General features: G+C 41.2%; 1 protein-coding gene across 1 annotated transcript; it reads right to left on the reverse strand.

Annotated features, from left to right (window-relative positions):
• Window positions 1–1,526: 1,526 nt before the first annotated feature.
• On the reverse strand, window positions 1,527–59,755 carry RAB31 (RAB31, member RAS oncogene family). Its single transcript, XM_083859419.1, has 7 exons — window positions 59,664–59,755; window positions 32,725–32,804; window positions 30,509–30,590; window positions 20,306–20,377; window positions 18,362–18,468; window positions 14,001–14,110; window positions 1,527–2,430 (listed from the first exon to the last, which is right to left on the reverse strand). Exons 1-7 carry the CDS (start codon window positions 59,700–59,702, stop codon window positions 2,333–2,335), a joined length of 588 nt encoding a protein of 195 aa, XP_083715545.1. The 5' UTR covers window positions 59,703–59,755; the 3' UTR covers window positions 1,527–2,332.
• Between the last annotated feature and the right edge of the window lie 12,334 nt (window positions 59,756–72,089).

The following is a 72,089-nucleotide window of genomic DNA, read 5'->3' on the forward strand; positions in this document are numbered from 1 at the left end:
GCCAGTTCTAACAAATTAAGAGTATACTATGTACTCACAAAATTGTGTTGCAAAGCTTTCAGACATCTCAGTTAGGATTTAGTAAGTTTTGAGATGCCATGTTAAAAAAAAAGTAGAAATATGTAACAGTGATTTACAAAAGCTTAAAAATCAATTATGGATAACTGCTATACATTGAACTAAAGTTTGTAACACCTCTAAAACCATGGGTTTGATCTCACCTTGTTTCCTGGGTAACTGGTCTAGCCTCTTACTGGGTTTTACCTAGGAAGAATCAGATCTCTTCCAGCATTGGGTCATAGACCCCATAAAATGTAATGTTGGTAAGTCTGGTATTTCCTTAGCACTGAAGGCCATGTTAAGCTTTTCCCTCCCCAGCCAAGTGAAAGAGCCAGGCCTCCCTGGCAGACTTGCTTGTACCGGGATGGAATTAAATGTTCCCTGAAGGAGCCTGTCTCCCTCCCCAGTTATCAACAATGAGGATTACTGAATTTTCACTTAAATAACCCTAGACTATCAGAAAAATAGTTGCTGCTATGAGTCAGAGACGGATTGTACATCAGCACAGCTGAAAACTGAAAGTTTACCCAAAATATCCAAGGCTGTATTTTCTAGAATGAGTGTTTTCAAAGGAGGCCAAAATATAGGAGAAATTAATTATAAGTGAAAAAACAGTGCAGCCTAAGTTCTTAGATAAAATCCAGAGATATATTTCCCACCTATACTACTCCAAGCCCTTTGGAGACAAAATGTTCCTGTTGATTTTATCTGGCTCTGTTTCAAGACCTAACAATTAGTGACATTTTATCTAAGCAATCTCACAACCAGCCAATAAGGTCTGGTTTTCTATATATCAACACGGAAACCATGCTCTAGGTTGCCTGTTCGTGATTTATTGTGGAAAGTTATTTTTCCCTTTTGTTTGCTTTTCATAAGCCCTCCTGAAAATGTGCAGTGGCAATAATTTTCCTCATAAGAGAACAAATTCATGTTGTGGAATTCAGGCTAGGCTCTGGTTTTGAATACAGTTTTGAATTTGAATTCTAATTCCCACTTCCAATGAAATTGATGAAGAAGATAAATTTGGATTTTATCATCTCAGTCCCACACATTCATAAAAGAAGAAAGTGGAAAACACATATGGTTTTACATTATTTCTAGTTCATAACCCTCTGTAGGAATTTTTTCCTCCACTGCATTTCCTAGTGCATCACGTTTCAAAGATATTACACAGTGTGTCTTCCACACCACATCCCCACACACTTGAGACAACTACTCCACAAATTCAGGGAACTGCACCTGTAAGCAAACATTCACATTTGTTTTTTTAGATTCCAGCCTCTAAGCCCAAATTATATTGTGCTCTCTTGAGCAGCTTTTTGTACAGAAATATCACTTTGAACTCAAAGACCTCTTGAAGGTGCAGCAGTGAGACCATGAGGAGTGGGGCACTGTGGGACCCTCTTTTAGGAGCCAAGGAATATGCAACTTTGAACATAGACAACTTTGGTCTGGGGCACGGAGGAACCCTGGTGAGCAGTGGAGATTAAGCCTGTATTTATGCACTTTTTATATTTTCAGCAATTATTGAAACACACACCCTGCACAAAGAATCATTCCAGTCTACATAGTGGCTGCATTTTCGCTTCTTTCTGGAGCATTTCTGGTCCAGCAGTTTCCAGCAGTTTCCTTCATGACAACTCCTTCTTCCACATACACGGCACTTCCTGACACAAAATTTGACTTCCAGTCCATAAAAACTGCATTCAGTCATCCTTTGGATCCAATTTTTTCTTCAGTTAGCAAATTCAGTGCCCTTCTTGCTGATATTTACTGAAAGTAGGAGATGAAGCTGCAGATTTAGAAAAATTGTCAGAGTCCAGCTAAAAAGATGGTAGAGAAAGTGTAATCCAAAATTCAGGTTTTATGGGGTTTTTTTCACCCTATTGTTACAGAGAAAACTCTAAAAACATGCCAAGTCCACTTTGCAAATGTAAGAAAAGTTCTTGCAGAAATATAAATTTTATAGATAAACCAATCTTTTAATTAAAAAAACCCCAAACCAACAGCCGCTGGTTTAAACAGAGAATCGGAGTACTTTGACATTGTAATTTTGACAGGATATTAGAGAGGATTTTCCAACTGGGTTTTGCAAAATCCTTTTGAAGTAAAGCCTTCTGCTTCTGGTCCTTGAGTTATTGCTCATGGGAAGTATTGAAATTACTGCTTTCAAGATAAGGAGCCACGTCACTGAGATCACAAAGTCCTTTCTCAGTGAAAAAAAAAGGAAATGGTGCTGTTTTTCAAGTAAATCTAAAAAGATCAAGTTGGGTCAGCAGCACCGCCTCCCCGTCTGTGAAGTCTGCCTTCCAAGTTTGATTGCTCCATTGTTACTGTTTTCATGAGGATCTAAGGGTGGGATTTGCTGACCTGAAACACATGAGGAGACATGAATTTAATTTTCTTGATGTAAGAACAACACCCCATGCAGGTAACAGAAGACTTTAGCTTGCATAAGAATTATATCTGTGAAACTTTACAAGAAAACAACCATACCTTGAATATTTTTTCTTGTATCCTGCTCATGAAAGAAGACTTTCACATTAAAAAAATGTACGAAATATGGCTACTGATAAGGCATGAAGTACACTGAAATTATATTATCCATGTATTTTTACCAAAGTTACCTTACTGAGCTCCTTACAACTTAGAAAGAGAAAATTCTCATCTTTTTCCTAATTCCACCTAACTGTGAATGGTACAAGTTTAATGAGACTGTGCCTATCCTAAATCTGCATGGCATTTAGTCCTAGGACACTGGAGTTTTACAAAACACTGTAACTAAACACATGGTGCCTATACTTGACAAAGAAAAACAGATCTGTTCTTTCCATTGAATCCTTTCCTCTTTTTTAGGGGTACCCATGTCTTTCCAGTTGACAGCTTTGACTATTTAACATCACCATCACCCCCCCCCTGCAAACTCTCTTGATTTTTTTAATCATCTTATGGAGTAATTATTTAGAGTGTTTGAAAGAATTTCAGCCATTACAGGAGAGCCAGAGATCTCCCCTGGGGCAGAAGGGCACTGCTCCAACTCCCTCCCCTGTGTGCCCTTTTAGTACTGCTGCATCTTTTCTCTAACTGGCTTCCTATTAGTGGACAACATACAATGTGCTTAATAATAAGAATAATAAATGGGGAAAAAAAAAAGATTCTCCCAGGTCCAATCCATCCTGTGTCTCTCTCCAGTGTGCACCTGGCTTTTGCATTAAACCCTTGTGTGAGCTCTCCATCAGTACCTTGAGATTTTACAGTCATGGTAATGTACTTTCCCATCACTTTGTGGATTTCCTAAAAATTTTTTTCTGAAGCTGAATCCATTTTTTATTAATTATTCCTGGGTTTACCATTACCCATGTTAAACAATGAGTTAAAATATTTAACATTTGTTTCTTACATACCACTTTCAGACAACACAGAGTTCCTCTGAACAGCTCATCATAATCCAGGTGGATTTTGCAGTTTAGATTTCCCCATCCTTGGCTTCAGTTATTTACAGCTCTCTCTTACCAAATGTTCTATGAATTATGTACCTATGTTGAAGCCTGAGTCCTACAAATTATTTGGGGGAGCAGCTGTGGGTGGGTGAGTTAAAAGCACTCAAGTAGAATCCAATCCCAATGAAATCGAACAGCAAAATTTGACCTGTAAAACCTGACCTTAAATTACCTTTAGCCAACATTATTATTTTCTCTTATTCAGTTAGTTCTACACAGGTATGCTGTACAAGAAAAGTGTGACTTTTAAAGCAGATAATCTTGTGTGTTTTTACAACTGAATGAGAAAGGGAAACATCCTCACATCACTAAGGTAAAGATACTGTATGTGGTCCAACAGAGTGAAAAATGTGTATCTTGAGGGCCAAAGCATGTATAAGCACTGACATTACAATGCTGAACTCTATTTGGGTCACTAAAATATCAGCTTCACATCCTGCTTAACATTCTGTTCAGACTTCATGTTTGTTAAGTAAAATAAAAGCAGAAAATGTGGTTATAGAGCCAGCTGTTACATACATTAGTTCTGTTGGCTTTGTTTGGAGAAAAAGAGAATCCACTAATTCTTAAAACTCTAGAGAATGTGAAGAATATGGTATCTGTGAGAGTCTTCCAAGAAGGCAATGCTGTCGTCATAGAGACCTGCAGGGAATGTCTGCATTGGGTACCTAACACTTCCAAAGGGCTTTCAACTCAGTCTCAGTGAAATAAAACCCTGTCAATCTGACCCAGACAGAGCAGTGTAGCTAAAAAACCTGGAATCTACAGATATAGCTTCCATAAATAATTTGCCATTAAGCAAATACCCTCTAAACATTTGGTTCTTCTAACTTTGGAAGAGGAGAGCTTTAATGTGCAAACTTTCATTTTAGAGCTCTGCATTAAACAAAGACATTAACTCTATTTGTTTTTCATTCAGCTTTTCATATTTCCTATGAGTTTTAGGTCTTTTCTACAGTACTCCTGATGTATATTCCAAGAAGGAGGCAAACTTATCTTTGGAGCAAAAACCTTGCAGGCTTCAAGGTCAGTGAGCAGTTTGTCCAGTTCAGACCAGGACACAATATTTATTGTTAAGAATCACCTAGATTTAAGTAATTTCTCAAAATAATAAAACCCACACAGATAACAACTATAAATAATAATAAAGACAAAAAAAAATCTCTAGACCTATTTTCTGTCTAGTTATTCTGGCCTTTGAACTTAAGTACTGTTTATCAGGAACTAGTAATATTTTCTGCTGTTTTGATACCACCACCCCCTCCTTGAACTCAATGTAAGGAAATAAATGTTTAAACAGTCTAAACTTTTACTTTTTACAAGTTTGAGAATATTTTTTCAGTAGGTGATTATCACTCATTATTTTTCTTATTGCCAGAATTATTAAACCATCAAGTTAAATCGTTTTAGTTACAAGACATCCCTGCCCAAGCAGCTTTTACCACGACACGAGTAATTTATGTTGGAGCATAAAACTCAGTCTAACACCTGAGAACCAGCTCCACAGCAAATGATAGCAATTTTTCATCAGACATCAGGGAAAGTGAATAAAAAAATCAGACAGAAATCTGTCTGACTTATTGTCCTTCCCTAGGCCTCCCTGACAGTAGGCACTGTAAACAGAGAAAGGCCTAAGCAGCAGCAGAACACTAAGGATGAGCAGTAAAATGCTGAGCCTGCATCTACACTTCCTGCTTCTAACCCAGCTCAATCACTACTGCCACCTAAAAGCACTGTGATAATCTCATCTTGTCATTCAGTTCCTAATAAATATGGCACCAATATTGCTGACACCAACTCAAATATAGCTGGCACTGAGTCAAGATCAACAGAGGTCACAAACTGAATTAATTTTGGAAAGTATACACTCATTTAAAATTTGTGTCTCCCTGGCATCCATAGTCTCTCTTTCAGAGCAATGAAAAATACCCTGGTATAGAATACCATAAATTACTAATGCTGTAGGTTATTTCTTTCATGCAGTTTATGTCAGAAAGAAGCACCAGTGCTCTGACATCCAGCCCTGCAATTCTCATGCTGAAGAAATAAAAACATAAAGGCAATTCCTCTTCAAACTGAAGACTGCTTGGTAAAAATAGAGTCAGCCTAACAGGACAATCAGATTGAGCTCCTAGAATAATAGAATGGCTTGGGTTGGAAGGGACCTTAAAGATCAGGGGGGTTCTAACCCCCCTGCCATGAGCAGGGATGTCACTCACTAGATCAGAGTGCTCAGGGTCCCGTTCAACCTGACCTTGAACACTTCCAGGGATGTGGCATCCACACCCTCTCAGGACAACTTGTTCTCATCTCTTGCTTAACTTAAGCTGACAAACTAGATCACAAATAGTCTTCACCCTGTTTTAAAGAGCAGGACACAGCTTACCAAAGATCACCAGGACTGTGTTTTAGGATTCCAGAAGAAATAGTTATTCACAGAGAATGCATGCACATTTATCTAAGAATTCTGGTGAAATGAGGAACTCAGGGATAAAATATTACTGAGATGGTATAGAAGTCCCATATGGTTCCTATTGCTGATATTCCTACAGAGTAAGCTGCTGACTGCAATTTAAAATTCGATTTGCACTATTATTCGATATAAGATTATGTATTTTGATTTCATTTCACTGAGGTTCAGACCACATTTCACAGATTTTGTGCAACAAAGCTGTTTGTAAACAACCACCTCTGCACATTCCTGAAGAGGTCTTGTCCTCCATTCTCTCATACCAGTAAACACTGGTGTGTAAAATAAAAAGTGTCACAAGAGATTGCTCAAGTGTAGGGTTACAGAAATTGTCACAGATCTGAAGTGAATCATCCAGATTAACAGATGAAAGGCATTAAAGCAATTGCATCTCCTCCTTTCTGGCATGTTTGAGTCGGGCTGAGGCAGTCCAGGATGAAGGTCAGAGTCTTCTCCAAAGCCTTGTAGAGTTCCAACTCCTGCTACTGAATCTGAGGTTTGTTAAGAGATTAATCAGCACTGTGGGCGTTGCTGTTCTAAGAGTGCCAGAGGCAAAGAGATTGGGAAATGGGAGGGTGGAACAGAGATAAACAAAATGGGAATGAAGAAAAATGAAAAGTGGAGAAGCGAAGCAAGAGAGGCAACAGGGACTTGGTAACAGCTCAGCGAGCAGAACTTGAAGAAAGATGGACAGGGATTGCTCTGCTGCAGCTGGAACCAGGAGGCATCATCTAAGTAATAAAAGCTGCTCTCTTTATTCCTTCTTGAATGTGATACTCCAGTTGGAAACTGTGACATTCACTAGCTCAGAAAAATCAGGCTTGGAGCTGAGCTTTTTGCTCATTTGGGTTTTTAAACATGAAACTAGTTTCACCACTGAGCTGTAAAAGACTGCATGAAAGGAAAGGTTGGGATCAGCCCTAAAGCTGAGCATAAACCTCAGTAAAAAAACTGCAACAGTTACAAAGGGACAAACACAATAATGCATGGAACAGATAACTCATTTACCGTGGAAACAGATGTGTTGTGATCAACCTGAGCTAGCCAGATGATAAAGTCAAGTCCCAAAGACTCACAGAATCACAGAATATGCTGAGTTGGAAGGGATCCACAAGAATTAGCAAGTCTAACTCCTAGCCCTACAGAGATACCCCAAGAGTCACACCATGTGCCTGACAGCATTGTCCAAATGTTTCTTGAATTCTGTCAGGCTGGTGCTGTGACCACTTCTCTGGGGAGCCTATTCCAGTGCCCAAGCACTCTCTGGGTGAAAAACCTTTTCCAAATATCCAACCTACACCTCCTCAGACACAACTTCAGGCCATTCAAGACGCAGAGTCCTGCTATCTGACACAACAACTAAGGATAAGAAGCAATCAGAGTCCTGTGCAATGGCTTTCTCTGCCTTTCTTTCCATCTTCCTGAAAATCATGTACAACATCATTTTAGGAGGCTGGAGGAAGGTGAAATCCATTTCACTCTGCCCCAGAGCAGCAGCCTGACACTTGTCAGAGCTCAGGTGAGCTTTTCTAATGGCTCACCTGAGAAAAGTTAACTTTTTCAAACAGTGGTACAACAGCTATACAATGCCCAGAACCTCCTCCTCAAACTGCCAGCTGTATCACAGCAAGATGAGCCCCTGTAACCCCATTAATAAAGAACAGCCATCTGTGAAGACACAGCAGAGCAAAGCAGGCACATCTGATCCAGCAGTTTTGGCATTTTTCTATACCTGTAAGACTTAAAACAGTCCCTCTTCATATCTCCCCAAATTCCTTCATGCTCTGAAACCTATTTCAGTGGTATTTTAGAAGTTTCTCACATGGATTATAAAGCTTGGCTCACTAGTCTCTAGTTCTTTTCCCCTCCAAAACTTACACTGATGTTAAGATTTCCCCAGTTGTCAGAAATGACTGTTAACTCATGTTGTAAGTTTTCATGCAAGGCAACACAACAAATTTTACAATATAATCTATTGCATAGGTAAACATGGTTAAGTTGCAATTATTTTAATACTCCTAATAGGACAGCTAACAGCATCTCCATGCAAAAAAATAAAGCCTTTGGTTTGGTTTGATCTAAAGCAAAAGCATAGATTTTTGCTGACACAAGTTCTTGCTAGAGAAAGCAGCAATACAACTACATTTTGCTCATTTAATTAAAATCTCCAGACATAACCCAAACAAATATTTAAATCCTGCATGTATCAAAGTAAACAACAGTATTCCTAATTACTTAATTGCTAAGAGATCCAACCTTGACTCAAGGACTTGTAATTAACTTCAGGCTGTGTCACTTTATTTATTACTGCTTTAAGTTGAAGTGCTCTCCTTGGTTGGAGAGAAATCCAGTACCTCACATGTTAAACTTTGGGAATAGTCCAAAGGTCACTCCAAAGTTTTGTTCCATTCACTAAAGTCTGAAAGCAAGAGGAGAACTAATCCTGAAACACAGGGAACATACAGTGTAAAAAATACAATCTCAAATATAAATTTGGATAATGTTCTTCCATCCTTTCACACCTGTGCAAAAATTTAATTATGAGTTTGGACTACCTTAAAAATTGGCATATGTGAAGTTGCTTTGTAACCTAAATGTACTTTCTTTTCTTAAAATATCTTCCATAGACCTCTTCAACATACTTCACAGATATCTGCAAATCAGCAGATAAAAGGATGAAAACCACCATATTCATCACTCACAAAGCTTGAAGACTGTCCACCTGCAATTCCACCCATCCAAGCCCATCTGAGTCAGGGCAAACATTGAATGTCTGCTGGAAAGGATCCCTTCCTGTGTATGAGATACACAGGTATCTCATACCTTCCTCTTTAGTTTGTCCAGTATACAAGTGGTTAACCTGTAAACTCTAGAGATTGAGTTTGACTCAGTTTTTTTAATCTCCCAGTATTTCTAGGAAACAAGTATTTGGGTTACATTAAATATTCAATATATGAGCTGCTGGCAAGGCATCAGAAAATCAATAGCTTCATACATTTATAACTGAGCATTTACCACATGAAAGGTTGAATCCCAAGACAGAAACTGCTCTAATTAGGAAGCCTCATCTAGGAAGAATGTTCTTATCTGGATTTTAAACATCAGCCTGTCTCTGCTTCTCGTATTACAAGCATCAATAAGAGTGAGCGTGCTAACCACTCTACACCGTCTCCATAGTGTTCTGATAATGTTTTTCCCACTTCCTTCTCACCCTCAACAGAGGAAGCTGAAATGCTTCAATCTTGCCCCCTTTGGTAGCACACTGATCTCCAACTTGTGTTGGATGGGGCCTTGAGCAACCTGATCTACTAGGTGGCACCCTTGCTTGTGGTGGGGGAGTTGAACCAGACGATCTTTAAGGTCCCTTCCAACCCAAACCATTCTATTGTCCTATGATTTGCCAGACTTTAAAGAAAATAACACATGGCCATACTGTTTGTTTTGTTTAACCCCAAGTTTATTTCATGTTTCACTCAGCTAGGTATTCTTCAGCAGCTTGCTTGTCCCACTACCTGTTCCCCTCCAGAGCTCCTGATGCAGCCTGGCATTAACCATGGAGCCACAGCCCTGGCTCTGCCGCGCACCGGGGGCGGCTTTTACGTAATCTGCTCTTTCCTATCTGGGGCACCTTCACACTGAGGTAGCAGGCAACACACACAGGCTGAAGAGAAACAGCTGGGCGTGTACCAGATTTGAATAAGGTAACTAAGGCTTATTTGAGCTGGTAAATGAACAGGTGTCTGAGAATTGCAAGGGTATGATTGCCACTAAATGATAGTACACACAGGTACTTGTTTAGTCTTTGAAAACCAGCCAGGTACAAGCAAAGGTCAGTAGGGTAAAGTCCCACAAACAAGAAGGGGCAACGCAGAACTGGTATGGCCCCCTGCACAGGTACAACTTTATTATTCTGCTATTGTATAATACATTCCTGGCATTTTTGCTGCTGCCAAAAAACCAGCAACAAGGAGCCACTGTGACTAAGATTCTTTAAAGGTTGGGAATAAAAAGTTAATAACATTTGTTCCTATAGAAACTCAGCTATTAAAAAAGAACTACTGGAACTAATGAAAGAAACACTGAATGCTAAGCCCTTTTTATGTCAAAAACCTTTAAAGAAAGACATTGGGAAAAATTCAGCTCAATATTTTGAGCTAAGGTGAAGAATATACAACTGTATTAAAAACACTCGTTACATGTTTACAGAGATATAAATGAGCCACGTGATAATTCACAATCACAGCAAGCCTTCAGCCAGGCACTGCTAAACAAACCCAGTAGTGTAGTGGTTTACCATTTGAAATCCCATGGGTACAACAGAACCCAGGAGCTGCAGCCCCATTACTCAGCTCAATGCAAGCTCCCAGTGCAGAGAACACTGACTTTGCTGACTCTCGTGCTCAGTCTGCCTCCTCAGCCTTATTTGCCCAAGTACAGCAACTACAGAGTACCTCTCCTGCCAAATTTGACCCATCTTCAAAAAAATCAGAAACTTTTACTGATTCTAGTCTTTCATGTCTTGTATTTTCTTGAGACAAATTAAGGACAACAGATTTGTGTTGAGACTGTGCTATGAAGATATCCCTCTAAGAAACTAAATCCTCAAATTGTGAGAGAAAATTACTCTAAAAATCTTTTAAGCACAGTGTAATATAATAACCTTAGAAATGAAGCAATCTTTCTGTGATCTCTGTATTTTTTCCAAGATTTATCTGGCTGTTAACAAAACATACCAGTTCCTCTTTTTTCTTTATGCTTTCTTTCTATCATTATGAGTATATTTTTTTCCATCATACTATTTCACTCCATTCACAACATTGTCCCTGGAAAGAGACAGTTGAGACATCTCAGAAAGGAAAAATTTTTATGCTAAAATGCCCCTGGGAAATGAAAAGCATAGGCAAGAAGGAGATAAATATTTTAGCAAAAATAAAATGAAGTCTACCCTTTCTGCTTGTGCTATCAATTTCAAGGAGGATTTAATAGAGAAATTCTCCACAGATGTTGGAATATCCTTCCAAACCTAGACTGTAAAATAGTAACACATACAGTCTACCTACAAAGTCCAAGGTAAACAGAAATTGCTGCTTCCTTGTTCAGAGGCCAGGGAGCTGCACCATGCCCTTCATGAGCAGCACAGGAAGAAGGGCAGGAGCTCTCAGGCAGCATGAGAGCAAAACTAAAGCTGCAGCATGACTTTCAGGGTATCACGCAAACAAAATTAGTCAACAGGGCTAGACATTGCCACAGGAGGATCTCATACTCTGAAAATGCAGAAATGCTGCTATGCAACTTGGGCAGAGAGACTTTTTTGGAAATTGCACCAAGACTGAACTGGTGTAAAACATCAGAAAGTTACTTACCAATACTCTCCACCCAGTAATAATCACTATTAATTCTACTGCTAATCAAACATTTTTCACTTGGTTTCCACTATATTTCTATAAAGATACTCTACCAATTTTCTCCTTTCTCTCTGCTGATAAGGTCTGCTTCATAAGGTCACAAGTAGACCCACTGAGACCAAATACTCCTATATATAGAAGTAATTGCCTGTGGAATTAAGTGCACTTGCCTGGGTATCTAGTTCATACTAAACTTAATTTAGCTGATTTTCCTCATCTACTATATTCACTATTAGGGATGGTGCACACCGCCAGCTGCAGCAATGCCTATCAAAGATGAAAACTAATTATCTAATTATGTGGCACGAATGAGTTCCTCTGCGAGAACATCTGCAATCATCAGATGCAGACAAACAAGTAAACTACCACAGGGAAGAACCAGTTCCTCCAGACAGCCATGTGGCACACACCTCCTTTTTAAAAGGAGGCAAAATAATGGTAGTGTATTCTAGGAATACTGGTTCTCATTAACCATTTCAAATATATCCCATGTAAGCAAAGCAAACAGCTGCCCATCGCAGGCAAAGTGTGCTAGACAATATCAGCTGATTAAAAATATGTGAAATAAAACAAAATAAAATAACTTCAGGGAAACAAGGCTGAGTGTCTGGACAGGCTGTCTCCTAGGTCTCTGCACCCCAGAAGAGGATTCAGGGAGAGAAGGAAACAGCAGTAGTGGACGAAGATCAGACCATGGAGCTCTTAAGAAATCTTAACCCATACAAGCCTGAGGATGCATAGGGAGTAACACCGTTCTTTATCATCCCTGATGTTTTTGAAAGGTTGTGGAGAAAGGTGAATGCTGTATATGTCTTCAAACAGAGGCTTAACAAGCCATGGGTCTATAGGCTGGTTAGTCTCACTCTGCTTCCTGGGAAAACCACAGAGCAAATCCTCCAAGAAGCTGCTTCTGAGCATAAGAAAGTAAAGAAAGTGACCAGGACCAGTCAGCATGGACTTACCAAGAGTTAACCATGTCCAGCCATCCTGGTTGCCCTCTATGACAGCATGACTAGGAGAGCACTGGATGTTGTTTACCTTGACTTTGGCAAGGCTTTTGATACTTCTCCTTACAGCATCCTGGTACGTCCAACTTAGGATGTTACAGTCTAGATAAGTCAGACTGTTAGCTGCGTGAGTAGCTGGCTAGAGCATCAGACTCAAAGGTCAGTGGTTAATAGTATGTATCTATCCACAGGCCAGTTAGCTTGCTTAATACCTTTTATCAGAGCCTGAAGGTTCTGAACCTCAGATGATACCCAACTCAGACTTGCATTCAGTATCCTTGAGGGCAGGGCTGCTCTTCAGAGGGCCTTAGGCTGGAGGCAGATATGGGTCAAAAGGAGCCTTTACATACTTCAGAAAGGACAAATGCCAAGCAATGCTTGTGGGAAGGAAGAGCCCCTGGCTATGAGGGAAGCTGGGGACTGGCTGCCTGGGAAGCACCTCTGCCCAAAAAGGACCTGAGGGAAGCAATCTGAGTATGAGCCAGCAGCACACTGGCAGCAGAGACAGCCAGCAGCAAGCCACAGGAGCCAAGACAGAACATTAGGCAAAGCAGTTATCACCTTTCAGATGTGGTCTAACACCAGCTGGGTCACACTTGCTTTGGGCCCCACAACACAAGAAAAATGTTGACAAGCTGGCACAAACTCAGAGGAGGGCTGCAAGACAGTGAGGGCTGGAGGACTTGCCCTGTGAGGAGAGGCTGAGGAAATAGGGCCAGTTCAGCCTGGAGACACAATGGCTTTGGTGGGCCACAAAGCTGCCAGTCAGTACCCATGGGAAGGGCTGCTGAGAAACTGAACCAGGCTCTTCAGTGAGGTGCACCCAGGACAAGGAGCAAACTGAATGAGAATAGGCTCTGGCTTGATGTGGGGATGTCACTATGAGGACTATTTGAACAACTGCCCAAGGAGGTTGTAGAACCTCTGCTCTGGGGCCCAGCCAGACAATAGCCTGAGTAATCTGGTGTGAATTCACTACCAAGTCTGCTTGGGCAGAAAGTTGGACTCAAGTTTTTGTGAGGTCCCTTCCAGCCCACAAGGTCCTTCCCACTTGCAAACAGTGACCAGCACTGGAACCCCTGGAAGGCAAACTGAACAGGACAGTTATTCTTCTCCTCATGACAAGTGCCAGTCTTATCATGTTTAGAAGGCCTGGAGAGAAACATATCTGTTTGGGGGGTTTTTAATGTATTCCACTGCAATGACTACCTCCTACTTGCCAATGCCCTCCAGGAGCATTTATAAACATTTAAGTTTTTTAGCAACATGATGATAAGATCAACAGTATTGCCTCTACAGCAGATATGACCCAGGCCGGGATTTATATATAGATTTAGAAGGAACAGGCTTACCCTGTATCTACTATCTACTATGTTTTGCTCTGGTGTATTCAAAGTTGTTCTTAGTTTACATCTGCATAAATAGCAGCCATACCACAGGCTTCACAGGATTTATTGATGTCCTTGGGGAAAGTAGTTTTTAGACCTGAAACAGACAGCTATTTTCAGAAAGCTTCTAAACAATCAAAATTAATTCGTTTAAGGGAACATTTACTTACTTATTCCTTGAAAAAGTTCTTCAATGTTAACAGCATTCTTTGCACTGGTTTCAACAACAATTGCGCCTATAGATTCTGCATATTCTTTGGCATCCTTCATAGGAACCTCCCTGAAAAAAAAAATCAAAACATTTATAAATAAAAGATGTCAAATTTAAAAAAAAAAAAAGGTCATTTTTAAGAAAAACTCCAAATGACCTCAAACACAGCCTGATCAGAAAAGCATTAATAAGCTCTTCATCTCCATAAAAACAGCACTGTTTTCATATGGCATTTAGATCACCTTATTCAAATATATCAAAATTTCAACAAAATTGATCAATCTGCAGTTTCTTGCTGTTGAATCTATGCCTTGAGAAAAGGAAGATAATTAAAAGAAAATCACATTTGTTTGTGCTTTATATTTGGCTTTGAAAAGAAAAGCACTCTCCACATGCCGAATGTTCAAACAAGATAGGGTACAACTGTTGTGGATGAAAACAATAAGAGCATCGTATGTTTTGGTCTTTGCAAGCAGCAAGGAAACAGGAGATTCTGAAATAGATATGAAAGCCACTGACTTCAAGAACATCAGCAACAGCAATCTGTGAGTGCCAGTTCACTGGGGAAAGACACCATTCTCTGCCATTTCACCAAAGTGACATCATCTTAAAATTACCAGCAGAACACCCTCATTTTGCAACCAATACTTGATATGCCAAAAGCTGGCAGATGCAGTTTACAACATCCAGAAAGACCCCTGCTTTAAACATGCAAGCCCCACGCTAGCCTTGTATCTCCCTGAGCCAGGCAGCAGAGCTGGATCTGCCCATGTGCACCACTATCTGTAACTACCCCTACTCCTGATTTCTGAGCAGCACCAACAACTCCATCCCACAACTCCAGTATACCAAGCCATAGACTCTTCATACAATTTCCTCCCAGTATGAGCATGCCAGACACATCACTCAGCTTGGTGTCATCAGCAAACTGCTGAGGGTCCACTCAATCCTTCATCTGTGTCATTACTGAAGGTATTAAATAACACTGGTCCCAATACGGATCCCCGAGGGACACCAGTGGTGTCCATCAGGACTCTGAGCTGTTGACCACTGCCCTCCAGAGGTCATAACCAACAGCATAACCAGTTCCTTATCCATCAAACAGGCCACCTATCGAATCCATCTCTTTCCAGTTTAGAGAGAAGGATATTGTAAAGGACCATGTCAAAGGATTTAAAGAAGTCCAGATAAATTACGGAATAAGGAAATATTATGGAGGCATAGACTGAAGATATGAGCATGAAATTCTGCTGAATTCTCTTAACCAAGGATTTCCAGTGAATACAATTTGTTAAGAAGGTGAACCACATTTTTAGGGCAGTGAACACTTCTTACCTGCTGTTACAACTACTGAATTCTATAATGCTCAAAAAAGTATTATGGACGCTTACAACATTTTAGCATTGAAGTTTCATCTCCTGTCTTTGAAAGTACTTTTTAATGACCTGTCAGAAGAACAGGACACATCAGAAGGAAGCCTGTTAAAAGCTTTATTCCTATTACTTAGAGGTATGCTGAACATTCAGCAGTTCTAAGAGTTGACAGTACTACAACAAAGATGAGGATTTATACTTGATAAAATTGCTGGCCTATCTGCAGAAATTCCTTCAAAGTGGAGAAGAAATTTACTTCAACAGAGCAGCAAGAATTGTTGACAGCTTATTAACAACATTGAGGAAAAGTAATGTGACCCCTAAGTGTCCTAAATACATCTTGGCAGCTCAAAACCAAATTTTAGATGCTAAACGGGGATAGTAACATGGTCAATGATTATGAGAAATATATTAATTCCTCTTTACATTATCTCTTACACTCATAGAGATGGCAGAATCAAACCATCTGGAACTGGGTCAGCTTGACCTCTTTTGCATCTATTCACATTGGTCTTAAAAGCAGCTGTCTCTCTGATATCCAGCAAAACATCTGCCAAAAGCTCTACAAAACCAAGGAGAGATGCCAAAAATGCGTACAAACGTACTTGCTCCTGTGTGCTCACATTATCTTACTTGTAAATTCTCTGTGCCTAAAGGCATGTGTATTTTCTACTCATTGGAAACAATCTGATAAATTGGCGACATGTTTCACCTAAAACCATTTTTGCTGAAGTAAATCTGAAGACATAAAGCAGACAGAGAATGCAAAGAGCTGCATGCATTGCATAAATAATCAGATTTCTGGAAGAAGTGTGAAAATATATCACATATGAGATGTCTACCCTCTATTTTTCCACCAAAATAACTTTAACTGGATAACTTCAGGAAAGAAAAAAGACTGCGGGATGCAGAAAGAACAAATGCACAAAAAAATATTACCAAAACTACTCATGAGGAGAAAAAATGTACTCTCCCATAAAAGCCAAAAAAGATTAAGAGACATTAATCATGCTCATGGAGTACAATGGGAACCATTTGCACAGCAAAACAATTTGTGCAAAGAAGAGCTATACCGGCTGAACAGGAGAAGAATTGGATGATCAGCGATCAGTAAACTACAGGTAGTGGTTGACAATAATACGGTGAGAAGATCACAGATCACAGCTGCTCTGTGAAGAAGCCCAGTACTTTCACAACATTTATGGGATGCAGATTTTTTTTTTAAGTCTTCGATTGCTGCAACAGCAAGCAGGAAGAGGGCTGATTATGGACTCATTTGCCATTGTTGCCATTTGTCACCATTTCCAAACTTATGACCCTTGAGTTAATCTGGCAACTGTATTGCTGGGAAAACTTACGCAATAAACTTAAAAGTGACTCTCAGGGCCACCAAACCCCCTGATTTGTGCTAAATGGCTTTTGGTTTTATTTTTATAACCATCCTTTCCTCTTTTTTTCTCTTCCATATCTGGAAATTTTTGTCTTCTAGGACTCAGTTTCACCATGTTGACCAGCATATCACAACATCATGTAGGAGATGCCAATACACCTGTGTCCCGGATTCTTAGCCCAACAGAAACCAGAAGCTTGCCAGAATTATGGCTTGTTCACTATCTACAGAAAGCAGTGAGCTGCAACTTTGTGTTGGTTCGTGGCTGACAGTGGCAGGGGGGAGAATGAAACAAAACTCACACAGGTCAAACCCTCACATAGGCTCTGATTCAATAGAGCACTGCAGCACTTACTTGAAGTTACACACATGCTCCAGTGTAGGCCTGATATTTCGGGGTCTGAGAGATTTTAGCCTGCTAGCAGCTGCTAACTTTTTCCCAAGGAAAAATTTCTCAAGAAAGCTTCTCAAAACAATCTTGGCAAACAACTATCCTTTGTCAAAACAATCTTTCTCCACGTGGTGTTTTGCTGTTTCTCTAGTTAACCAATGGGATTAGAGAGGTGTCATTCCTATTCACCAATCATGTTAAGTCTGTATCAGAACACCTTATAAAAGGTAGTAAGAATTAAGACAATAAAGCCTTTTTTCTATGCTCTTCACCTTCTGAAGTATTTAGAGTCTCTCATCCTTCTTTCATTTCCTACAATGACACTCCAGAGCTCTGGTGAATCTGGGCCAAAGTAATGATACCTAAACACATGGGGATGTATTTGAACAACCACGAGAGCCTATGAGGTCATAAGGGGAAAGCATCAAATACGATCACTGGCTTTGTACTCATAGATGAAGCAAGAAATAATAGTCATGGACTGACAAACAGAATCAGTACTGTACTGCAGAATGTGCTTCCATTTCCTGAAAGGATAAATGCAAATCCAAAATAGAGCTAACAAGTAGAAGAGTGATTCTATCTTCACTCTTATTCCAAATAGCGTCATCTCAGCTCTCCTGCAGGGCTGTGGATTCAACCCTCCCCTATTTTATCTAAGGGAGGTTCTTTGCTTCACACAGGGGATCAAAGTTTTACTTGAGGTTATGCTCAAAAAAAGCCCAAAATACCCTTTCTACATCCAGTATTATGAAACAGTTTCACTTCTTTCAAATCACAAGTTCTCAAAGTTCTGTGATTAATATTTTACCTCTTTCCCACCCTCCCAGCTTTATATTGCTGGTTTTGCTCATCATTACTACATTCTGCACCTTTTAACAGAATGGAAGGGAGAAGCAATAAAGGAATCCTTTTCCATTCCCAATGATTCAGCACATAAAGAATGTAGAGATTGTACAAATAAAGAGGAAGGATAGTAAAAGAGAGGTTAAAAAAATACAGAATTCAAGTCGTGCTGTTGTTGTTGAGGTTGTACATTGCTAGAATCACTGATTCTAGAACAGGAGGCCAAAATAATATACTGTTATAACAACGAAGCAAAATTGTTACCTGAAGGGAAGAAACAATATAGTTACTGCAATGAAAACAGCAACAATAAGTATTACCTGATGTCAGAAAGATCACATTTGTTTCCAGCGATGGCCATTACGATGTTTTCAGGACCATGTTCTTTTAGTTCTTTCACCCATTTTTTCAAAGTATGAAATGAATCCTATGTCAGAAAAAACAAAGTAAACTACCAGTACACTCTCTGCCAATGTATTTGCCTATATTTTAAAGTAGAGGAGCACAGCTTTGACATTATTAATGCAATAATGATTATATAGATCACAAGACTGGGAGATCATTTATCTAGCTATGCAATTTGCTTTTCAAGCTTTAGGCCATAAGACTTCAAATTAATTCTTGAACTTGGATGCTTCCTTCTTTTCCACTTCCCCTCCTCCCTGCTCCAATGCAGCACCTAATATTAAACTTCCAGCGATGAAGAAACTACCTCAGCTCATCCAGTAGCTCATTTCCTTCACTTAATGTGAGCTTCATTTGTCTAATTTCACTCTGTCCAGTGGCTTACCATGTCAACCACTGTCATATTTTTGGTAATATCCAAGAGAGCTTCCACAGTGACATCCACCTCCCTGCATTTCCCAATCTGAAATCTGGTAAACTTCAATTTACTCATAATAAAACTGAAAAGAGAGGTGACAATTCACTTTGATCTTTTCCCCTCCAAGCACAAAAATCAAACTATCTGAGCTACCTACCTTTTAATAGTATTTTTTCTATTTCTTTACATTAGTGATCACACTTTACTTTAGGATCACACTTCTTTCTGAAGATTCTAATTATTATACACAATTGAAATTCTTACTGGCAAAGTGAGCTCCCAAATAGATTATAAATAATTTTTCCCCTTCAGAAACGCACATAAGAGTTGTGTATAAATCAGCAATAGCTGCATCAGTATCACCAAAGGTAGAGCCCTATCAGTCACTTGGGAAAAAAAATCCATTCTGCTTTAATGATTAACATGGAATATAAAGCATAAGAAAGTGAAATACACATTGACCTTCCTCTCCTATTTCCCCTTCTTTATCCTGAGAGCTGTTCCACATAAGCCTGGAGAATGGCTGGTAAAACAAAATTTTATTCTTACAATATATGATAAGATCAACTGCAAGATACTTAAATCAAAAGTATCAATTCAGCACAATTAACTCTTCCTCACCTTTTCCTGGCAAATTAGCAGTGGAGAACAGCACTGCTGCACAACAGTGACCACCACCATCAGCAACAGATCATTACACTAATGCACTGGGGAACCAAACCAGCCCTCCCAGCCTCGTAGTAAATAAGCCAATTGGCAAGGAAGGAATAAAGTGCTAGTGAACTCTCCTGGCCATCCATTAGCACTGCCTCTAACTCAACTATATCTTCCAAAAGGAGAGAAAGAGGCATGCAGCTGGAATCTCCTAGCCTCCTCTGCCTGAGAAAACAGACAAAGAAGTTAAGGACCTAAAAATACAATTTTCATTCCAAATGAATAATGTTGAGACAAAAGGTCAGAGACTTATGATTTCATTACCAGTTTCAAAATTAAGACATGACGTCTGCAATACAAACATAATGATATGCTTAGATAAAAATAATTAATTTTAAAATCAGTAATATGCAAACAACTTAATTTCTACTCAGCTGATAAAGCTAACAGCTGCTTTTTGTAGTAAAAATTCAACTCCACACAGAGAACATAGGTGGTGGTAGAGGGTATTGCAGGACACGAATCCTGTCTACTTAGCCAGCGAAACCCAAAGAAACGTTGACAAAATGCAGTTTCCAACCTTCTGTCTGCATGAATTTCAAACAACACAGAAGCAGAACTTTTTATTTAATGCTTTAAGCCAGTTGGACACCTTCACCCAGATCTACACAAATTACTGAAGCATATATACACCAGACAAATTAAATTCTGCAGTTGTGGGGTTTAACTCCAACTCAAGTGTAAACACAGGAGTTAACACAGGCAAAAAACATCCCAAAGGTCTTACCTGTTTGGTGATATCATACACTATCACAGCTGCTGCTGAACCTCGGTAGTACATTGGAGCCAAGGAATGGAACTGTTAAAATATAAATCCCCCAAAAGAAAGTGTCTTTAATAAATCAGAATTATCACATGCTTTGCCAGGTCTCATAGACTTGCCATGACAGGACCACTTGCTTTCTTTCATCCCATAGAGAACAGAACTTATCAGTGATCACCCATCTCTCATTTTCCTTAAACACAAAGAAGCCAGACCTCCTTTACCTCATGCTGTTCTTCATCCCATTGAATTTATGCAATCAGCACTTACTGATTCAATGCATCATTTCCATTATAGGGCATGGACTATTGAGGACAAGTTTTGACAGGATGATCAACTACACTTGGAATCCCAGCCTGATGGCATAGGGATCCCTTCCCCTGGCAAATCACAGTCTTGCTTTCTAGATCTAAGACTGGATTCAGCTTGGGTTTGAATTTTGTAAAACATTGCAGATTACTTGAATAAAATTAACTTGTCAGAAAAATATGAATATCTGTCTTGTTTACCTATCCTATACTATGACAGATATTTCAAAAAACATGGATTTTTGCAGTTACTCTTCAGCTTTTTGTTTCAAGGAAAACATTCTTTGAGGAAAAAAACCCAAGAAATAAACATGTTTGTTATAACAACTGAAGAACAGCATAATTTTCACAATTTACCAATGACTAAGCAGCTGATTTAGAATTTCAGCTTACAATTACAATTAAAGAAAGGAAGTAAAAGAAGTGTTTCTGCTGATTCAACTAAGCTTAGTTTCTCAAACAAACCAAAAATAATCTTTCTTGGAAAATACATTCAGTCTCAGTATGCTCACACAGCCATTTTATAATTTTCTGGGGGGGAATTATCTGCAAAAGCAGCATATTAAGCTGCAGCTAATAACTGAGGCCAGCGCCTAAATCAAATACATTATTAGGGCAGGGTCTGAACCTCACCGCCCAGCAAACATGCACGGATCCACGTGTTACACTGCAAACTTCTGCACATTTACTGGACACATCTTTTTCCCAGAACTGTACCTACTGACTGAGCATTTAGACTTTTAGCAGCCTCCACATTTCTTGCTGTTTCACGTGCAACGTATCAGGCAATTTATTTGCAGTGTTGGTTCACTTGCCAGTTTGTAAGCTATTTATCACAGATCACGCACACCAGCTCAAGGTCGGTGCTTTCTTTTATAACAGCATGGATGCACAGCAGCAGTGACAGATGGTCAAGGGCTGAAGTGTTTTGGGGAGCGAGGCAGGTGGGAGAGCTCATTAATAAGAGAAAACAGCAGGAAAGAGGATGAGAAAAGAGGAATCAGTCAAGAAGCGTGGTCTGAAGAAATGGGATCAGCCAAGATCCTGAGGGAGTTGGGTAAACGTGTGCTTTCTGGGGTTTTAGTGCGTAGCTTTATTACTTGCAAGCTTAATGCAATAAATGCTTTCCAGAATTTTTAGACTCCTAAATCACAACAGAAATTTTCAGTATGTTAGAACAGAACAGACTGTTTCAGTTGGAATGGACCTACAACAATCATGTAGACCAAGTGCCTGATCAGTTTAGGGCTGGCCAAAAGTTAAAGCACCTTGTTAAGGGCATTGTCCAAATGCTTCTTAAACACTGACAACCTTGAGTCATCACTTAAGATAGCAAAAAGGGCTTTTTCAAGTATGTTAACAGCAGGGAAAGTCGAAAGAAAACACTGGACTCATTACTTGTTTCATGATCACTGTGGCCAAGGCATCCACCTACTACCACATCCCCCAAGTCCTTCCTAATCACAAAGTCTAGGAGGGCATCTTGCCTGCCTGGCTCACTGAATGCTTGCAAGTAGAAGTTATCTCCTACAATCTTCAAGAACCTCCAAGACCTTCTCAACATAATTATTGTGTTGAAGTAGCCTGAAAGTCAGGAACCTTAACTGTGGAGGGTACATCTGACCTTTCATGGTGCATGCACAATCCTCCCAGTCTGTAAACTCCAGGAAAAAAACAGACATACCCTACACACATGCTGATTTGGTCTTAATCTAGATTACATTTTAATCTAGATTACACAGCATTCATGAATTTACAAAGAGCTCTCAGATAACGGTAATCACACTTCACAGGAGCCATGCAGTTAAACTCACATACTCCAAATTCCTTCAAGACTGACCCTGAAAGCACACTGAGAACCTGTACAACATCTTGGGAATTTCACTCCCTTTTCTCCTGACCAACTGACAAGAACACTTCACTTAATAGCTGTTTCACTGAAGAATATTTGCAGTGTTAGCACCAGAAAGCAAAAATAAAAATAATTTAAAACAAACAAATAGAACAAAAAAACCCCTGCCCTTTGTTATTCTCTTATACAGCCTAATAAACAAACATGACATTACACTATGTCCCAGTCACAAGAAATCACTGTTTTCTACAAAAAAACAGGAAAAGCCTCTTTGCAACACTGAATGAATCAAGAGAGGCTGGAAAATTTTAACTGCATAAGTTTCATGATCTAATGATAGGCTCTTAACAAATGTGCTTCATGAACATGAATTTTCCAATATCATTCAAATAATTATGTTTCATTTTTCTTTTAAATTAGTGCCCAAAAGCAAAGTTCTCTTGAACATTTTTCTGGCCTAATTAATTGGAAAAAAAAGAGTCACACGAACTTAATTAAAGGGATACAAAATACTAATCTGCACATTTTTCACCTGCCAAGGACCAAATGTGGGACAGATGCCCAAAACAAGTGACACACAAAAAAAAAACAGCTCACAAAATTAAATCTCACGGGACTACCTTCTGTATTATAAATGACAATGTCTATAACCTTGATTTTATAGCTCAGTATTTCTGTATCCAGTAATTCCCAAGAAAATAAGAAGAAACAAGCAGTTTGATATTTGGCACAAGAACAACTCTGCTTGAGAAGGGCCACCCAAAAATGCTCAGGCAGCCGCTCCAGGCTCTGCCACATGGACACCCAGGTTACAGCCCCAGCCTTCCAGAGAGTCAGCCCCTCCACAACCTGCAGCTGAGAGCAGTGCTCTGGCAGATGTCACCCCTTTCTGCAGCCAGCAGTAGCTCACATCCCCTTGGCCTAACAGAAAAACACAGACCAGAAAGAGATGTATGTCCATCAGCTCCCGCCAGCACAAATATTCACACTCCTAACCCATTTCAAAAGCTGATCAATGTTCTGCCTAAAATAATTAGTTTTCTTTTTTCATTATACTGTGACAGGGATCATATTAGTTTGACAATTAATAAGATTTTGAATTCCTAATTAATAAATTACTTGTAATTTGCTTGCACCTTGACTTAGTAAAATCTAGGGATCACTGCTTGCCTTTAGCGGAAATATTAATATAGAGTGACAAGCCTGCAGATTTAACTTTGCCAGTCTGCTGCACCAGGCTCTTCCACTCTGAAGATAACATAAAAGGGAGAAATCAGGGTCTAATCACCTTTCCTTGTGCTTGGTCCAGCTTTTTAGTTCATCTTTCCTGACTGCTGGTGACCACGTTTCTAAGCAGCATTACAGACATTGAACAGTCTTAACTGTACACCCCCTAACACTTTTCTCATGGCTGCATCATACTCACGGGATCATCCTTTAATTAGTGAATGCATTCAGAGGTGGCTTTTCTCCTCTGTTTCCTCCTCAAAAAATATTTTAAAACTCACCTACAACTTTACAGCATGTATTTTTGTTAGGAACAAAAAATACAGAACCATGGTACTTACACTACTAAACTTAATCTCAACTGCTTTCCACCTTCTAAGCACTGGCAACACCTCCCATCTCTGTGTAATGAGTAAACTACCATTGGCAGGTCACCTAATGTGGGAATTTAGAAGTTTCATGCCTCTCATTCAGTGTCCACCAAAAAAAGTTTGCCTATTTGCCTCTTTAACCAGCTGCATCACTCATTAGTCCCATTTTACTTTTGGAGAGGTTGATAACAACTGATGAGGCTGAGGTTGCTAATCCACACAGTGCCATACTCAAGTTGCAGGGGTACATTTTGCAGTCCAACAGCCAGGCTGAAAGGACCACTCAAAATATAAACAAAAAAGCTTATTTTACCAAAGACATGCCAAAACCCAAAATCAATTACTTCATGCAGACTTTCAGGACTGTCCTCAGAGACACACTGTGCTCCATACCTACAGTCACCTGAATCCTGGTGCAAGGCTGACTGGGCTCAGAGCAATTTCTTCCTTGTGCTCCTCTACCAACACATCCATTTTGCACTTGTGGTTCATCATCTCTGACACCAAGTTAAAAAGTGAGGCCACATGTGCATTATGAAATTTCCTCTGAAAGCAGAACCCCTTTTTTTTCTAAGGGTCCAACTATAAGCTGCCCAACCTTTATAGCTGTATAGCCCCACAGTACAGAGAGCAAATTTAGTCTTACATGGTGCAAAATGCAAGCTGAGCATAACCAGAGTTTCTCTCATTGATTCCAGGAGTATTTTTGGGATTCTGCAACCCCTCATCTGGCCATCTCAATGAAGCAACAGAAGCTTTGCCCTCGCAAAGGACAGAAAGATGGACCCAAGCAGCCATTAAGGAATTTACCATCTATTTAAAACCAGCATAATATTTTGCTTTCTGCTGCCTGTGCATCTCATCACAGAGGGGCATATTTGGTCACAGGTAACGCTTACCATGTTTCCTCTTTACTAGCAGTAAAAAATGGGGAAGAAGGAAATCTGTCACATCATACTTGGAACAGAAAACCAAAATCAAGGGAACACAGCGTAAATCACACCTGAGTTGTGGTAGTGGAAGTCTCTTAACCCTGTCTAACACAATGCTGATTTAGAAAGCAAAACAGAGGCCAAATGAACACAGAAATAAAAACTACCACTCCTGCTTGTTTATATACAGGCTGACAAATGCTGCTGAAGACAGTTGGGATTCATTCAATCTGCCAGGCACACCAGGGAACATTAATTCATGTCAGCAGCTCTTTGCACCATCCTGTGGTGCTATATCCCAGGACTGGCACACTGCCGCAGCAGGGCTGCCTCTTCCCAACTCCACAGTCAAGAGGCAAAAAAGCAAAACCGACAACTACAACCACCACCTAACTCCTGTATTTGGTTGCTTTTAATCTTCTAGACTGTAAAGAACATCACCTGCTCTTACTGCAAAACGATTAGAATTCTGCCCATATGCACATCTGGAAAGGATAAGGGTGCACAGACTGAGAAGAATCACACCAGTGCTCAGCAAGTGTTACACACTTTGAATTCAGCTCTGATTTTCCTACACAGTGCCTTCTCAAGCACCTGCAGGTGCACAGCAGCACAAGATTTGCTTCCTGACAGCTGTGATCCTTTGACTAAATTTCATTCCCTTTCCTATGAAGCTGCTCTCTGACTACATATATTGCATCTGAGTGGCCAAGACCAAACCACTTTGTTCCTCTCAAGGTGAGAGATCCTTAATCTTACTCTTTATCTGGGTGCCACAAATGGCAGGGAGAGCCACAGCCTCTGGCTCAGCTACTTGCTGACATGTGTGGGCAGCATCATAGCCCTGCAACTTCCTTCCCCTTCTGCCTTCCTGTTACACAAATTCACACTTTCTGGACTCTTATCTTAAACACAGTCAGTCCCCTCCTCAGCAGGCCATTACCACACCTCTGCAGGTAATTTTGGGTGTCTTGTTTCTCCTGCCATTGGCCCTTCCTGCCAGGCCATTCCCACAAAACCCCTTCAGTCCTGTCCCAAAAAGCACCTGAAGTACCCTTGCCCAAGTGTGGACAGTGTTACATGCCCCATTCTTGCCACCTTCAAGGTAGTGGATGCCAACAAACAGAAAACTGTGGTGGTGCAGAGAGAAGCAAAGGCAAACCCCAAAAGCATTAAACAGATTATCCTGACACACGAGCTTCTTGAACAGGGAGGGATACAAAATTCCTGACATTCTCAGCTGGCAAAGAGCAAATGGGAAAAAATGTTATGCATGAAAGCCACTTTCAGATACCATTTAGCATTTTAAAACCTTACATGATTGAAGGCTGAAATTCCAGTTCTCAGGATTTGCAGGCTGAGTAAATCATGAAAGATCTGTCTCTGATCTGCAGGTATTTTTTGCTAGCTAAATTGAAGATTAAATATATATATATATATATAAAAGAGAGCATTTTTTTTCAATGTCTAAGAATTCTTCAACTGAAGAAGAAAAAATCTCAATATTTTAGGTTAACCTTTTAATGGTATTTTAAACAGGCAGAAAACAAACTTTTCCAACATCACAGAAGTGACCTGTGCTTAGTCGTTCTGCAGTTTACAGTCATTAAACAAAGGATGCAAAAGACACTACACCAAAACTGCGACTCATCATCAAGCTACAAGTGCTGCAAGTTTGCTGAAGCTTAAGAAAAAACACATTCAAATGCATCCCTTAAATGATTTACTGTGCTTTATGCTCACTGTGAAAATAGTAAAAGTAACATATTCACTTGCTAGCTCTAATACCACTTGTGCTCTCACACACTGCCAAATCACCTGTCAACCTCTGCAACATGCAAGAGGTCCTCACACCACACACAATGAACCACCCCCACTCTGAGTGGGAGTGGGTGAGCTGTGGGAGACTATCAGAGCCACATTTATGACACCACAGAGCAAAATTCAGGCTGTGTTTTGCCTGCAGAAATAATTCAAGTAATTGATAGATGGTGTTGTGACACTGTCTCTGAATCACCAGGACAACTCCTGCCACTCAGAAAAGAGGGAGCTATAAAGAGCTATGGACATGTCATCAGTCAGTCTTTTCCTGGAAATGGAGAAGGTTAAAAAACAAAAAAAGAAAAAGCTCATAACTCAGGGTATTTCCTATCGAGGTTTAAACTGGGCTCAAGTAGTTGAGGCCTCTTCTATTAAACAAAATTAAAAGTCCCAGAGTTCAACACAGTAAATTTAAAAAGGACAGAGATAAATTCTCCTGCCCTAGAAACATGGCCCTCAGACTCCCTGTTTGTCACAATATTCCTCAGCTGGCAAAATGGAAAGCTGGCAGCCACCCAAGGCATTCAAACAAAGCATTGTAATTAGAAGCTACTTAGGGCACCATGAACCAAAATATATGCTAATAAAAACATCATTAACTAACTTGCGAGGAGACTCTTCTTGGGGGTGGGAATCTTTGCTAATAACAACGTAACTGTCGGGCACCTTAGTCCCGAAGTCTGTGGCAACAATTCAAAGCTAACGGGGAAAACGTGAGATAGGAGGGGGAAAAGTGACATTTGGGAAATACTGGCGTGGAGGGAAAGCGACTGTGAAGAAAAATATAAAGCGAGTTTGTTGGATAGCAAACCAACACAAAGCAACCAGGTCCACAGGGACCAGTACTCAGGCACAGAAGACAGGGGGATTTTGTGAAGTGTGCTGCCTCTTTGTTTCTTTCTAGTCAAGAAAAAGGGAAAGGAAAAAAAACCAAACAAAACAAGATAAAAGGATTAACAAGCTCTCTCTCTCCTGTTCTAATCATGTACTATGTGAATTTTTTACCACAAGCCATGTACCTCTCTCCAGGGTGTCCTCCTAAGAAGCACACTTAGCATTCACCCTCACCAGGGATATGATAGAAAAGCTTTTAATTTCCATTTTCTGCTGCATTATTGTCACTCTGCAGCATTGACTCCAAGCTAGCAGTTTCCCAGAAAAAATCATGAACAGGGAAGTGAAAACTCATGAAAAAGGACAAACTCATGAAGGATCACAGAAGTGCTACTACTGTTGTTTCCCCTGCCTGCTTTACCATGGGAAAGGTTGCAGCTCAACTTTCATGGCATAAGTGAGGCCTCAGTTAAATCTCAGCCAGGGCTCTTCTGCTGTGAGGGCTCCACATCAGCACCTAGACACAGCTGGCACAGCTGGGGAAGCACAGGGCACTCCAGAAAAGGCACAAACCTATGCTTGGCCTTGCGTTTAGGAGAGCCAAGACAAACGAAGGCAGCGTTGAAAGAGCAGGAAAGTCCTGAACACTGCCCTCAGCAGTACAGACTGATAAAACTGCCAGGCTTCAGCAGTGGAACACAAAGCCCCAGCAGAAATTGCAAAGAACAAGGGAAGGACAATTCTCAAAGCAGAAACAACACTCAGAAGACATTTATTAGTACACTGTGAAAACAGCAATAGGCCCAGAGGCTGGAATTGTTGGGTCATCATTGTTGTTCAAGAGGATAATTAGAAAAAAAATTAACAGGGAGAGACCTTTGTTCTTGAATAGCAGATCAAAAGGAGCAACACAAAACAAAGCAACAAAAATCCCTGATTAAAGTAAGATATTGAGAAGCATTATGTGTTTAGCTGTAATGTAAAACAGGAATGTTCTATGACAGAGACCTGGACTAGTATGGACCTCATCTTGGGAAACTTGTCTGCCTCTGTGGCTTGCACTCAACACAAATGAACTTTGTTTACTATATCACTACGCTTTCCTAGTCCTAGTGAAGGACTGACAGTACACTGGGCAAACACAGACCAAAAAGATGGTCCCTGGGCTAATTCATGATTACTGATTAATTAAAACTTTTAGCATGTCTTATCTGTAATAAATTCAAAGCAATCTAACAAAGTTTGTGCCGCTCACTGCTCACCACAGTTTCACATAGACACAAAAAAAAAAGGAAAGCAGATGTTTGAAAAATGATGAGCTAAAAAAAACTGAGAGGAAACATAAGGGACTAGTTGGGAAGGATGGATTTTGTGTCCAAGAGTCAAAGCTCAGTCACAGATTTCCTGCCTCAAATGAGGCATCATTTATTTCAGTAAATATGAATATTACTATTCACCTACTTTTAAAGGGCTTTGAGGGTCCTTAGACTATGTAGGAAAATAGTTAAATTCTGATATAAGTATTAATCCAACGGAGTTTTATGTGTAAAGTGCTAAAAGGAAAAGAAAAAGCAAAGAGAGCAGAGTAGTGGAGGGAAAAGAGAGGGAATAAGCAAGAAAACCGAAACCATGGGAAAAAAAACTGAACTTTTGCTACTTTTTGCAGTAATTAGCCAGTTATCAGCTCCAGACCATGCAGAAATTGAACAAACAAGATTGAAGGGAAGGAATTAGGCTATACTTCAAATATGTTTTTCAAGGTCCATTTTCCCATGATAAATAACTTACTGAATTGTTATGAGCCAACAGATTTCATCAGGGTCACTTTACCTCATACTGTGCATTGAAAATAAAAGCACAAGCATTTCCTGCACTTAAGAGCAAAAATCTTCTTTGCCCACAATTCACATACAAGGTATGGAGAATCCAGTAGGATGTATCAGGACTGACATCCCAGTCTGTATAAGCATCTCATTTTATCCCAATCTTACGTGAGCATAGCTACAATTTCCTATGAAGAGACACTGTGCCATTTCACAAGTTTGAGAATATTCTAGAAGTATCCATAGGTTTTTCCACTTCTCTCATATTTCTCAAGATAAATGTGGGCATATATTAAGAGAAACCTACAGCTCTACAGTCTATTACTGCATACTACTGCCACTGAGGCTATTAAAAGAAAAATGATGCACCAGACTTACATACAGACAAGATGAACTCATGCCCAAAAGTCCATTATGGCTTTTTTTTTTTAGTCAAAGGAAAACCTGCTTGAGCTGAGCAATTCACTTCACACACTTGAAAAAAATCAAGATAAAAACTCAAAGTGGTTCAGGTTGTCAGTAGTAATTTCCTAAACAATAACAGCAGACACAAGCCATGCCCATATTCACTGTCCCAATCCAAGACAACCACAGAGTCACTACCTAAGTTCAGACCTCCTCCCAGCCCATGGGCTGCAAGTCAAAGCCTTTCCAATGCCAACAAGAGCTGCCACACACAAACACGATGAAAACAGAGGGAAACTGGATGTTGCTGGGGCACTGCTCAAGCTGTCTTGGGGAAGGTGGCTGACAATTCACACCATGTTTTGGGGTTTTTTTAGGTAAGTGGTACGGTCAAGCCTGTCTCTGCATTTTCCCCATCCATGGAAAGGGAGCCTACATACTTGGTGCCTGCTGACCACCTGCATTGCAGAGCCTTGCAAAGATTCATGGGGTTGATACTTACAAAGTCTTCTGAAGATGAAAGGTTTAGAAAAAGTACATCAACACATTAAGAGAGACCAGGATAATAAAAGCATTCTGCAAACTAATACTCACCCGTTCCTGACCAGCTGTGTCCCAGATGAGAAATTTATGAAGCTCATTCCCACATGGCACAGTTTTAGTCATGAAGGATGCTCTGTAAATAAAGAAGAAAGAGAAATTTGTAACATAACTGACACTCTGAATATGTAACCTGTAGTGAGTTCTGCTGGATTAGACTGCATTTGGGGAAAACTCCGAAACCTTGATAAAATACTTGCAGAAGTAGAAGTCTCCTTTTTCTCAGATAGGACATATGCTACCTAAAAATTTACTTTTTTTAAAAGAAGGGAAAAGCCTCTGAAGTTCAGAGGGCAATTTGTTCCTGGGTCCAGGAACACAAATGCTCCTGTCATTCACCCGTGGCTTCTGCTGCTTGTTAGCGCCATCTTCTTGGTGACATGGACCTGAGAAAAAGGCAACAGACAACTTCATGTGCCACTTTTCACTTTAACATATGAGACTGGATCATCAGGGAACAGAAAAGTCACCTGATGAAGTGCACATGGTAAACAAATGCAAGAAAGTTGCTCTCCCTTTCAACTGGGATGAAGAAGTCTTTGTAGTTTCGTTTATTTTCCATAGGAAATGAGATAGGTCTACATTTTCAAAGCTTTTTCTTTTAGGAAAGAAGGTTACAAATTTATAAGCTTTTTCTGTATTACAGCAGTTTGTTTGAAAGCTGATAGGAGAGACTGCCAAACTCTGGCAGATTTCTATTTTCCCCATCCTATCTGGGTACTGCTGAACCATTTTTGTTGTGGTAACATTTTTCCTGGCGCTTAAAGATGCATTTGATCCAATGCATGGTAGTTACAAAAGCACTGAATGACATCAAATGACATATGACTGAACAAAACATTTCCTGAGAATGATATAGCAGACTTCTGCTCAACAGCCATCTGCAAATTGCTTGAATTTAACAATGCTGCATTGCTTACGAAAATACTAACTAAGGAAAAAGAAAAAAAAGGCAGCATTTCTTTGGTTATTTTCAGGGTGCGATCTCTCAGTTGTTACTCCTTCTCAAACCAACAAGCAACATTTCACAACTTCAGAAATGGGAATTTTATAGATCCACAGTGGCTACTGTTGATTGAAAGGATTATATATTTAAAATAGTCAAATAATTTGGAAGAAAAAACCCTATCTGTGCAGACAAATAATATCACATGTGTGAAGCTAGCCTTCACATTTTAATATCCCAGTGGAAAAAAAATCCTTTTAGTTTTCATAATTATGATAACAGAGGAAAATTGTTTTCCAAATTGAGCAGAAGGCATTTACTCAGCAACAACAACTACTAGGGGAAAAAGGCTACTAATGGTTTAGAAGTAAAAAGAAAACCACTCAAATTGCCATCAATTCCTTCACTGCAAACAAGTGTCCTTCAGCCAGTAATTTTATTCATGACATGCTTCCTTTATCTCTGTCCATTTTCCTCTATTCATCTCATTCAGGAATCCAAAATTGTCCTGGAACTTCTATGTGCAGCTTCCAGCTGAGACTCCTCCATGCATTGAAAGGCAGAGCTTCAGAAGGTACCATCCAACCCTCTGAACAACCCACAGCAATCAAAACCAGTCCTTCACAAATGACTTAAAACACCTCTGACACACATGTCAGATCAGCCCTCTCCCCCCAGATTACTCCTTTCTGTACATGCCATAATAGCTTCCTTTGTCATAAGAGATCCATAACTTTAAAAATTTTCTAGGTTACACTGGACTTGGAAGATCTGTCCCTAAGATATTAAAAGAAAAAAAAAAAAATCTGAATTAAAATCTACTACAGGACTATTAGGATTCTGATGGTCTGACACATGGAAGCTTAGTAATTTTTAAAGAAGTGATATAAATTAATTATACTTAGTTTAGATTGCATTGTTCCTATTTTTAGAAAGGACAATGTGACACATCCTAAACTTAGACAAAAACACATCTATGGGGAAACAGACACTGTCCATGTTCCAGCCCAGCCTACCAGGACACTCAACAAAGGTACTTCAAGGCCTTCCCACAGTCTTCCTGCCATTACTCAGCTTTGGGATGACTTGATCACTGTGCAGGTCACAGCCTCTGGGGTTGTGGGGTTTTGGTTTTTATCTCATCAAGAGCTTCCCACTTCACACTGTTTTGGCTGTAGGACCTTAGGACTTAAATCACTCAAGGGTCAGATTTTAAACCTCACTGACCAGTGAAAACCAAAGTGATGTTATGTGTGGTACTTACCCAATAGTAGGACTAATATTATGATCAAAGTGGTCCTGGACAAACCGACAAACAATGCTCGATTTCCCAACTCCAGTATCCTGAAAATCAAAGAAAGTGTGACAGTGAGTCATGAAATTATATTCAGGCGACTCTGGATGTCAATACTTCACTTGATTTATTTTCAAGAATTAATATTTGACTTTCTTCTTGTCCTGTGGCAAGCAGGGCCCATTACACATTTCAGAAGAAAAGTGAGGACATGGCTTATCCTTTCAAACATCAGCATTGTGAGTGAATCTCCCTGGCCCTCTTCCCAGGACTCCCTTCTCTCCAAGCCCTCTATTTTATTGGGTGTATTTTATATTCCTGTTGCAAGGACTGCAGTCCATCCAGTACAGCCATTTACTTGTACAAGCAAACCCTGTGGTTTCCAACACACAGCACATTACACAGCAGAGCCAGAGAAACAATTTCATTCAGGCCTGTTGCACAGCCAGCCCAAGCAAGCTTCCAAAACAGACAATTACACCAACATTTTAGCAGTCTGACAACACTGACTTAGTGGAAATAACCTTTTCATGGCATGGCAAACTAGCCCACTTAGTGGAAACTTTGCACAGGCTTCGGTTGGTTTTGAAAAGGTAGGAGTCCAAAGATCTGGATCCCCAGAGATGTGCAGCTCTCCCTATCCATGCCATGTTAGAGGTCTGCAGTGCATTACTTTAAAGGCAACACACCTTACTTTCTACACTGCAACATGGCAGTCTGATTCCATTTGCAGGAATAGTCTTCTTTTTTTCTCTTTTAACACACCAAATCAGTAGGGAAAAAATAACAGCAGTACAATACTGGAATAAAATTAAAAATAACCTGAAAGGGCAGGAAAAAACTTGAAATTATGCAGAAATATTATTTAGGCATTTAAGATATAAGCAACTTCCCTAAAATGCAACATTTTTCAGTTTTGCCCAAAGCCCTGGATGGTAGGTAGAACTTAAATTACACAGGTAATTATCAAGGAAGAGGAATAACATTATCGCTATGTCTTCCACAGAATTGCAAAGAGCCTGCTTAGAGACAAAAAGGATGCCAGGAAATCGATACTGACCTTTCCAAGACATTAACAATGACAGCCCAGGGTCCAATCTAACTCATTAAACAGTCGATGGAAAGTTTTCTATTAATTTCATTGAAGTGACTGCAGAACTACCAGATTGTACCTGGTAGCTCCAATTGTATCCACATTTTAAGATGACTAATTTACACAACTCTCTTGAAAAATGCCAAGATAAGACAATACAGTTTGTTAACAGCATGACGCACATAAATATATATTTAAAAAATAGAAAAACATTTTTTGCCCACACATAACTACATATTAAAAATAGCACTTCTGCCTCTCCTATAATAATTTTGTAATATGTTATCTTATTTTTGAATAAGAAAGAAAAAGAATGCCTGTATTTACATTTCCTTTCACCATGCTTACATGAAACTGTATTGTCACGCCAATCTTTATAGACAGCATTTATTAGAAAACCATCATTTAAACTTTTATATTTAATTCAAAGCTGTCCTTAGTCAGCTTAAAAGCCATAATAAATGCTCATGTTACACAGACAGTTGTTTATCTACTCAGTTCAATCAATAGGAAAAAAAGATCAAAGAGAGGAGCAGTGTTTAAAAACAGCCCTGTAGCCTTTGATCAATAGCAGTAACACATCCTGTTACTATTCCCAAATTTTGCCTTCATTATCGATTCCAGCTGACATCGCTGTATAATTACTACACCAGGATGGCAGAACACGCTAACAAAAATAAAATTAAGAAACTCCTCTGCCTTGAAATTGAGGATCTAATTATTTTTCCAGAATTTAAATGGTGTAGAGAAACTAGAATTACCACCAACTGGTTGCAAGGAATTACATTTCCCTCTTGTGGGGACAGCATTTATGCCACCGTGCTTGAAACTAGACTCAGGTGACCCAATGATGCTTCATTTCATCTGCTTCCTCCAGGGCCCCTGACGTTTCACTCAGAATGGCAACTGAAACTACAAGGGGAGCCAGGGTCTCTGGCAGGGACGTGACATCCACAAGCATGGATTAAAGCTTAGCTCATTTTCCTGGAACCTCTTCATCTTTCAGTTCATGGCTCTTAGGAATGTTTCATGATAACATTAAAAGGACCTTTCAAAGTTTCTGTTGCTTTCACATCTCACGATGAGCACAGTCAAACTTATGCATATGCCAGGCACACCAACAGCCCTCCAGAAGCTTAAAGGCATTCTTACACTTTGCTCCTGGGGTTGCTTGCACTACCAAGAAGGCTAAATATCCCCCTCGAGTAACTGGAGTGAAACCAGTGGACTTGGACCACAAGTGAACCTGTTTCTAGGACAAGCACTGCTGCAGCCAGTGGCTGCTGCTTTCCAGGAGCCAGGCAATTTATTGCACCAGGGGGGTTCAGTTGAAACAAGCACTCTCAGCTTCCCTTTTGCTGCCTGGAGGATGCAAACCACCATCTACCAGAGTATAATTAGAGCACAGAGGGGAAGGAAGTAAAATAGAAAAAGCTTCCTGCTTAAGGCAGTGATTATCATTCCATCATGGGATTTAAAACTGCTTAGACAGTGTTCAGTCCACGTTACCGAAAACTGTACTGACACTCATCAATCAAGACATTCACCTGCCTGAAAGCAAAGCAAACCATGGCATATGAACATTATACAACAACTTGAAAACAGCTAATGAGACCTTAACTTTTACTGACAACAGGGAACTATCTTTCAAGTCTCTCACAGAAGACAAGGAAAGCAGTGTTGTTGTTTCAAAGAAGTAGAAAAAACGTTAGCTTCTCAGCAGTGCATTGATATTAAACCTCCTTGCTAAGGCTGTATAAACCTTTCATGCAACCATCTGCTCTGTACTTTACTATAAGGTTTTTCTATACACAATCCTATTTTTCTAACATCTGATGGGGATATCTCCCTTGTTTTGTTCTTTTTTCTTCAAAGGATTATAGCAGATTTATCAAGCCACATGCCTGGGTAACATTCAGGCATATAGATTTATTTTTCCAATTCTCAAAGTTCTGCTATTACACCCTCTAATCTGTTTTTCTGTTTTGTTTTACCTGATGTTGGTGTACATATAACATCAAACACACACACAAAGTATAACATCTTGGCTTATGCAAAAGGTCACGGTGGCAGAGTGGAGCAGAGTGGATTGGATGAGTTTCAGAAACTGAGAACATGCCCTCAGGAGTTGTGCTGCACTTCAAGAAACAGATCCTACAATTCTTTGGGAAAAATTCTCATTCACAGGAAACCCAAGGGCTTCAACACTATAGTCATTGACTCACCACAATCAAGAGTATTCCAATCCAGAAAAGAAGTGGCAAGAAATGAATAAATATAAAATAATTATTGTGAATCAAGGCATTCACGAGTCACTCCAGGAACCAACAACGGGTTTCTCTTTTTCCCTTTTCTTCTTCACAAGTCTCCTAGCACACTTACAAAATACCAGTTATAAACCACATTGTAGCGAGATAAGCAAAGTGGGTGGGGTAGAGAGGAAGGAAAGAAGCAGAAATGTAATTCACTGCAAGTGAGTCACTATTAGTTTGCCAGAATAAATAGCTACAACTCCAGAATCTCCCCAGGTCAGCAAAATGGATTCAAAAATCTGAAACTGTATCAGATGTTTCTGATAAATAGAAGGAACCAATACAAGCATGACTAATTCCAGATTTTCACTCTTTAACCCCTGAAAACACATTCTCTGTTCTTCCAAAATCCCTTACCAGCAGATTTAGGTGTGAGGATTTTAAGAGCACCAGAATGAAGAGCAGAATGCCACAGAAAACAGTGCTTCCACCCACACTCCTGCTCCAGGGAACCACCCCACTTGGCTCTCCTTGGCTCTCATTATTCTAAAGGAGATGAGACTGTATTTCAAACTAGCAGCATTACAGGATGCTGGCAACTCATTTGCAGGCAAACAACAGAGCTGCTGACTTCTTCTGGCTGATTTGCAGCAGCTTACAGGGAGATAAAAAAAAAATAAAAAAGCAGAAAAAATATGAACAATATATTAAAAAAGAAAACCATTTTCCCATTACAAACAGGCATTTGGTATATTCCTCTGTCTATTGTTCCAAACACATTTATTCCAGCAGAAACTTAATGCAGAAAAATTTAGTTCTTTAATTTAAATCTTGATGTCTCATTTATATCTTTGCATATAGGGCCTGGTCCTCCAAGCACTTTTCCATGTTGGAGAGAGCGATAGTACCCTGTAAACACATCCCTGATTAGGTTGTTAGTCTGTAGCCTTGAATTTGTAACAGCATTTAATAGATTGAGGGTCAAGCCCTATTGTGCTGAGTAAACTAATCTCTTCATGTAATTATTTTTTTTTACATCTGAAATGGAACAAATGTTGGATTCACAAAAAAATCCACACATATCATGACTGACGACTAAACAGCAGCCCTATAATCATGAACATTGCTGCAAGAGCTTTTGTAGTCTCGACTATGCAGTCTTTCTTTGCCATGTTAACACTCAGGGCTTCCTAAATATGTGTAAAATTAGATTAACCATACAAAAATCAGTTATGACTCCAGGATTTTGAAAATGCAAACAAAACAGAACACTAGACAGCATTTCACATGAGGAAATGGCACCCTAAGAATGAGCACACTGAAGAAACTGCTTTCTGTCCTTCCACTTGCAAAGTAAGGAAAAAAAAAGAAAAAAAAATTACATCTGGCTTGTAAACACCACAGATCTCATGACTAACTTCCCATTTCAGCTTTAAAGGAAGGTTGAGACACCCTGGAGACAGGCACCATGAAAATTATCATTAAGCAGCAACAGAAAACTGACCTTTATAGAAGTAGGGATCCCACACACAGCTCCTTCAGAAGGAAGTTTTCTCATCAGCTTGGACAAAGCGAGGATCCAATCAGATTTACAATCTGAATTTGTAAACATGTTTTAAAATTAAAAATGCCTGTCCCTTCAAAACATTCCTCACAATAACTAAGAGTCACTGAGATATAAGCTACAGACAGGTCTCATTAAATCTGACAGGATTTAACATGAGTTAGTCTTACAGATTGGAAGAAGAATGAGCCCTAGCAGCCTGAAGAGTATTAATACTAAGTGCTCAAAAATCCCCAGGCAAATAAGATGTTATTTCAATAATAATATGAGAAATATTTGGACCTGACAAGTCTTTATCCTTTTCCACAAGCCAGAAACTGATCCCACCATTCATGTGGCTTCCATCAAATTCAGCAGGACTTCCCTGCACCTCACAGCAGGAATGCATCTGTTCCTCAGAGCCCATTTGGGCCAGGCTCCCCAAAAGCTGAGCTGCCAACCACCCAAACTTGAGCAAAGCTACCACAAGAATTTGGTGGCTGAACCCTTTCTCTGAGGATCCCTGGCCAAGAGAAAAAGAGCACAACCAATGGAGTCAACGTTAACTTAATGTAACTCCCAGGAAGTCTCCCATGGCAAAGCTTTTTCACCAGGCGTAGAGCTGGAACTACAAAGCTGCATTGATGGAACTCAGGGTTTCAGCCAGAGAGCAGTACCACAACCTACCAGCAAGCTGCTTTGAAGCTTTCTCCAGACAGGTTAACGTTAAGAAGTGCAATTAAGTGCATGCACCAGAAACATTGATGAAACATACAGATTTGGGGTGCAGTCAAAAAGCTGTCCCACTCTCCTGGAAGAGGATCTGTTCAGAGAGGAAGCTGGCTGCTCTTCATTGTTAAGAGAAGCAACAATTCCTGGCTCCCTGTTACATATTCACACTACCAGCCACTCTTGGCTTATTCATCCGTAACTGAAAAATAACAGAGGAGCCAGGTTATGCTCAAGAATTCCCAAGTTAAATTCCACTTTTTGTAACAGTGATTTGATTCCTGTCACTGCTAGTGCAGAGAGGAAGGAGAGGTCCTTGTCTTGATCAGAGCAGAGCTTTCACTGTTGAAGCATTAAAGATATACAGAGAAAAACACTTGAATCAGTATGAAGTTACCAAAAAGGAGAAAATTGTCCTCTATTATCAATGCATTTGGTATTTTATATATCAAAAACAGGCACTGAAAACCTTTGCAACTGGCCAGGCAAACCTTAGGTAGAAAGACAGAATTTAAACTTTAGGGGAAGAAAAATAATCAATGAGTCACAAAAAAGAAAAAAATGCAGAGAGACCATTCATTCCAGTAGCTCTGTAAAGCACAGCTGGTTTTGACTTGGCAAATCAGCTTCTGCACATTTAAAGAGCTCTTCTTTCCACTGTCAGAATTGGCCACGCTTTTGTTTTTGATTTACAGTTGAATCACCCTGGCCCATTCCCATTACCCTCAGCAGGACTTTGATGGAATCTGAAAATTCACAGCAGTGTAATCGCATCTCAGGACTGCTAAATGGTTTGCATTTCATTAGCTATCATCAAACAAATTGCAAGGCCTGCGCTGTAAAGTATCGCTGGGCTTTAGCAGAAATGTAAGCTCAGCTCTGGTCAAGCCTGGTGTCCAGGAGGAATGTCACTCCTCGGGCAAGGTCTGGCACGCAGCACTGAGATACCCAACCTGCATCTTGAATGCTCTCAGGGTTGCCAGTTCTTAACCCAAAGGCACATAACATGATAAGGCTGAGTACAGGATTACAGCTGTCTTTTAAATTCTAATGGAGGTAAAAAAGCAACAAGCTGAAAAATAAATTAAAGCTTTGCAATTTGCAGCCTGCTTTAGTCCTCTATGCCCATCTTTAACATTTTAATCATTACTCAGATGATCAAATGCAGGTAGCATTGCAATACTTTCCATGTCTTACTAATCCAGTTACAGCTGCTCTGGAAGGCTGTGACAGGCAGCTTGAAGAGCATCTGAAACTGCCTTTGGATTTTTATCAACTGTATGAACTTACAAGGAAGAGTTATGCACAACAGATTCCTGATCATAGTTTCCAAGGGCAGTATTTTAATCCAAGAATTACTCTACCCAATAAATTTTTTGCCAATAAATTTTTGCTAACCTTAAACATATCCTTCGCCCTTCCCTGTGTTTGGGTATCACTTTCAGTTGTCTGAAAACTGCTGTAAGGAGAAATACCTTGCAGGAGACTGAGCTTCAGAGACACCCCTGGGACTGAATTGAATCTGCCAAGTGTCAGGCTTGTCCCAGGGAAAATTAAGCCATGCACTGCAGAGTGGTGTCTAGGAATAAGTGCAAAAAAGCTTCTTGCCTTTATTCATTTTTTCCATCTGTGAGATGGATCAAGTGAGCAAAGCTATCACTGCATAACTGCACAGATGAAAATACAAGAGCAGCTCTTAGACTCACACAATGGCTCTCAGCTGCTTCACCAACACAAAACTGCCTGAACCAAAGGGATGCAGGTACAGGTGCTCTGAAGCCTCACTTCTGCAGTCAAAATAAATACATCTCAATCAGGACACTAATGATTTCTGTAAATTCCAAATTAAAATTTTTAGCCTTATACTACTAGTGATCTTCAAAGAATTTCTGCAAAGATCTAGGAGATACTCATCTGCAAAGCAGACTTGAAAGGGAAAAACTAGGACCAGAGTTGGCTCCCAGAAGTGTCGTTTTGCAATCATGCACTTTCCTGAGTGAAGGGTACTTGCCAAATGAACAACACTCTCATTGAATATTGGAACCCAGTTGCCCACAATCCCAGCACAAACACATGGATCTCACTGCAAATCTATTTTGAGAGGGAGGATGGCCACCATGGGCCTCCTCTGTTGGGTTTACCCTGGCTGGATTCTGCAGTGTCTCACTTCAGTAGGAACCACCAGAGTTCTTCTGGTCATCTGTCCCTGTGTGAACTTTACACAAACATCCCTATTTGCATTTCCCTTTGTTGCATTCCTGTGGAGTTCTTTAAACTCACAGTATATGGTGGTAAAGGTATGTTTTAAGTCAGTTGATACTCCCACTAAGTTAGGATGACCTATGCCAACTCCCACACAGTCAAAAACCCTACACATCATTTCTAATTGCTTTCAGGCCAACATTGCTGTTGCAGAGCACAAATTAGCTACAGAATCAGACTTTTTCCTCTGGAGCACATTAGAATTATATTAATTCCCTCTACACATAAAAGTGTAGCATTTGTTCTACCCACAATCAGGTCAGTCCTGTTATATCAGAATGCAATCCCTCCTCCTAGTGCTGCAAGGACTGCATTTGGCACAGGAATTCTTGGCTCTATTTTTCTCAGCTCACTAGTTGTTATATGAAAATAGTTATTTGATTTTGCCTTGTAACAGCATTATGGGGATGTAAAACAGTGATAGTTGTAAAGCATTCAGACAGTACAGTAACAAAGAGCTATTTAAGTGCTTTAAGAGATAGTCAAGCACTGAGTTTATTTGTTTGGTATTTATATGCATCTTCAATAACACTTGTATATTTCTACTGGCTGTTTTAAAATACAAGAACATTTACCAGTCAGAGCTTAATGTATCTGGCCTCCTGTGGTGATGCTGCCTGGAAACCAGGTGCTCACCAAAGCCATCCTATCACTCCCCTCCTCAGCTGGGCAGGGGAGAAAAAAAAACGTGGGTTGAAATAAGGACAGGGAGAGATCACTCACCAACTACTGCCATGGGCAAAATAGACTCGAAATGGGGAAACTAATTTAATTTATTGCAAATCAAGTCAAAGTAGGATGATGAAAAATAAAAATTAAATCTTAAAACACCTCCCTCCCACCCTTCCCTTTTTCCTGAGCTTAACTTTACTCCCAATTTCTCTACTTGCTCCTCACAAGAGCATTGTCTCTGCCTCTCACTTCTCCTCAGCGGGAAGACTCCTCGCATTTTTCCTCTGCTTACACCTGAGTCCTTCCCATGGGGTGCAGTTGTTCACAAACTGCTCCAGCACAGTCTCTTCCATGGGGTGCAGTCCTTCAGGCACAGACAGCTTCAGTGCGCGTCCTCCACAGAGTCCACAAGTTGGGCCAGCAAAGTTATTTCAGTTTGGGCTCTTCTTTTCACGGTCCACAGGTCCTGGCAGGAGCCTGCTCCTGTGTGGATTTTCCATGTGGTCACAGTTTCCCTCAGGCATCCACCTTTTCCAAAATGGTCCCCTCCACAGGCTGCAGGAGGATCTCTGCTCCACCGTGGATCTTCATGGGCTGAAGGGGGACAGCTGCCTCACCATGGTCTGCACCCAGGCTCCAGGGGAATCCCTGTTTTGGAGCCTGGAGCACCTTGTCCCTCCCCTTCTCCACTGACCCTGGCGTCTGCAGGGTTGTTGCTCTCACACATTCTTACTCCTCCCTCTGTCTGCAATTTCCTCTTGTGCACTAGGTTTTTTCCATTTCTTAGCCATGTTACCCCAGAGGCACTACCACCATCACTGATGGGCTCAGCCTTGGCCAGTGGTGAGTCCACCCTGGAGCCAGCTGGCATTGGCTCTGTAGGACACCAGGGAAGCTTCTGGCAACTTCTCACAGAAGCCACCTCTGCAGCCCCCTCTGCTACCAAAACCTTGCCATGGAAACCCAATACATCTCTGAATGGAAAACATCATCTGAGCCCTTTTCTTGGTTTGCTTTCCTTCAGTTCACATCCATTTGCAAAACACGTACAGTGACCGACTGTCTGCTTCATCCCACAGGTGAAGCGAGTCTAGAGCCCTGCCCACTTCTGTTCCCAACCAGTCCCCGAAGCCAAATGCATGTTGCCTTACCAGTTTTGGCACCCCTACCAGTGTGATTATTCAGCACGTGGTTTCCTTCCACACACATCCTGCACACATCCTTCTGTGGAATTAAACTCAGGCCTGCATAGCTGCCCCAGTATCTGTCACACCTGGAGCCAGAGAATGCAGTCCGACTGGTCCTAGCGATGTGTAGGCTTCTTTGGAGTTACCAAGTTTCTTCATAGTCAGAGGCCCCTTGCTCTCCACCAGATCCCAGCCCAGTAATCTTCCAGAAATAACAAAAACCCCTAATGCCCAAGTTTCAAATACACTTTCTTTAATATTTTGCTACATCCTTTTCTCTCTTATAGACAAAAAAGAATATTTCCATCCCTCCCTCCCTCGCTGACTGCAATATTAATTACAATCTCTTCAACTATCTACTTCTGCCAAAGACATACCCAAAGACCACAAGAAACACCAAACTATAGAGTACAAAATCAAGCATTGATGGCCAAAAGCACTTTGTCATCCTACCAAAGTGATGTACCTGGCCAGAGATAAGCCAACTGAAGAGCAGCTAATGTCTGTATCATTGCTAATGCCAGCAAAAAATTCACTTTGCCAGAGACATTGATATATTCATGCGTGTAATATTACATAAAACCAACGACTTTCCTAGAGTGTTTCCGAGATAATTGGCATTATTCTGCTATCATCACTAGTCACATTCTGCTCCAATCCCAAGTGTTTCATGCTGGGTTGATGGCAGGAAGAACTGTATCTGCAGCCTTAAGAATCACAGAAAGGGACCTCCAAGATCATCTATCTCCAACCCACCTACCATGGGCAGGGACATCTTTCAATAGACCAGGTTGCCCAGTGCTCCGTCCAGCCTGACCATAAACATTTCCAGAGACAGGGCATCCACTCTGGACAACCTGTTCCAGTGCCTCACCACCCTCACAGCAAAAATTGTCCTTTTAATATCTAATCCAAACCTACTATCTTTTCATTTGAATCCATTCATCATTGCTCTGCCATTACATGCCCTTGTAAAAGGTCCCTCTCCATTTTTCTTGTAGACTCCCTTCAGGTACTGGAAGGCCACAATTAGGTCTCGTCTCATCTCTTCTCTGAACAATTCCAGTTCTCTCAGCCTTCTGTTGAATATGAGATGCTCCATCCCTCTAGTTACCTTTGTGGCTTCCTCTGCACTCTCTCCAACAGATCCATGTCCTTCCTGTGCTGGGAACCCCAAAGCTGGATGCAGCACTGCAGGTGGGGTCTCACCACAGCAGAGCAGAGGGACAGAATCCTCTCCCTGCTGGCCACGCTGCCTTTGATGCAGCCCAGGATGTATTTGGTTCTGGGCTGCAAGCTCACATTGACAGCTCATGCTCAGCCTCTCATCCAGCAGATTCCTCAGGTCCTTCTCAGCAGGGCTGCTCTCAATCTGTTCAGGCCTCAGGCTGGTTGTGATACTCATTGCCCCAGCAAAGTATTCCATGTGTCTGCTGCACATTTACTCTTCCAGGACTTACAAATCGTGCTGCTCTTATGAAGCTGGCACAGGAATATAAAGCGATCTATATTTATGAGATGGGGCTGTGGAGTGATAGAGACAACAGAACTATTCTTCAGGAATAAAATTAATGCTGCAGCCAACCTACCTCTGCTTTGCAATTTTAGAGCTCACCTACTCTATTTAAAAAGAAAGAAAGAAAGAAAGAAAGAAAGAAAGAAAGAAAGAAAGAAAGAAAGAAAGAAAGAAAGAAAGAAAGAAAGAAAGAAAACACCCCAAATCCATATTCCAATTCCACTATTTATGCTTAATCACTGCATCTTATCATACAATGTGCAAGTTAACCACAGTGCTATGCTACCATGAGCGTGGACAGCAAAGATAACAGCCTTCCATTGCTGCTAATATTATTTAGAAACTGCTTCCCCACATCAAATTTCCAGCTAATTCTCTGTGTCTTTTCTTACACCTTTCCTTCCCCTTTGCACACAAGTTATCAAATTCAGAACAGCAGCTGAACTGCCAAGAGAAATGGAGGATTTAAAATTGAAATCAAAGAGCAGAATCTCAATCAATTTCTTATGCCCTTGACAGCATGTGGTATGGGCGGCTGTGGAGAGAGAATTGCTTAGCCTGGTGAAAAGGAAGAAGGAACTTGGTGTTTATTTGCATTCCTTCATCTCAAATTGTGGCTTTTGGGGGCATTGGCTATTCATTTAAGATGCTCAACTCCATGTTTTGAACTGCCTCTACAGTTTCAAGTAGGAGCATGAACTCTATAAAAACCAGCTGCAAATAAGGTGGTATCAATCTGGCTGGCTAATAAGATGAGAGGATGAAAGGAGAAAGAAGAGGAGCACCTTTGAAAGGTCACGCACACACAAATCTCTTTTGGACTAGCAGCACATGCCAATGAACAGGCAAAAATCCCTCCCACTGGATTGCATGGGGGACCCAACTGTACAAAGCCTGAGGATATCCTTAATGAGACTTGCTAACACTTCACACTACAGTAAAGCAGGTTTTAAGTACAAGGTGCTCACAAACCGTCCAGCAGCAGCCCAGCCTTTGGGGGACTTCATTGTCACACAAGGCACTGGCTGATTAAGCCACAGGAAACAGCTTTGCATCAACAAAACTGACTCACGACTGAACGCGTGGCAAGAAACAAGACCCCTCACACTACCTGACCCAGCTGCCCAGCAAAGACAGCTCCATCACGAACCCAAACACCATCGAAGCCTTCAGCAGGGGCTGGGCTGTGCTGCAGTGCGAGGGAGGGCATTTCACTGGGCAATAGCACCACCTGGTGACTCCCGGGACCCGGGATCAGGGAGCCGGGCACACCCGGCCATGCTGACACTGGAGCCAAGGAGGAAGGGACGCTGGCTAAAGCGCTCCAGTGAGTCGGGAGCCAAAAGCCTGGGGAGGGAGGGAAAGAGGACGGCAGGATGAACTTACAAGAACTAGAAAGGTGAGACAGACGGAGAGGGGATGAAGAGTGCCTGAGCACCTTCCCTGGGAATCACAGGCACCTCCCACTGCTGGTACCACCTTGAGAAGAAGCCCTCTGTGGCAATGGGTAGCGTGAACGTGGCAAAGGCAGCTTCAAAGGAATGCCCCTATCCCACGATTAATTTATTGTACTAATGAACAAATTAAGGAAAAACCCCACCCAAACCTGCCCAATATCAACAATGTTGTATGCCATCAAGGGGAAATTTTTGGATTAATTTTTAGGAGACTACATCTGTGGGACTTCATGGAGTCACTATCATCCAAACAAGAATCATACCTCTAATTGCCTTTTACTGACCACTGGATCGTAGGATCCTCCTGACCATGGTATAACACAGACCAGCAGACAAACCCACTAAATCCACCCTGACAGGTGCCTTGTAAGGGGTAAGAAAGTGTATTACAGAATTACAGAATGGTTTGAGATGAAAGGGACCTTAAAGATCATCTAGTTCCATCTCCCTTGCCATGGACAGGGACACCTTCCACTAGACCAAGCTGCTCAAAGTCCCATCCAGCCTGGTCCTGAACACTTGGACATTCACAGCTTCTCTTGGGGACCTCAAACCATGGCATGCTCTCCTACCACCCTAGCTCAACCTAATGACATCTCCCTGCTGCCAGCTTGCTGATTTCCCACCTGAGCTCCACCACAAACACTTCAGTATGACCTCTCCAATGCTCACCATTTCAGTTTTCAAGTGAGGATGAGAACTGGACCCTGGTTTACCATGGGTCACACTCCCCACATCAATGAAATAGGAACTAAAACCAAACTTCACAGATCTCTCCAGCAAGTCAAACCTCAAACAGGAGGAGCTAAATAATGCTAAAATTAATTAAAACTGCAAGTATTGCTTTAATATCTGTGCAATTTCATTGATAGTAATACCGGCATTTTGGCAATTCCAATGGTCAGAGTTCATTTCCTAAACAAATTTGGGAGACCTTAACACCTGCACACTGCCATCCCTTTCCTACCCACTCTATCTTGAAACACACATGCAGTCACAAAAATCCACTTGATGTAATACTCCTTCCACAGGGAAATTCCTATTTAAAGATACAGTAAAAAATGTGTGAATAGTATCTACTTAGAAATCCTCATAATTGTCCCTGAAGTTGAAAAATTAGGTAAGGGAAGTAACATACAAGTCACTGTACCTCACGCTGTCAGTGATAACAAGTATTGATTGCAGGGGTTTTATCTCTATTGGCCATATGCACAAACACCAGTATAACAATTTGGTTAAACATCCCTCATCGATATTGTGCAATGCAGTGAGTGATCAGAGAAACTAAATTTAGTTTTCAGACTACATGCATAAATAACCTGAGGTTTTCAAGTTAAGCAAACACATTAAGCAACAGCATCCTGACAAATGTTGTTTACAAGTACAACTTGCCAGCAAAAAATGGGATAAACAATTCTGTGTAGTTCTTTCCAAACCAAGTTCTTTTCCTAAGTGAACCTTCCCCACATATATTGTAACAGCTGCAACTTTCAAAATGCTGGTATGATGAGGAGATAATCTTTGACTTGAATTGCCGTTTGACACAAGTTGCTGTTCATACTCCAACACCCTACCTCTTTTCATTGTCAAATTCTATCATTAGGGGTCATGATTTAGAAATACAGCCTTGTTAGTGCCACCTAGTAAATATGAAAACAAAGTAATTTCTATCCCTGTCCCAACACAGAAGATATTAAAAATCTACCAACCAATCTGAAATTGATAATCCAATCCAAACACTACAATTTCACACTGCAGATTGCCAACAAGTGCCAACAGTAATTTTCTTCTATTAAATGAAGGCAGTGGCTCTTACACAACCAACAATATGCCCATCAACCACAGCATTTGACAAAATGGCTCTTGTGTTCAGTTTGCTATTTCACTAGTATAAAAATTGTCCAGCAATTGCCTGCAAAAACTGTAAAAGAGCTCAATTACCTTCAAATTTGTCCATCCAAGCTCAATAAGCCCTATTCAATTCAGTGTTCAGACATACTCATCCCAGTTTGTAACTGTCCCACCTGCAACTTGTTATTGCATTTCATACCAGAGAAGAAGAGAAAAGCCACATAAATTTTAAGTTCCAACTGAAACACTAGCTGAAAACTTCAGTCCTGGAGACAAGAAAGCCCAATCCCTTCTCCCTTGCAGCAACAGAGAGGAAGAAGGCAGTTTCAGGGGGCAGCTATAAAAAACTAACATTTCCTCTAACAAACAGGAACCAGCCTCATGGCCACGGATTTTTGCTTCAAATGAGCAGAGCCCTGGTACCGAGTATGTCCCGTACCAACAACAAGAAGCAAATAACTCTTCCTCTGGTCTCTACTGGCCAAAAGCAGCTGGACACCATCAGCCTTGAGCAGGTCAAGAAACACCACCAGGGTGATACAGAAACTAAGGATTGCCAAGGATGGGACAGAAACTAAGGATTCCGTACCTGGATTTATTGCCAGAAACTCTGCCTCTGCTTATCAGTTCCTTTTAGATGATGCAACAACCTGCAAAATCAGCAGCCTCTGGTGACCATCTAAGATGTGAGCTGGTCTCCTTTATTAGTAGCCTAAAGGCTGCCCAGCTGCTAATGACACCCTCTTTATGCAAGCTGCTTTTACAACTTGCCAGTCTTTGGAAATCTGCCTCCATCAGCCTTCCAGACACAAAAATACCAAGAGTCTTCTCCAGGGGGTATCAGCAAGGGGACAAGTTGAGAGTTTCTGAAATTTGCCATTATTTGTTATTTACAATTAACTGCAAATTACATGTAGATACTATGCATCCATGTGGACATTAGGCAGCAACATGAAGGAGAGGCCTCAAATCCTTGAAACTGGGGGTTTTCATTTCCTGAATTTATGTGAAAGACTGGAAATGGCCAATCAGAAATTTGCCTAAACCTAAATCTGTGTTAAGAAATATTTCACCCAACTGTTAGGTTTAATTAACCTCAATTAGTAGTGATTTCATATTCATCCCACCTATTGTCTGGATGTAAAGTTTTCCCTAAGACAGCAAACATGACCACTTATTTTAAACAGCATCGTATAAAGACCCACCTGGTGCTTTCCCCTCTATCACTCATGCAAGTAAACAGAAGAGATAACAGCAAGCACGGTATAATAAAACCCAGGGCTGAGTTTTTTATCTGTGGATTTACTGTGTGCTGCTGTGAAGCTACTGAACGTAAAGCTATCTGCACCAAACAGGCTCATAAAGGGGAGAAATTGTCAGTGCAAGGCTGTAGCCCTTAAGCAGTTGACTTCTTGAATGTGTTCACCTCCCATTGATTTCATCAGGAATGAAACTGCAGCAACTTCTAAAAGCTGGTAAAACTAGAGCCATGGAATTCAACTCTTTAGGGAAAGGCCCTTAAGGAAAACTAGGTTTTGTTGCTCTTACTGTTAAGGTACCTTCTCCTCTCCATCACAAAAATAACTAGGAAAGCAGTATCTAACTTACAAGCGACTTGCAGAAGGAAGTTTTTATTAACCTGGCCATTTTTTCTCATCTCCACTCAAAATCTGGAAACCAGAAATGGCCAAAAGTGTATATAGACTCTGCAGATCTCAACTGAAAATGTGCTGGGAGCATTTCAAATGGAATGCTAAACCATGGAGTTTAGTACATTTAAGGACATCTCCTCAAAGGACAAAGGAGTAGAAGAGTGCATTTCATCTTTCCCTCCAAAGGAGGAAAAGCCACACAGAAGGTACTGAGAAGTCACCCTCAATACAGACTGTCTGGATACTAAACACTTCCAGTGTCACAGCCTGAGTGTTTGAGACTACATGGAACTAACTCCAAAGTTCTCACAGATCCCAGACATGGCAGAACAACAGGCACAAGGATTGAGGAGACATCTCAACTGGCCAATGAGATCCTACCAAGGCTTCCCTGTGTCACATCTGTGACAGTGCTTTTGACTGCTTGAGAGATACAGCTGAATTTAAAGCAATGCAAACAATTCTGCAGGCTCCACTGGCCAAAAGTGTTTTGAAACACAAATGAAACAGCACTAAAACAAACTCAGGATTTTAAAATAATTTAAAAGGAAACTGAAGGCAAAACCAAGGGAGAGGTTGGTGGGGATTTTTTCACCCCATGTTACTATTTCTACCACTTTTTGTTGGTTTGCTCTGTTTAGCTTTCTGTTTTATTATCCTCAGCTTCTCTTTTCCTTGCTCCTGACTTTACTCCTCTGTGTTCCTCATCTCCTCTCACCAGTCCCCCTACAATGCTCGTACATGTCCCTCCTTCCCTTCACAGTTTCAGTACTCCACCTCCTCCTCCATTAGTCTCTGTTCCTCCAAATCTCCTCTATGCCAACTTCTACATCCCTTTTTCTACTGCTCCGCACATCCCTGCAAGTGTTCAAAGCCCTGAGCGACATTGTCTACAGGAATATGATCTTTAAGATCCCTTCCAACCCAAACCATTCTTTGGTCATAAACTATTCCCGAAGAACTTTTTAGGCTATAGGGCTACCACTCTCCTTCAGACAATCTTCTTGAATTTGGATTTATGGTGTCAAAGGTTCGCTTTCTCTCTGCCTTCTTCCACATCAGCGTAAGGGAAAAGACAAACCTGGCCATAAGATAGGTAGATCTCAGCTACTCTTATCTGACTTTAATATCAAATGACAGGAATCACTCATGAGCTGTGTTATCTCAAATACTTAATTTACCTAAATATTTTATCTTATTCTCCACATTCAGCTGTGCATTAAAGCATATGCTGAGCTTTAAGCATGGGATTCAACTTAGCCCACGCAGCAAAGGCTGAAGGATGCACCCTGATACTCTGCTGGAGAGGGATTATCCTAATGCTCAGAATCAAACATATGCTTAAGGATGCTACTCAGATTAGGGTTTCAGTAACATAATCTCAAATCAAATTTATGTTATCTGGTTTTATCCAACTGCCATTTTTGTCACATAAAACACACTCCAACTGTCTGTCTAATGCCCTGGCATGCATTTATTCTTTTCAAGCACACTCTGCAGGAAAAAAAGAAACAAAAATATCCAAGGCAGAAAAAAATTAACATCAAAGGACAGAATAATCGATTCTGAAGACTATTCACATAAACTACACTCTGCTGCTGGAGTCATAACACTTGAAGAAAAGGTCTAATTCCCTCACTGACATTCAACCAAACCAAGACAAAAACAAAGTTCAACTTTCCTTGGATTTTCCACAAGAGTAGTAACATTTAAAAAAGAAAACTGCAGGAAAAGAAAAATGTAGCAAACCCCCCCATGTTTGTAGCACATTCATGAAATTAATATCCTAAAAGGAAGCTTATCTACGTGGTATTGAAAAGGTTGAAGTCAGCATGGACTATGCACCATAAATGACTTCTGGGCTAAGTGGTTGGAGGCTTCCTGTTCATACCAGCTTTAAGAAGCTATATTTCAAATGTTGATCTTATGATTCTTAAAATAGGCACTTAAATACTTATATTTAGTATGCAAAAGAAAAAAAAAAAAAAAAAAAGAAAAAAAAAAAGATAGACAATGGGCTTCCTATTCAAGAAAGAACATATTCCCTTTCTCATTTCCTAATCCCTCCAGGAATTAATCCCTCCAAGAATTAATCGGCTGCAAGATTCATCCAGCCACAAAGTGGAAGTGCACCCTTAGAGGCTTATAGTGGTGCATATCAGTCAGTAAGAGGTTCACTTACTTGGTGGTTTGGGTTTTTTTTTTTTATTAACAGAGACTGCCTAAAACAAACAAAATTAGTATTTGCTTCCACAGCGAGTAGAAGATGCTCAAAATGGAAATTGTGACTGTACGTTTACCAACACCTCAAATATTTCAGTTGTAACATGCTTCTAAATCCTAAACTATTGACCATAGTGACAACATATTTTTACCCCCTTAAATTAGGTAGCTAAAAAATTGAAGTCTCAAGAGTTAAGGTGATCCTTGGTGTGACACCATACCACATTCAAGGAGTCTTTGGCATTTCAATCAGTCTTTGGCAAGTCTGGGGATTCCCTGTACAGCTTCTCTCTGTCGGCACACACACGATTGTTGACCTAAGGATTTGAACTTGTCTTTTTTACTGAATTCTCTCACAGTAAGAAATGGATAGATCTGGAGAATTTACACAACAGTAGTACTCGAGATGAGCTATCAGTTACCAATTACAAGCATAAGATGGAGAAGGTTAAAGCTATTCCAGTTGTATCCTACAAGTCATCAGTGAGCATGGAAGGAGATGCAAGTGACTTCAGACACATCCTGTTACCCAGAAGCACAGCTTTGCTGATGAACCATGAGATCTTATCAACATTTAAGTTTTGTTTGCTGCAGAATTAAATGGGCCCCAAATTTATTTTTTTTTTTTTTTTTCAGAATTAAACCCACTTTAGGAATCTCTTGTAACTCATTTTGGCTCTGTAGTCAGGCTTTAAAGGAAAGGAGAATCTGCTTCAGAGAGCCCCTAACTGTAGGTGAATTCCTGTAAGAGCCTGATATTTATAATTTACAGTTTTTTATAGTCCCCCACAGGGACTATAGTCCCCTGAGGGGTCCAACCAGGACACCCAATGACGTCTGCAGCATCCTGTCACTCTGCTGACAAAGGAGGAAACAATAACTCAGGGACACAAAGTATTTAGTGGCTGGATTTCATGCACATGCACTTCCACATGTTGCCCGAATAAGAACATACCCTGGCCAAAACAAAAAGTGAAAAACCATAATGTCTCTTCCCTCGCCTGCAGAAAACATAAAACCCATGCACTAAGCAGCATTTCTGTTTAAAAATATCCGGGCGAAAATAAAAAGCGTTTGTTCCACTGCCTGTTGTTCAGCTTTCAGCTCAGCCCTGCAAGGCCAGAGACCATAAATCAGCCACTGGCATGTGCTTACACAAGGCTGTGCTCCCAGTTGGCCTCCCATCCACCTCCGCTGGCAGCTTTCTAAAGCTTGGATTTGTCTTTTGGCAGTGGTGCTCAAAACGGTGAGCATTCACGGAAAGGGTGTACAAGATGTTTCAGAAGAAAACTGAAATGTGTCTCTTTCCCGGCATCTTACAAACTGAGATGGAATTTTAAATATTTCCATTCACCTTGACCTTGACACCACTGCCCAGCTTCTACAAGGTATGTAGTGAGAAGAAAAACAACTCTGTAAGAACAAAAACATCTTTTATTTTGGTTTACTTTGGAAGCACGTGTCCCATGGCAGCTCCAAACACTTTCTGGTGAGGGGCTGCAGATTTATATTCACATGGGCTGCCCTTGGCCTACAGTCAGGAGGTAGGAGGAGACATGACAAGGAGCAAAAAGCACTGAAGGTTTGCTCTGCCCACTCTAAAAAGCACGGGATGATCCAACTCATTAGCATGATGACCTAACCCATAGGTGTGATTAGCACTGGAGGGAGGTAACACTTGTAGGTAGCTTGTGGGTAGATGAACTCTAACCAGCTTCCCACCTCCTTTCCCAACCCTCTTGGAAGGGTTACCTCTAACCATGTGTTGGGCACTTGGCTGGCCCCAGAAACACCTTGAGAAAAATATGAGCAGAGGAAGCTCCAGACCTCTGGGTGGAGGCCACAGCTCCAAAAGCAGCCCCTGCATCAGTGGAGGCTGCCAAGCCACTGAAGTCAAGGAGAAACTCCTTGCCCTGCACTCAGTTTTCCAAGGCAGCAACCTGAACTGTGGGGAAGATGGGCTCAACAGCAGCCTGCTCTAGTGGAAGGGGACCTTGCCCATGGCAGCAGAGTTGGAACCAGGTGATCTTTAAGGTCCCTTCCAACTCAAACCATTCTATCATTCTGTAGAAGTACAAACCTGCTAAAGCCAGCGGTGCTCACTTCAACGTGCCCCTCTACCTTCCCCTCAAAACCACAGCACAGGAAATGAAAAAAAAAAAAAAAAAAGTGCCTGTCCTGATCTTATCTGAAGAGAGATGTGGCCAGGAAATCCATGACTAATCACAGTCCCTGGAGGGTCTAACAGCCCTGAAGAAGACTGGGCAAATGGCATTTGCAAGAAGGAGCAGCAGGGAGGCAAAAGACCAAGAGCAGCTGAGTTACGGCTCCAGCCTCCCTGTAAATGCTTCTCTCAACAAGCCTGAGAAAATTTAGACAGAATATGTCAAGAATACATCTCTCCAGCCTGTATGTGCACTTGCAGTCTGCAGCACCCACACTGCACCCAGCTCAGGCACAACCCAACACAAGCAAAAGGCACTGGCACTGTAATTTATAAACACCACTGCAAGCAAAAGCCCTGCAGACTCAAAGGCCTTTGCCCATGGGCAGCTCAACTGCACTGCAACTGCAACACATCCTATCAATAAAGCAAATTATCACCTTAGAAACAAGTCCTACCATCAACCAGAGTCTCAGAAAACACACTTTAAATGCAAATTAAAAATAGCCTTTTTATATGGCTTGACTTAGGGCAGTTAAAAGGAACCACCTGATGAAAATGAGAGGGTTTTTGTTTTCCCTGTGTATTGTTTGCATGCAAGGTTTCTGCCTCCTTCACATAGTCTGCCTCAGCATTACTTCACTGAGTAAGGCTAAAACTGCATTCGACTATCTGAAAAAAGAAAAAAAAAAAAAAAAGAGTTTATCACCATTCAACTTCCTTAATTTGGCAGAAAGAAAGAATGTAGAGGGTTTTTGTTTTGTTTTTTTTTTTTTTTTCACCAGAACTACTGTAAACCAAGAAGTTTCCCAATTTTTCACCCGGAAATCAAAAAGCACAAGGAGCTGAGGAAATCTAAATATAAATAGAATTTTAGAGACAGTAAAACTACAGCCTGCATATGATTTCTGGGTGATAGTCACTGCATGGTCTCATTCAACAGACAAGTTACAAGCATGGGATGGAAGCTCAGAGCTGGTTATCAGCGGATGGGAGCCCATGCAGTGCAGTAACAGGCACCAACCACAAGATACTTTTGCTACCCAGCAGATTATTAGTAACAAGCTTCCCCTTTGAGGCTTTGCTGCTACTGAAACTAAATTCTGCTTCAAATTCCTCCTTCTGCTTCTTCAGAAACCCAGTTTGGTTGGGCTGCTGGAAATGAAAGCACTGTGACCTCCACAGTCACCTTTTCCTAGAAGGATGTTCAAGCTACTCCTCTAAGCAATCCCACACAAAACTCTTGGAAAAAATTAGTGAAGAAAAAAGTTTTGTAGATATATAAGGAAAGCATAAGGGCCAAGAGCAACATGAAATCCTGAATTACAATTTGTGAGAAATTGTTTACCTACATATTTAATGTATATATTGCAAACAGCCTGACTGTAATCATTTAAATATCTTATAAAATGATATGAAAAGGCTGCTTTAGGCTTCTGAAGATGCTTTTTTATTGAGATAAGAGAACAAGCTTTTCTTGCTTGGTGCATAACTGGATTTTTTTTGCAATATTGACAAACACAATAAAAGCAAAATCACCAGTCCCAGTCTCCTTCAGTATCTTGTATACTTCTTTTGACTGGCAAGGCAGGGCAATGGAACATGGAAATGCTATGTACCCACACTAAGTACAAATTTCAGAGTATTCTTCACCAAAGAAGAACACCAAGAAAATGAGGTATATGCAGTTCAGCTAACCATGTGTCTTTGAGCTCCCCATGGACTTAAAATCACTGTTCAGTTTTACCTGTAATTTGATGTTTCACTACAATGCAAAAACATAACTGGCTAGGAAAGAGATACAGATCAAAGGGGTCCTTTGATGGAAAGGCTGCAGTGATGGACACTTCAAACCAGTGACTTCACAAGACAGACAGCCATGTGGTCATGACTCAAAAATTTCTCTCATGATAGAGCTACTTGTTTACATAATAAAATACTAATGAATGAGTAGGTGATGATGAACCATTAACATGGGGGGGGGGGAAAATTGCTTGGCAGTCTCTGTTCTTCTCTCAGACAAGATACTTTTGTGGACAAAATTATAGAAGGCACACATTTACTTCATCAGTACATTTTTCCTCTTCTCATGACCCCCTTTGTTTCCTCTCCTCTCTGTTTTAGGCTACAACACTGCAGCTGTTGATGCACATGTGGCTCCTGCACTGTGCAGTGTTAATGTCTTCAGCAGGATGCTCACCTTACCATGGGGGCCACCTTGCACATACCTGGTGAGAAGAAAGCTCCATAACTGGTTCAACCCAGCTAGGGGTGCAGTTTTGTTTTTAGCAGCAGCTTCCCTATTTCTGTTGGGACATGTAGCCCATAAAGCATTAACCATGACAAACATTTTAGACATAAACTAAAAGATTCCCAGTGAACTGTGTTCAGTATCATAATGTAATTTCCACAGAGGAAATGTCACTCCTTTTACAAATGCAGGCTCACCAGCTGCAGACAGCATTTCATGCTAGCAGAACGCAGGCCAGCAAGTGACTTCTTATGAGCAAGAAAACAGAGGCACAAACAGAAGGGTGAAGAAACAAAGTCTCAGCTAGGGAAGATGTGGGCACTATGCTGAGGAAAAAACTTTCTACATTAAAAGCAGTTAAGTCCTGGGACATAACCTCAGGGAGAAGATCATGAGTTTTTAAAGACAGAGGAAACAAACATACATCAGGAATAAAAAGGGCTTTAGGGACAAGGAATGACCTCCAAGCCTCTTCCCATCCTACTTCCTTTGGTCCTGTGATGCACAGTCACAACACAAAAATGTAATAAACAAAAGCAAAAGGAAAGGAGTAATGGAGGTCACTTTAGATGGTAGTCAGCAAACCATCTCCCAAAGTTTCAAGAGTTGTCAAAGTTTCCTCAGGAAGTGACAAAGACAAGAAACTTTGCCTTAGTCGTAAACCTGGCAATCTCTTCTGCGGTTGCCACACACAATTATGTCAGGATTTGGCAGGGAGTTATAAATCACTCCTCCAGCCCACATAAAGAAAATGTTGGGAGCTAAGGCACAGGGCACTCAGCAGCCACAGACAGATTAGGAAACCTGGCAGCTGCACAGCCAGCCACATTTCAGCACTAAAGCACAGCTCGGGAACAGAGCAGCCCCTCTACTCTTCTCTCTCTCCCAGCCCCTGAGCAAGGTGCCCACATAGAAACACCATGCAAATCAAATGAGAGCTATATTCCATTTCACCGCACAGACTGAGCTGCAGCTAAAACCTGCTCAGGCCCAGAAGCATGTGGCATCTAACATAGGGACAACTGCTGGGAACAAACAACAAGCTGGACTGAGAGACCGGGAAGAGTCAGGGGAAACCAGACAGGACTTGGAGCAGAGTTCCAAGTGTTTGCTCTCAGGAAGATGAACATCTTCCACATGCAGATACCTCACTGCCCAGCAGCAATAATTTACTGGAGGAAGTAGTTTAGGAGCAGGCTTGAGCACACTTGCATGGCAACATACTTAAGAGAGCTGTTCAACTGCACCTCTATACCTCCTACACCTGAGGCTGTGAAACACTGGACAATTAGGCAGGCATCCTGCCCCTGCTAGCCCACTGGCAAGCTGGAACCATCCCTTCTCAAACAGCTCTGCAATCAACAAAGCCTTCCTTCCAAACTGACTCACTTCCACCCTCCTGCTGTCCCAGATTTCCCCTCTGCCCTTCTCTCATTGGTGTCTCCTCCAACAGCTACAAGTCCCATAATCATCATCTTGTAGTGCACTACTCCTGGCTGCTCCAAATCACTCCCATGACATTCACAGAGAGTTTTAAAAACCCCAAGATACTCTGGATGAAAAAGAAATTAAATGCCAATACCCAAATCCCATTTTGTTACGTTAATGCTAAAAACTAGAGGCCAGGCTCCTTCCTGGCAATGTCGGGTTACATCCAGGAGCCAATAACCTGCTGCTCATCTCTAGTGCAGTGGCTCCAGGCTACTCACTGCCCTGGAGTACTGCACTGGCCTGTAGGGCTGGCAATGCGGACCACAGCTCTGCTTTCTCTATTCCTCTTCATCATCTTCCCATCAAGACCCTCTGTAGCCAAATGGGGCTTCAGAGCTTGTGGAGAAGCTGGCTTGGCAAACATTGCACCAGCTACAATTTTTCCCCACTGGGAAATTCTGAATAGGCAGAAACAGTCCAAGCCCAGGCCCTCTGCACATCTTGAGGCCAGAAAGTGCCAGTGATCCTCCTGTCTGATCCAGAGGTGCAGCCTAGGGCTGTGTTCAGAAGTGGGGAGGGATTTGGGTTTACAAACCAATTTAGTCCATATTTCTAACAAGGATAAGAACTTGTCTTAGGACTAGGACATGCCAGACTTGACCTATTATCAAGGGATCTACGACATACAATGCAGATTAACCAGGTCCAGGACCTACTGAAAAAAAACAACTGTCAAGATTTCTTTTGATAGATCTGAGGATGTATTTTTGAGTTGCCATCAAGCTTTCAGACAGATCAGAAGATTAATGTCTGTATTTGTTCACGCAGACAGGTATGGAGTTTCCCTGCTCTAGAAATGTCTGAACTTCTTGAGGAGATTCATCATCTGAAGGATTCCTCTCTTCTGGGAAAACAGAGTGTCAATCCCCACGGTAAATGAGATGTCTGTGATCAGAAGTAGAAGGTTTTCTAGGACTATGCTCTCTTAAAACTCAGGAAGGAACATCTCACTGATTACTAAGTGACTATAACTACAGACACATCTCCCTAAGTGCTACCACTGCCAACCCATCATTTTAATGAATCTACAGAGTAATTGCATACTCCTAGTAACACAGAGCTGCATTATAGGATTCTTTTCCTGTCTTGGAAAAAAAAAAAAAAAAAAAAAAAAAAAAAAAAAAAAACAAACAAAAAAAACCACCTCCAGTAAGTTTTAACATTACAAAACATAAATAAATTATAGACATGAGAAATCTCATTCCACAAGACACTTCATCTCTATAAAATTACAACATTTTCTGCTGGAGAAGAAAACAAGCAAAGACACATCCACATATTCTACCACAGACTCCTCATGTCTGTACAAACCACATTTATTTTTGTCACTATGCCATTTTAAAAGTTGAAGGCAGGAATTCTAACCAAGAAAGGAGAAACGGTCACTGCCAAATACTTTGGGTTGAACTCTCCAGTGCCCTGGCACCGCATCCTGGCAAGAGCTACTCCAGGGCAAGGTACCCACTCCTGCTGGGCTAAGTGTCAAAACAAATCAGAGAGAACTGGAGCATCTATTTGTGTTTGGTTTTCAAATGCTCGGATGGCATGAAAGCAAATTCACTCTAAAATGCCTTCATTCATGCAGCTTTCTCTGAGTGTTTATGGAGATGTGGGCATAAAAGCAGCCGAACTTGCACCGGGTAATGTCAGATGTTTGACTTTTAAAAAGAACTTGTGTACTGGAGCAGCGATGCTGTGCTGGTTACTGTCAGGAGAGGTGGTTCTGCTCTGCGGCCGTGTTTATCCCGACTTGGTGGGCACGTTTTGCCGGGAAGCTCCCTCGGTGCCGGGCAGGGGGGGCAGGCTCAGCCGAAGTGCCGAGCTAAGCACATTGCTGCGCCAGATGTGAAACGCGCAGGCGAGCTCGCCAAAAAAGCCAAAGAAGGGAAAAAAAAAAAAAAAAAAAAAAAAAAAAAAAAAAAGGAATGGCAAAAAAGGACGTTCCTGTAAGAAGTGGAGTCAAAGAAGCGCTGCTGAACAAAGCCGGGCGAGTAACAAAACAAAGCAGCGCTGAGACGGGACCGACCCCCGGAGCAGGAGCCGCCCGACCCGACCCGACCCGACCCGACAGAGGGTCCTGGGCCGGCAGGACCCGCTTTTCCTTTCCCCGGTGTCCCCCCCGCCTGTGACGAGCCCCCGGGGCGGGCAGCAAACCCCTCCCGGGTGCCCTCGGGGTTCTGTCAGCCCAGGGGACTCCGCGGGGCCGCCCCCGCACTGGGGAGACCCCAAAGGAGAGCACTCACCTCCCCAGCCCCATGCGCCCTCCTCACTTTTAAAAAGTTGAGAAACAAGACAAAAACAACAATCCCCAAAGGCTCCCCCCGCCCCGCGGAGGCCGGTGCGCGGCTGCCAAGTTTCGGTGGGGAGGAATTCCGTGCGGCCGAGCCCCCCCGCCCGCCCGCCCGGCACCGGGAGCGGGAGACGCGGCGCCCCCGGGAAGCGGGATGGGATAGCGGGGCGGGCAGCGCTCCCGCCCAGCGGGCACACAGCTCCCACTGCTCCCACCTGCGCGGCCGGAGAGGAGGGAAAGGAACGGGGACGCGACCCCCCGGTGGCCGCTACTCACCCCGAGCAGACAGACTTTGAGCTCGCGTATCGCCATCATCTGCCCGGGCCCGGCCGCTCCGCATCCCCGGCGCTGTGCCGCCTCCTCCCGCCCGGCCCGGCCCGGCCCCTGTGCCGCCCCCGCCCCGCCGCCGTCACTGCCCCGCCCCGCCGCTGCCCCCCGCCACGGCCCGGGCTGCGAACGGGGCTGGAGCCGCCCCCCCGCCACAGCCCGGCCTGCGAACGGGGCTGAGCCCCGGCGGGATGGGCAGCGGCACGGCACAGCGGGGTTAGAGAGAGAAGGGACCTCTGGAGACCAGCGGGCACAGCCCCTGCCGAGCCGGGGGCACCTAAAGCGGGTTACACGGGAACACAGCCAGGTGGGGTTTGAATGTCTGCGGAGACGGAGACTCCACCACCTCCCTGGGCAGCCTGTTCAGTGCTCTGCCACCCTCTTCCTCGTGAAACCTCTTGTATTTCAGTTTATGGCCATTGCTTCTCATCCTGTCCCTGGGAACGAGTTTAAAAAGTCTGACACCATCCTCTTAGCGCCCGCCTTTGAGGTACTTATATGTATTAATGAGATCCCCGCCTGTCTTTTCTGAGGCCCGGAGTCTCTCCTCATAAGAGAGATGCTCCAGACCCCTAATGATCCTTGTGTCCCTTCGCTGGACCCCTCCTGGAGCTCCTTTCTTGCACTGCAGGGTAAATATTTGCTGTTGTGAGAAAAACAGTCTGTGAGAGGCGGCATCCTGCAGGGGGCTGTGCATACGCTTAATCCTACACACCATGTGCCGGGCTAGGCACGGCATGGGGACTGCTCTGCTTGTGAGCCATCTGAATCTTTTCTTTTCCTTTTCCTTTTCCTTTTCCTTTTCCTTTTCCTTTTCCTTTTCCTTTCCCTTTCCCTTTCCCTTTCCCTTTTTCTTTTCCTTTTCCTTTTCCTTTTTCTTTTTTTTCTCCCTTTTTTCTTTTTTTTTTCTTTCTTTTTTTAATTTTTCCTGCTATGTGCAGAAATAATTGAAAATAGTAACTCCAATTTTTTACCCAATCCTGGTAATACACATCCAATTTGGATTAAAATAGTCAACCTCAGGTTAGTAGTAGGGCAGCACCCCACACATCTCATACCAAATTTATGTTAAGCTCATCAGCTTGGGGCTAGTCATCTGAAATCAGTGAAGCAGGAGTCGTAATCACTCTGCTCTTGGTATGCAAGGTTCTAGAATTTATGGAGAAGGATGGCACACAACCCCAAGAACGCAGAAGAGCATCATCCATCAGACATTTTAAATCAGAGCCTCTGTTCTGCTTACAGTTTTATTTTGGCTTCTTTTTTTATCCCTGCACTAATTTATCGGGTAAAATTGCTAAAGGGAATTGAAGAAAATCTTGATTAGTCATTGTGAAATTAAATGCTTCCTGGCAATAAACTTTTGTGGCATTCATTATAACACTAATTAGTTCCACACAGAGTCCTGCACGCACACCAATAGGCTGGATGGAGATGTTTGCCCTCTTCCAGAGATCCCAAATCCTAGGCCAAGGAAATGCCTGGAGCAGAGCATTTGTTATCCCCATGGAGGAAAGCACAAAGTATTGCTAGCAGAGTATTCACAGCCTGTCAGGAGAGAGATTATCAAAAGAGAGACATCAAAGGAGAGGCTCATCAGAGAAATGTTTTTGATTTAATTATCTCTTTTTTTTTCTTTTTTTTTTTTTTAGAAGAATTTAGCAGAGAAACAAAACACAGAAGGTTTTCAGACAACCAGTACAGAATATTGCAAGCATTCTGGGTGCTCATTGCCTTTCCACAAGAATGCATTTTACACTAAAGTATTTCAATAAGCAAATGGGATACACTCCTTGATGTTATTAAAAAAATCACAGTTTGCATGCAGGACATTCAGTTTAAAGCAGCTTCTAATTAGTTTTACAATTTTCAGCCAGGAGTAAGTTCTACAATTTGACAGGAGATACAAATTTTTAAGGTTTTACACCATCGCATTCCATTCTTTCACAGTGTTGTGGTTCAGGATCACCTTTACATAGATTCTTTTGGAGGGTTTGTGATGTCTTTTTAAAAATTTCTGTATCTTTCATATACTCTATTAGTCATCTATCCCTTTCCTTTGGTCCAGATTTTGTAATTCTTGAAGTCTGGGATTTTTTCATTACTGTATATGTGAAACATTATGCCATCTGAATTAATTTCAGCAAGATGCACTGGAATTGCATCACCATAGAATCATAGAATGGCTTGGGTTGAAATGGTCCTGAAAGATTATCCAGCCCCAAACCCCACTGCCATGGGCAGGGACCTGTCCATTTTTCAGACAGTTATACAACTCCCCAACTTCAAAGCCATATAACTACATGCCCACTTGCTGTCTTGACTCAGTACCACCAAAAAATGAAACAGTGCCTGAGATATTTGCCCAGGAAAGCAAGTCAAATTCCCATTTTTCATCCTACCTGGGGAAATTTCTCAAATACACACTGGTGAAACAGGATCTCTCACTAAAAGAAGTTACAGCTGAGACCTCAAAAGCTTCTTGTTGAATAGAACAAATAACTAATTAGCTACTCACAAATAAGCAATCTGTTTAAAACAGTAGCACAACGATGATCCAGTGGAAGTTGTTCAGGCTGAAACAGTGGAAGAGAGGCTGTTAAGGGCAATTTTATTGTACAGTCAAAAAATCTAAAGAGCCAAACAAAAATTAACAACCAGAGGAAAAATTGACATATAGTACTTGTTTAAACAAAGAGCCTATGAACAACAAAAACAACAAAAAAGGTATCTCCAAAATTAGGGACATAAAAATAGAGAAAAACAACAAACAGACATGTTCCGGTATTAAAAAAGCTACTGACACTCATTCTTCCAGGAATTGGCATAATCCTTGTGTTTGTCTGCATGCAAGATGCTGTGGTCAGGAAAATATTTTTGCAGAATTGGTCATGTTGCAGTGTTTTCAAATGGCTGGTTAAAAATAACGAAAAACAAGTCTTTGCATCCCAGAAGTGTTCTTTCTTTTGTTTTTTTTTTTTCTTCCTTTTGTAGCATTTATTTAATAAATAATTGTAAGTTTTGAGTCAATGGTGTACCTCACTTCTTTCTACCCAACTGTATTTTTGTTTTGGGAAGTACAAAGCCAAGTGGCTTTGGCTTTCAGCAGCCTTCTTCTAGAGCTTCAAGTCCTGGCATGGTGTCCTCCAGTGGTCTGGAGCAATGGCAGCTGGGGCTGCTGCTGCCCCTACACACGTGTCTGCCACAGTGTGGCTCATGCTGGTAGAAAACTAGTCCTATGTTTAAAAGTTTTCTATGACCTCAGTCTCCTCCTCTCTAGAAGTAGTGTAGTGGTATTTAGTAAGCATGTGTTGGTAGGAAACTGGATGCTTTTGAGGTTCTGGCAGTGTTCATAAGCTTATGAAGGCACCTACACTTCCTCCTCCTGCTTTCTTTCTCTGTGAGTGACGTAGGTACAGAAAGATCCATCCAAGCCCCTGATGTGTACCCAGATCCTGAAACTGCTGTTGTCTGTCCCAAACACTGATGAGTTACTTCCTTTCTCCCATGTTACTTCCCCTCTCGATTTCTTGGCAAGCATTTTTCTCACACAAAAATGTTATCCCTGCTCTTCACTGGTGAATTCAATCCAGACCCTCCTACTATGGGCTGCCATCCCAGCTCTTATTCCCAAGGCAGGGAACAGGAGGCAAGTTAACTCCCTGCTGCCCAGGAAGAGATGTCTTTGCATCCCTTGGATGATACAGACTTGCAGTACAGTAATGACTGCCACCACAGAAATCTTTCTGGTGCTTGCCCAAGAAACTGCCACAATCTCTTAAAAGGAAAGCAGCTGCTGCTGAGCAAGCTGTTCCTTGAGTGGGAGGAGCAGCTTCCAGCTCCTAGATCCCATGCAAAATCCAGTGGTTATGAAATGGCTAAAATTCTGGGAGATGCTATTTTTGTTTGTTTGTTTACTTGATAGAACTAAATGTTTACTTAATCAAAGTTTGCTTACTTAAATAAGTGCTAGAAAGGACTGCCCTGGAAAAGCATCATGAGAATCCTGAGACATGAAAACCAGAGAAGTACAGGAATGACCTGGTGGAAATAAAAGAAAAAATTTCAGCTACACAGGTCTTAAGCCATGCCTTTTTTTTTTTTTTTTTTAGCTTGAGAAGGGTTACTCCACTTCATTTCACATGCAAAAAGTGAATTAGGTTCTTTATAACCCACTGGCTCCAGCATTAATGCCAGGAGACTATGTAGCTGGCTGCTACTTCATTTTGTTGTGGTGTTGCTTCATGTTTTAACGTCTCCTGTTTATGGCAATTGGATGGTCCAGTCACTCCCTTCTGAAGAGAAAAATCTGCTGGAAAAGGTTAGAGGGGAGTAAACCTCTGCAAGATCCTACTTGCAGCTTGACTGCCAAAACTTTCAAAAGTAGCATTATTGCTGTTGAGTGAAACCTGGGAGTTGTTTGTGTAAAGATTACCAGCATGCTTCCTGTTGGACCTTGTAATATGCACTTTTCCTTAAGTGCTTGGGAAACATTCTGGCATCTCTGGCAGTAGAGATGTATGTTTGTCAAGAAGGTCAAGTTTACTCTGCTTATTCACTGCTAATGCCCAAGGCAATCTCCTATCAAAGGAGTGAAAAGTGATGCAAGAATTCTCATTTTTTTGCAAGTGATGTCCCATAGCCTCAAGCTCATGATAGTGCAACATTTCTCCACTGTTAGATGGGGAAAGAATTAAAAAAAAAAAAAAGGTTTTTGCTTAATCAAAAAAACAGAAGCTGAGGTACAACTTGAGAGCACTACAAATACCATAGCGAATTAAGCACCAAGAAGGGACAAGAACTAACTAAAGCAAAATACTGGCTCAGTCAAAAAATAGACATAAATTAGCTTCAGACTGATTTAGTCTGGAAGTTAGGAGTAGGGCTTTCTAAGTCTTTGAAAAGCTCAGTCAGAGCAACAAAGGAAAAGTAAACTAATTTAAAGGTACAGCTTTATACAGGTAAAAAGAAATTTCTGAGATGTCCTGGAAAAGCGGAAGAAGTCAAGACTCAGTGATCCAACAGATTATTTGTTCATATTGCTAAGTAAATTGTCCAGTGGGCTGGGTTTGGCTGGACTAGAGTTAATTTTCTTCCCAGTGGCTGGGATGGGGCTGTGTTTTGGATTTGTGCTGGGCACAAATTACTAGGGTTGGTAATAGAGAAATGTTTTTGTTATTGCTAAGCAGGGCTTACACAGATCCAAGGCCTTTTCCACTCTTCATACTGCCGTGCTGGAGAGGAGGCTGAGAGCATGTGGGAAACTGAGAGGAGACACGTCTGGGGCAGCTGACACCAACTGACCAAAGGAATGTTTAAATGACATCATGGTCAGTATATAAAGTGTGGGAATAAGGAGGAAGCAGGGGATATCTGGAGTGATGGAGGTGGTCTTCCCAAGTCTCTGCCCTGCATGATGGGGCTCTGCTCTCCTGGAGGGGGCTGAACACCTGCCTGCCCATGGGAACCAGTGAATTCATTCCCCTTTTTGGTTTGCTTGCATGTGCAGCTTTTGTTTTCCCTATTAAATGGTCTTTGTGCAAACTCATGTGTTTTCCAGCTTTTACCCTTCTGATTCTCTCCCCAATCCCACTGGTGGGGGAGAGAGCGAGTGAGGGCTTGGTTGCTGGCTGTGGTTAAACCATGATAGCCAGTCAACACCAGCTGCTGAGGCTGGACATCAGGTCACTCACAAAGGAATCAAGCTAGAGCTCCTTCTGCTGAGATTGAAATCACCTGTGTGATTTTATGAAACCAGTCCAGCAAAAGCAATCCAGTTGCTGCATCCTGTAAATTCCTTATACTGGATGAATTCATACAGTCAGTTCTTGATGAAAGTTCTGTATCTTATTATCAAACTCACTTTCTGCTTGAATGTTATGAAAATACTAATGTGAACTCACAAGGCTGCACGAGTCCTTTGTCGTGTATCATTCCACACAAACCACGCCTGAGCATGCAGGTGTTTGCAGTGTAAACACCAATCCAAACAAAAGGCTGTTGTGATTTCCTGTACCGAGGCACAGTTCAAAACAGGGAGTCACTGACTGGGGGATATTCAGGCTGCAATTTTGTCACGTCCATAGCTCTTGTAATATGTTCCATTTTGCAGGTCCTCATTTTGGGCTGCCAGTTTTGAGAACAGTTTGTAAAGACAGCATGATAATTGTTCTGAATGAGTCCCTGGAGATGACAAGAACTGTTTCAGTTTACTTTAGGTGATGCTGACATTGCTTTGCTTGGTTTTTTTCATGCTTCTGGCGTAGGTGACACCTGTTACTTGCTGCTTGAAAAGGGAATGTGAAGATCAGCTTCACCCAACTATCAGCTGGTTGATGTAATAACTGGAGATCTCTACTTCAAAATTCAGGGAGTCTTTGCAGCAGGTCCGTGATACCTTCTTGCCTTCCAGCCCACTGCAGGAGCAGCCCAGGGAGGTTCTCATAAATTACAATTGGAATTACTGAATAGACATGCTGTTTCCTTCTAGCAGTATATTCCACAGTACACTATTCTTGTACAAAGTGGTGCAGTATCTGGTTTACCACCATTAGCTTTGTATGAGGTGAAGGAGCCTGTGTTTACTACCAAATGAAAGGAGAGCATACACAATTCTCCTTTTAATTAAGCTTAGCCTTACAAACTATGAAAAGGGTTTTATATTAAGGCCAAAGTTCTACTGTCAAGCAAGCAGGCTTCTATTGTGCATACTGCCAAGAAGAGATAACAGGGCTCTTATACTCTCAGAAATTTGTCCTGCCAAGTGAGCATCAGGTTTGTCTAAAACATACCCAGCATGTGCTGCCAGCCAGAGAAGGTTTGAACTTCACATTGATTTTTCTCATTAAATCTGCAGGCAGTGAAGGCACATTGATGGGTGCTTCCTCTGGTTACAGAAGACCCAAAGAGGGACCTTCCAAACAAGGCTCAAATGAAAATTTTTAAAAGAAAATCTATCCATCCTGACCTTTCGGTAGTTTAGGCAGTGAGAAGGGTGTCTATAGCCAGCTTGTGGTGTCACTCCTATCTTTTTGTCTGCATCACTGGAACTGGGTGTTCATTAGGAACAATCATGAGGCAACTGCAAAGGAGAAATTAAAATCCAATTGTAAGCCAGGTGGTGACAGAGGAGACTTATGTCTTAGTCTTTAGTCTTACATATTAAATTAGATTCCTTTGTTTAGATTTAACAGTGAGAGGGATCCTCGCATTACCAAAAGAAAACAGGAAAATAATATGAGAAAGGAATTTCAGAGGGAGAAAAATCTGATCATTTTGATGATGAAAAAGAAATTCTCATAAATCCAAAAAAATCTACAGCATAAAAGATAGAGTTCCTTTTTCCCCTTTTGTTTTGTTTCTGCTGTGAATAACATTTTTGTGTATTGAAATGAGTTTGTGTTTGAGAGCGTAACCTCCCCTCTTCCCACCAGTTGTCTAAACAGCCCTGAAATGCAGAGGATGTTTGATATAAATTCCAAATTCCCTTTTGGGGTCTATGTCCTTTATGAGAATAAATTAACCCTTAAAGAAACCTGACGTTTTGCAAAGTTTTGACCACACAATTTATAATTATTGCTGTTAATGATGACAGCATTTTTTATTTCAGGACAACTCTTTGCTTAATATTTATTCTAATTTCCTTGTACAGCAGCAGTAGTGTTGCCTGTTTATGGACCTCAGAATCTGGCTCCAACACACATAATCTGAGTTTGTTCAAACCTAAAAATAAATAAGAAGTTAGTGTGCTTAGCTTTTTAATATATATTAATAAAATATTCTACAAGGGGAAAAAGAATGCACACTTGATCAACAGCTTTAATTTTCTAATGAGGAGTAATAGTATAGTAATCTCTTCAAATAAGCGATAACTTGTCAGGACCTTAATTGCACCAAGGGGTGCTGATTTCCCTGACATAACTAATAGTTAAGGAACTAGCTTGAGGAGCAGAAACTGGAAATATGCACAATGCAGCCTGTTTTATCAGTTCAGCTATTTTACCCTCTTTCTCAATCTGTTCTTGTGGTTTCTTTAAAGATGATGGGTACATTAGGTCCAAAAATCCTGCAGTACATTAGGAAGCTTTAAACATTATTTTTAGGGCAATTAAATGCAAAAGAAAAGTTCTATACTAGATCTGCACTCTAAGGATGTGCAGACATAGTAGTAGTAAGTAATGAAGAGTAGCAAGTTGTGAAGGTATAGCTTAAAGAGAACTAGCATTTTTTTTCAGCAAAAGAATCAGCAAAGTGAAGGTCTCTCTGCAGAACAACCTTAAAGAGAAGCTACCATGGTCATAATCTTTCTTATGATATCAGAAGAGCAGTAAAATGGATTAGAAAATAAATCTGATATTCTGGCAGAGACAAAATATCATTTCACCAAAACCCAGAAAGTCAGAAGTCTCATTTTGGTGTTAGAACACATTAAAAAAATTCTAATCCAACTCAATTCAAGTCTTGGTTGAAGTGAGTTTGAGCTAGTAGTGCCAAGTAATTTCTTTCAGTAAGACAGGTGGCTAGAATGGTCATGTGGTCCCTGACCCCCTGATCTAGGTGTTCATGCAGTCATTAGCAAGGGGAGAGTGTAGGCCTGTGAGCAATTTGGACTTTATGTGAGCCACTATTGTTGACTTAACTTCTGGGCATGTGACTCGACTGTAATTCCTCTTCTAAAAAAGGTCAGATGAACTGCATCTTGGTGGGACTATCCCCTTTGGCTCCTACACGGAGAATGGGAGCACTTGGGCATCTGGGTGACCTAGGTCATAGCAATTTCCAATAGCCTGAAAAGTAAGGGAATCAGACCACTGGAAATAAGAAAGGATCTGGGAAGCTGAGTCCCAAATGATTTGCACAGAAGATGAGGGGAAAAAAATTAACTACTGGCTGGCTTTATCCTCCAGGAAGGGAAAGGTTAACGATACTGTGGGAGTTCAAAGATTTCCATCCAGATGCAGAGCTGCCTGGGTGTGTTATCCCACAGCAATAGAAAGTTCATGTCTTATTTATTCCAGCAAGAGAGTGAGGACATAAAGATATTTTTGAGGAGGACACCTGTGGCACACCTATTCTTGGACTTGTCACCCAAAAAATAAGGGTGGTTGATTGGTTTATCTAGCCCAAGGGATGTATGATAGGCAAGTAATCAGGCTCAATGTACATATGCTGTGTTAGCAGCATATCAGAAGTGAAATGTGGAAGAAAAAAGAATGCAGAGATTTTTGAAGATAAGATTACCTAAATCCTATCTTAAAGCAAGACATGCTGCTCCCTGCTCTTATCTTCATGAAAGATCTGTCTGCAGATCAAAGAAACAAAATCACTACAGCTTCTTCTTTTCAAGATAAGCCAAATTTTCACTGCCTCTCCTCTAACTTGCACTGGCATGTTGTATACTGCTTGCTTCTGTGTTTGCTTATCAAAAGGTATCATGAGATAATTAGTGCATATAAGCTAGAGCTTTCCAGAAGAAAGATTTTTTTCCTTTATTTTCAAGTTCTTAATATCTCAAAGTTTTGTTCCATGGCCATTTTGAGAACTTTACAGTTCTCATGGGTAGCTGAAGAACACCACAACAAGCACAGCCTCCTATTTCATCTATTTCTCACTGAGGCAAATTACAAACTAAAATCTTCCCTGTGTATTTAATCTAATATAAATCTTAAAAGACAATTGAGGGAAAGGATATAATACATTATTTAAAAGCTAATCCATTAACCTATAGGTTAATAGCATTCTTACCCTTAAAAAATCACAGTTGGTAGGAAATTCCGGGAACTAAATAACATCTTTGGAATGTTAATTCTCTATACACGGGTCTTGTAAAACAGCAGACTACTTTCCAAAGTAAAAGGTGGAAAGTCCTCTGAAAACACTGTATCTGCAGTGATTCCTGTACCGAATCCTTTCCAGCGCTAGGGGCAGACCTAGAGTCCTTTTAGCTCCTGTCAGCAGGAGAGTTCACCTTGTCCCATTCTGTGGTTTCACATAAACGTGAGTCTTGCAAGCTCCTTCTCCTCCATAAAACTCTTCCTGGTGAAACAGGACACCCACAGCCTTCTTTTCGCTAGTTTACCTTTCATTTCAGTAAGCTGTCCTACCTCACAAATGCATCCATTTTGCCAAGGGAGCAGTTAGGACTAGGCAGGGCCAGACTAACCCCATGGTTATGCCCTCCAAGGGCATCCGGATGGAGAAAGCAGGGATAAAGGCAGAATACTCTGTTCCTACTGTTTACCAGGCAGTATATGGTTAAAAGAGACGTAATTCTTGATCAGAAGTCAAAGAAGAATCAAACATAATGTATTTAAACAGGTGTTTCATAAATGTAACAGCTTGATTTTTGATAATGGGACTGAGGACAGAATTATTCCTCCTACCAGTATGAAGCCCTCTAAGTAGGGCTCAGTCCCCCAGTGTTAGAGCTCCTTGTTCTCAGTACTAGCGGCTTCTTAGTCTCAGAAACAAAATCAGCACTGTGGTTTTCAAAATACTCTCTGGAAGGAGATGCAAACAGGAAGAGTGCAGAGAGGATGAGGTACATGCATGCAAATGTGCAATCACAGCACACCCAGCTCAGTATGCTTATGGATGCCCAATTAACAGCAAAATTGCACTTAAATAAAAATGTTGTAGCCACTCTGTTAGGGAACGGATAGAATTTTCTTCTGCGTCGCAACTGCAGACAGTGTCCCTTTAAATCAATTTTATTTTTATTAATTTTAATAGTTTTTCTGCCTGTTACTTCCAACAAGTCTGACTGTAGTCTCATTGCCAATGGAATATCTGAGGGATAGGGATGCAGATTTTTTTAGTTTTACTTTAATATTTTCAAAGGGGGGTTTACTGGAATAAATGACAGTTGGAAATACACTGAAGTTCTCATGGGCTAAATCCATCTTCATTCAGAAAGATTTCCTGTATGCTGTGCTTGACAAACATATTACACTAAATCAGTACTGTGATCCCACCCAAATTCCAATACCACTGTGCATACTTTGTCTGTCTTACTTTATGAATCACTCAATAAAACACACCCAGTTCAAGATATTATTGGCAATGTTACAGTGCATGTACATTAAATCTCATTTTAAACAGAAACCTTGGAACCTGGAATGTTGCCAGTGCTTGAATCCAAGAAGAATTTGAAATGCATAATGTAAAGCTTCTTAATATACCTGACACCCTTTAACTGTTCCCACAGTTAAGAAATATTACAGCTTATGTTTGTACCTCAACCAGGCACCCAGGAAGTCAAGCCCTTTATGACAGTAAAAGAAAAGGAAATAATCATTTTTATATCAAGTGAGCAAAGATTATTTAGAAATTATTGAGAGAATCAGCCTAGTCAGGAGCTGCTGTAGGGCTCTAATTGCTCTTTCACATCTCAGCTAATTTAATTAAACAGAGAAACTATTTTTGGATGGACCAGACAGCTCTTTAAACTTTTGGTACCTTCTATTACAAACCATCTGGCTCTGTACATAGTCAGATTTCTTAACTCATACTTTATCACTGTCTTCTTCAAAAATTATACATGGGGTTTTGTGTGTATTTGTATCCCCTCTAGTTTTCTGTACATTTATTTCAGATAAAAACTTAATTCTTTGAATTCCTTCTCAGTTCAATAGATCAAAATTTTGGTGTAGAAACCAGCACATGCCAAGAACCATCATTCAGTTCTTGTCTTTATTTTGGGTAGCTTTTTGGTGGTTGTTTCCTCTGTTATATAATCCTTTCCTCATAGTCTATAATCCTTTTCTAACACTATAAATAAGATAAGTATTGAGTCTTTTCAGATATTGTCAGCCTCCACTTTGAGAGGAACAACAGTTAAAGTTTTAATTATTTCTTCAGTGAAAGGACCTCTGCTATGTTTTGCCTATATTTGACTAGTCTCCATATGTTGTGCCAGTCTGTCCATACCTCTGTCTACATGAAGTGTAATTACACAGTTGCTGATTGAGCTGTAGCAGAAGCAGAATGAGTTCACATCTGCCTTCAAAAGACTGAACAAACACACACATCTGAAGGCTGCCTCCTCCAGAGGTCTAAAATGCACGTGTATAACTGACCCTGAAATTCAATGTTCCTCCTGCAAGAGCCAGGGTTATCAAAACAAAGGGTTCTTAGGAAGTAACCTCTTGACTTCTCCACCCCTCACATTTTTAAGGGTTGACAGGTCCTAGCAATTGCACAAACCAGGATAACAAGCCGTGTCCCAAAACAATCATTCTCCTGACATGCTTCCCACTGGCACCTACCACCCTTCAGATCAGCAAAAAAAGAGCTTGGCTGCCTGCATAGGCATGTACCCAGTCCTCCCTGACTAAATGGATTACACTGTTGTTGGCTGAATAGGGTGCCAAGAAG

The sequence above is a fragment of the Zosterops lateralis genome (genome assembly GCF_965231275.1).
Source record: "Zosterops lateralis genome assembly, chromosome: 1".
NCBI classification, from domain to species: domain Eukaryota; kingdom Metazoa; phylum Chordata; class Aves; order Passeriformes; family Zosteropidae; genus Zosterops; species Zosterops lateralis.

Coding starts and splice junctions, on each gene's coding strand:
- RAB31 (XM_083859419.1), bottom strand. CDS start 59,702: ATGATGGCGATACGCGAGCTCAAAGTCTGTCTGCTCGGG. Junction 20,378..30,508: donor ACACAGCTGGTCAGGAACGG/GTGAGTATTAGT, acceptor ATATTTTAACAG/TTCCATTCCTTGGCTCCAAT. Junction 18,469..20,305: donor TGTATGATATCACCAAACAG/GTAAGACCTTTG, acceptor TTTCTGACATAG/GATTCATTTCATACTTTGAA.